The following is a 72,089-nucleotide window of genomic DNA, read 5'->3' as shown; positions in this document are numbered from 1 at the left end:
TTTCAGGGTTGATCTTCTCGAGCTTGTCATCGAGGACATACTCCTTATCCTCATAGCGAGCAATGGTGCGAATGTATCTTATCCATTCGCTAAAGTTCGTTCCATCGAAGGTGACCTTTTGGCAAAGGCTCATCAATGTGAAAGAACTAGCAGCAGCGTTGTTTGCGTTCGACAGCTACAATTAGAAAGGACAAAGATAGATTAGAATATGAATCCCTAATTATCACCCAATAAGAAAAATTAGGGCTAGGATCCAACAACAACATTTACATATTAGAAAAGGGATGCCGTAATCTAACATGCAAATAAATTGAAGGTAAGTGAATGACGATTCACTAATTCTCCACCATAAAAACCTAACTTTAAATCCTAAATGTATTGAGAATTCCTAGGTTCGGATGAGATTCATTGAAACTATTCAATGGCATGTTTAAATCTCGATATGCCCCTCTTGTTTGTGACTGGGATACCGAGGATCACAAAGCGGGTGTAAATTACCATGCAATTTCACATGGTGCCTTCATTGCAACGATCACCTATTCGATGTGCCGGTAAACCACACACGCTCCATCGAACTATGATAAACAATAAATCACCCTTTGCCACCTTTGCTTAGAACCAATTAGTGTGCCGGTAAACCAAACACGCTCCACTAACTTCTTAGCAAGGGTGCAAAGTGTAATTTCATGGGATTGCATCAATTCACTTTTCCTAAAGTAACTAAGATTGGGAAATTTTTTTAAAAAATGTGTCGTTACTTTATATTACTTATTATACTTTTAATGAGAGGATGAGGTTGCCCTATCCTACCCGTTCGGCTAACAACCCTCCACCGATCAAGCAAGCGGTGGGTTTGAGTGTACACCCATTAAGCGCCATTTTATAGGCCGCAACTTTATACCCACCTTATAGATCGGCTTCGTGAATGAGGCCTACTAACGGTAAGACTAGCATTTTAGTTAGATATATATACATATATATTATTCTTGTAATATTATATTAGTATAGGGTTGTATTTTAAACATTTTAAAATCTAGGGTTTGAAATTTAAATTGTCTAAATTAAAACTTTTAATCACAAAATAAAAATTTCAAAACTTGAGGACAAGTTTTAAACATTTAAAACATGGAGGATCAAATAACAAATAATTTTAATTAACAATTAATTTCCTAATTATCTTTATTTGATTTATTCAAGATTTCTTGTAAGATAATTACCAAATTAATCAAAATAATTAATCAATTATCATATAAGGAAATTAAATATTTTATTAGTTGATAAATATCTTTAATTAGATCAAGATTATAGTCATATATATCAAAAAATCGGATTAAGGTTGATCTAATATGATTAAGGTAAGTTTCCTTAAGATAATCATGAAGAAATCCCGAATCTGGCCATTCCTGACGCTTGGACTCGCCGAGTGCACCATGTGACTAGCCGAGTCAGGCCAACTCGCCGAGTCCATTATGGAACTCGCCGAGTCCATGACTCAGAAACACAACAATCGAATTTTCCAGTTAAGTTTCAAACAAATAAGCAACAATTTAATGAAAACCAAACTAGGCTCTGATACCACTGATGAGTTTTAGCCATAAGAACTTTCCTATGTGCGCATGCAAAACCCTAATGCTTGGATCTAGGCTTTCTAATTAAACATGATTTGAATCCAATACTTCGAATGACTAATTAGGTATAAGAACAATACTAAATCAAATGTAGAATCATACCTTTGAATCTCTTGTTTGATCTTGTTGTCTTGGAGCTCTAGAGTCACAATTGTCACTCCTCTAATGGCTTACAAACACCAAATAACAATGAGGATGATTTGAGAGAGAGGAGAGGGGAGGAATTTGTCAAGGGGTTCTCTACTTTAGTTCAAGTGTCGATTTCCCTTTGCCACAGGGTCTATTTATACTTGTAGACTCCTTAAGGGTTACATCTTAAACCCTAATTGGATAATCTTCTCTTAAAGCAATCCAAATCCATTCCTTAGATAGACTTGGACGATTTTAAGCTATCTCTAGCTTCTAGAATCCGTCCACCCCTATCCAATATGGATTTACAGTCTAAAGTTTAACTATCAAACAATTGACAATTTATACCCTCTTATTTAATTAATCTCTTTAAGTCACCAAATTAATTCTAATTAATTTATGACTTATATTAATCAAATAACAATATTATTATTCTTTATATTATTCTCATAATATATTAATAATATTTATTCTCTTTTAATAAATCATCCTATCAAGTTGCTATGGTGAAGGCAACCCAAAAGGAATATGCACAACCGGGTCAAATACTTGCCTAATATAGTTGCAGCCTTAGACACTATTCCAACAATATATAACCCTGGTGTATTCACTTTTTACTCATGGATTTGATTGTAATAGTTCCTTTATATTTAATGAAAAGATCCTTTAAGAAAACCCTTATTTCTTATAATAAAATAGTGACCACAGTGACTACTTCTATAATCACCTACTTTATATTGGCTATATATAATCTAATATCGAATAGATAGTTGATTGGATGGATCTGACCTAAGCCCACCACCAAACAAGGAATAAGAAATAAGGCGGAAAGCACACGTCCAACTACCTGTTGGGTATTAATGGTATATAACCATGATGTATAAACTAAGGTATTATAGAGTAGTCACTATTTTATTATAAGAAATAAGGGTTTTCTTAAAAGATCTTTTCATTAAATATAAAGGAACTATTACAATTAACTCCATGAGTAACAAGTGAATACACCAGGGTTATATACAACGAGAACCTAACAAACAATGGAATGTGTGCTATCCACCTTACCTCCTGTTCCTTGTTTGGTTGTGGACTTAGGGCAGATGCGCACAATCAATTATTTGTTTACTCTGAGTTTTATATAACTTGTATCCATTTAGTACTCATAGATAGGATTGTATAATCGCTTTTATGTATCTTACATCAAATTAGTAAATATAGGATTTTCTAGAGGAACAGGCGAACTTTTTCTAAAAACAGAACGTATAACTTACTACATTTTAACTACATTTTTCAACAACTTTCTACAACTTCTTAAATCACTAAAATCTTATGAACTCATCAGCTTAATTGCTAATAAACTCTTTCAAATTACTTGTATTCTTAGGAAACTAGTAGACAGGTACTCGCTCTGGGAATTCAGAAGACGGACCAGTTTAGCTTCATGTCTTGTTTTGTTATTTCCTTATGTACTCGATGTTTTGTCAACACATACTTTGTAAACACTTTCTTTCTAATGAAATTGTTGTTCATTACTTGCTTACTATGATACATGTCTTGTGATACTAAACATGACGTCCTCCACCCCCGAACGTTTCCGTCGTTTCGGTTTTGGGGTGTGACATAAACCCACTAGGGCCGTAAACTCCATGGGAGTTGGTCCTTGGGACGTAAACTCTAAAGTAAGGACTCCACGTTTTAGGGTGTCTATACTTGCTTAATTATTTGTTAAATCACTAATTAGATACATATATGTGTCATTATATGCGAAATAGGATCCATGTGTGCTCAAGTCTTCATTTGACTCTTAGCATCCTACCCCGATCTTACATTGGCATCACTCACTTCATGTGAGTTTATACCCCTTAATCTATCCTTTTAAATGACTTTAAATGCTTTTAGGAGGGGGGGATACAAGTAGAAAACACATAGTTATATAATCAATCACATGTGATTTATAACCGTGTTTCAAACAATAGAATTTCATATACTTTAAAACTGTCTTATCAAACAAACTGTTTTGAAACCGTTTTATAAATTGACATCAAGTCATTAATATTTATTACTAAAATCATCAAATGTTTTACAAAGCTTCATTTAGAAACATATATTTTCATCAATCACTTAACCCTTTGTACAAGTTGAGCAATGGGTTGAGATTCATACTCAGTAATAATTCAAGACGTACATATAAATTATAATAAGTATAATTTATGATTCTTAGAACATTATTACACGATTCAAGTATATTAAATTACATAGTTATTCAATAGCACAAGTTTAATTCAAAACTACTCCTGAGCATATATTTTCCATAACAAGTTAAGAATACTAGTAACGAACATACTATCAATCATTCAATCCAGAATGATTGGGTTTTCACAACTAAAATACATGTACCGTTTATATATTTTTTATGAGACCTTGGATACAGGTTGTTTACTTCATTTTAAAAATACAGTTAAGTCCTGATATTATAACCACAATCTCCAGCAGGGGATCGAAACAATGTGTGTATAGATCAATATTAGGATTGACAATCCCACACTCAGGCTGCTAGCTACAGTCAAGCACACACGCCTACGAGTGACAATTGTTATCAATAGTTTTCAATGCATTCATAGCGTTGGGTCATGTGACAACCGTCAATTTCCAGTCAAGTCAAAGTCAACTAAAGTCAACAAGTCAAACTGGTCGACTCAATTAACCCTTGTGTACTAGGGCTTACGTTAGGTAATTACTATATAACTCGCTATTCTAATGAGAAATCTTCCATTGAAAAGTTTGTATATCTAGATTTCCTTACACTAAAACTGTGGTAAGTAATTAACCAAACCGATAAAACGATGTTGCATACTCATCGCGAGTGTGTAAGATCATTAAACATGGCTTAACGAGGTTTACCAACCTTGCGTTGCGAAGCCAAACACTCAAAAAGGTCACAAAAGAAGCCTCTCCCAATCTCTTTCACTCTATCACTTTCTATTTAAAATCTCTCCCAAATCTCTCCAAGTATGTGAAATCTCCCCTAAATCTCTCCAAGTATGTGAAATCTCTCCCAAATCTCTCCAAGTATGTGAAATCGCTCCCAAATCTCTCTAAGTATGAGAAATCTCTCCAAGTATGTGAAATCTCTCCCAAATCTCTCTAACTATGAGAAATCTCTCCAAGTATTTGAAATCTCTCCCAAATCTCTCTCAAAAGTTCCTTTAACTTTTTATAGTCTTAACTGGGTCAAAAACCACTGGAAACGGGTAAAATAACCTTAAGGAACCGAAACCCTCATATTAGAAGCGAAGCCTCTTAGGACCGAACGTCCCCTATAGGGACCGAACTCTGCTGAGGACCAAAGCCGAGACCACTAGGACCGAACTGAGGAGGCGAACCGAACCTCGCATAGATCGAACCAGAAGGTCCTTTCGGACCAAGCCCTACCTTCGCCTTCGGGCCCAGCAGCATTAGGGATCGAACCTCGGCCCAAAACCGAGAGGTCTCGCCGGAAGGCAAAATTCACCCACTTTTCGACTAGTTTTGCATTTTAAGCCCGTTTTTAATTATTTTAACGTGGGATTTTCACCCAAAATTATATTTAAACATATAAAACCCCTTATTTCATAATTAATCACGTTTTTTGGTGTAACTCTTATCCAAGAAGAGTGGGTGAAGTACTTGAGGTGGAGTGTTGACTTCACTTTAGTTTATGACACAAGCAACCACCCACTCCCACTCCATGACCAACCCACACCCCCACCATACCTGGTCATAATTTGTTCTTTTCCCATCATTTCCCAACCCCATTCTTTGTCTAAGGCTGGAATCTATCCTCTCTCCTAACACACTCTCATTTTCTCATTCTTCCACCAAAGATCAAACACATTTTCTCTCTTAATTCTCTCACTAAAATTCGAGATTCAAGGGTCTTCTTCCAAGCTTTTCTTCTGGTTTTGGTAAGTATATTCATCCTCCATATAATTATGACACTTCCTTCTACTACAATCATAGTTTTCTTACACAAACTCCATCATATTTGTGTTAGATTCTCGAAATCTTCAAGGCATCTTCTAAGTGTTCTTGAGTAGAGCACTTCTTTTCTTCAACATTCACCCACTATGAACACATAAGGTGAGTTCATACCCCTATCTTTACATGTTTTTCTTAAGTTTTAAGGGGCGGGGGGGGGGGGGGGGATACAAGTTAAAACACCAAGAACACAACTAAACTCACCCAACAACTTTCATCAGAAAAGTTTAACTCCATTCACGGACAGAGTTGGTCAACATAAACATTTTAGTTTTCAAAACTGTATTAGGTGCAATTAGTTCAGGTTCATACCTTTAAAATGACTACTTTCACATCTCCATACGATTTTTCTAAAATTTATGGTGATTTTTACAAAACTGTCTATCATCTAAGAAACAAATTCGGACCAGCCTGTGAATATGAACATTTTAACACAAGTTAAAGACTTATAAAAATCATAATAATAATTATGAATAAACTAGACACATTTCATGAACTCTCAGAATTTACGGATTCAGTTTTCGACTTCGTATGATTTTTCTATGATTTTTCTAAATCAATGTAGAAAGGTTGAAAAGTAGTTAACAACTTATAACTTCCATAACACTTTGTATTATGTTGAGCAAAGTGTATAACAATAAGTTCTAAATATTGAATGTATTTTCTTGTTAGTTTAACATCATAAACTAAAATTTAGTCATTCATGATAAGTTGTGTATAGATCTATATTGGGTCTGACATGCCCACACCTGAGCTGCATGCAACAACTAGACGGGCTGGTCTGAGGTGACAAGTGTCATTTAACTTGCGACGCCTGAAGAACGTCGTACTACAAGGCCGTCTGACTCTTAGCATGGTTATAATAGCTCACATGTGCTATTAACAAATCATAAGATTTACAGGTTTTACTTTTAATTTAGCGAGTTATGCCGATTTAAAATCACTTTTATATCTTTAAGTATGGAAAAATACTTGTTTATTTTCGGTCCTGGGATTTAGGGCTACCTAACTTTTGTAAGGAAAATATGGGATTTTCTTTGGAACATATTTCTGTTAAAACTACATAAAGCTAGAATTGTTAGACTTCAGCTATAATCCTTAAGTGTATATGCTTGGGTTATATAAGAATCTAGTCACAATCGACTTAGAATTTGTGGGCCCGCCTCATCTCCTGTTCTTTGTTTGGTTGTGGACCTAGGACAGACCCATTATATTCAATGATTTATTTAACTTAAATTTTATATAACTTATATAAGCTGGGCAATTATAGAAGGAATCTATTGGTCCTTCTAGGGTTCATTATCGCATAACATAGAAGCATTCATTCCACACTTAATAAAGAAAATATTGGGTTTTCTGGAAACATACTGTGTCACTTTTACAAGGAAAACGGTTTCTTTCTCAAACAAAACTCTTATGAAATCACCAACTTAATTGTTGACACTCTTTTAAAACTACTTGTGTTCTCAGGAAATTAGTGAATCACGAAAACATCAGCATTTTGAGGATGGGACGTTAAATCGTCAAACAGTTCATTTTGTCATCATAATGTAATTGATTTTGAAACATGTAAACTTACTATGATGTAACTTTTTCAATTATATTTATGATGGTTGTATTTACTTTGAGCACTATTATACTTGTTGTTGTGATACCATACATGAAGTCCTCCACCCCCAGACGTTTCTGCCATCCTTGGTTTAGGGGTGTGACAGGTTAGGCCATCTAGTCAGTATGGTTATAATAACTCATACAAAAGATGTTACCAATACGTTAGTTTATAATTAGCTATGTATAAGTACAATTTCAGAACATTGATTTACAATTAGAATGAGTTTATGTAAATAAAAATACTCTACATATACTACAAGAAAATATATGATTTTCGGGAAAACATTCATCTATTCAAATAAACAGTAAACATTCTTTTAACATAAATACTTATGAATTCACCAGCTGAAATGTTGATCTACGCTTTCAAAATAATTTGTATTCTCAGGTAATCAGTAGACAGGTACCAATGACAGGTTTTGAGAAAACAGTGCACAGTCAAGACTCGTCTTTTATTTTGATCATTCATTTTTGGTGTCTATTACATTACAAAGAACGCACATGTATTAAAACTTTACTAATAATGCAATGGATGATGTTGTTGCTTGTTTACTATTTTGCATTGTTATGATACTTTACATGACGTCCTCCACCCTCGAACGTTTCCGTCGTTCCGGTTTTGGGGTGTGACATATTGGTATCAGAGCTTTGTTTATAGTGAATTGAGTATATCAACCCATAAAGGATTAAAATACTCTGACCAAGAGTTTGTATTTTTAAGTACTAAATTACTTAACTTGAAGTATACACAATTAAATACCTACATACTTAGTATAGAACAATGTCATACTAGAACCTAACAAAAGTATTATGATTGTTGAACATCACAAGTAAGCTCAGGGATGTATGGCCAGTTCTGGGAGTGACATAGCCTGATCAAATATGTTGTTCCTAAAAGTGATTAGCATATGATGAGAATGGTTGTGACGTATTAACAAGCCTAAAAACTTACCAACACTACGACAATGGGAACGTTAGAACATAACATAAACTTAAAATACTATAGGAGTATTCTGTGTAACTATAATTACTTATTTGAGAACTAAACAAGTCCTTTTTAGTATGTAAATAGTTGCTGAGTGGATACACTACGGTTATATGTTACTAGGGTGCCATTGACATAGAATTTGTGATCTTTACTTTACTTCCTGTTCCTTGTTTGGTTGTGGACTTAGAGTTAGGGTCACTTATTTGAAGGTCTATCCTTTTTTGGTAACACATGACTGGTATGCACTACACAAATGTTGGAGTAATTGATAAAGATCATCTTATAATTATCTTAGTTAGTACGTCTATTAACGGATTCTTTTACCCCTACTTCTCGCATAGATTTCGTGGCTGGATTCCATATCCCTGGAGACCCGTACTTCCTAAATCATGGCAATGTTGGATGGCTAGATGAAGAGCCAGAAGATGACCATTCAATCCCTTTGGATGATCACCTTGTAGAAGGCTTTTCGAATGGTTTTGAATCCGAACCAGAAGGCAACAACCTACCTCAAGTAGTTCAGAACCCAAATCTCAACCCCCGACCTACATTTCAAGGTCCCACACCCTTGTGGGCGACATACTTGAATCGTTGGAGTGATGAGTAGGGTCAACCATTACCCCTCAATGTAAACTGGATCTTTTACAATCTCAGCGAAGGAGGATCGGCTGACGGAGTCCTGCCCATTATTGTCCGCAGGATTGCTCAGAATGTTGAGCATGGTCGGACAGCCATTCACCGAGTCATGGAAATTGACGCCAATTATGGTGTTAACACGGTCCGCATTCACCAACTGGAAGAATCCATGGAAAGGACTAGGAGAACCAATGAGGCTCTGCAACAACAGCTAGATGCATCCCGCGCTTAGGTTATAGAACTTTCAATGCGTCAAAGAGCTCATGAGTGACACCTTCAAGTCGTAGTACGTCAACTGGCAGATCTGAGGGTTCGCCCTAGGAATACCCGTCACCAATAGAAGATGTCTAGCTCATCTTTTTTTTTTTCAAGGAATAGCCTTTCTTACCTATGCTCTAAGTAGCACTTGTCTGTAAATTATTCCTGTCTTTCAACTACTTTATTTAGACTTCTAAAGTATCAACATTTTCCTTTATGGTATGATGTAAGACCTATAGTTAGGTCATTTTTCCCGAACTTATTTACATCTTATACACCAGTAATGTCGGTAGTTCTCTAATCTATTCAAAGAATCATACTCTCATTTGTTATCGAACTATGGTGACTTAGTTCTCATGACTCTTTCATTTTCTATAATATTGGATTCTTATCGTTGTTTTTATCTTTTAAACTTGAAGTTGAAAGATGAATCCTCGCAGAAATCCAAGACGTAACAATATTAACGAAGCACCGATACCACCACCACCGCCACCACCTCATCAGTTCGATGCTGCTATGTTCCAAGCAGCAGTCACGGCGGCCGTAGCGGTTGCCATGTCACACATCAATACTCCTGGCGCTAGTGGTTCGGGAATTGGGGCACATCCTTCCAACCATGGCGAGCGTCATGGGCACTCCCAAGAGTGCACTTTTAAGGATTTTATGAATGCCAAGCCCAAGAAATTCAATGGAACTTGAGGAGTTATGACATTAAAACAGTGGATAGAAAAGACAGAAGCAGTCTTTGAAATCTGCTCATGTCCAGAGAACAACAAGGTCAAGTTTGCTACTTGTACCTTTTCTGATAGAGCTTTAAGTTGGTGGAATGGCCACGTTAAGTCACTGACTCTAATAGTAGCTAATTCGATAAGCTGGGAGAACTGAAAATTCATGCTGATGAGAGAGTACTGTCCACGAGGGGAAATTCAAAAACTTGAACAGGAACTATGGGGTCAAGAAATGGTTGGTTCTGACATATCAATAAATACTAATAGATTCTGTAACCTGTCAATTCTTTGCCCAGATATGGTTGCTCTTGAGATCAAGAAAATAGAGAGATATATCTGGGGACTGTCGCCCCAGATTCAGTCAAGTTTGTTAGCCTCAAGGCCTGTTACTTTTGACAGCGCCAAAGAGATGGCACAATCTATTATAGACCCCAGGAACTACCAGAACTCAATGATTACTGCACCCGAACAACAAAAGGGAAATAACAATAACAACAACAACAACAACATGAGCAAGGGTTGGAACAAGAGGAAAAGCAGATCTTCACAAGAATCCTCAAAGACACAACAACTGGTTTCAATCAATGTTGTTACTGTACATCCTATTGTCCCTACAAATCCTTTACCAGGTAAGCCTTACGCTGGTAATCTCCGTAATTGCAACAAGTGTAATTTCCACCATAACGGAAATTGTCGAGAGATGCAGCGTCGTAACTACAACAGGAAAGTGTTGGATTAGTGTCTAAGCCCGTAACTATATTTGGTATGTACTTGACCCAGTTGTGCATGGTCCTTTTGGGTTGCCTTCACCAAATCAACTTGACAAGGTAATTTAAGGAGAGAGAGAGAGAGAATATTATAGTTTATTATTATATTATAAGAATAATATATTAAAGGAGAAATCATATTTATTTAATTAGTATTGTTCCTAAATTAATTAGGAATTAATTTGGTGACTAAAAGAGATTAACTAAATAAAGGGGCATAAACTGTCAAATGTGTGATAGTTGAGTTTTGGACTGGGAAACCTAATGGGCTAAAGGGGGAATGAAATTATGATAGGGATCCATCATATTTTCATCCAAGGCCTTATTCCAGAAGGTTCCTTGGGCTGCTTGGTGGCTAAGTTGTCCATTAGGGTTTAAACTGAAACCCTAGAAGTCTGCAGTATAAATATGACCTCTAGGCTATGAAAATCGGCTACACTTGATTCCAAGAGAACCCTAGGGCCGAAATTAGCATATCTCACCCTCTCTCATGTTGCCTTCTTGCTTTTGGGGTTTGTGAACTATTAGAGGAATTACAATTATGACTCTAAGCTCATGATCAAGAAGACTACAAGGATTCAAAGTTATTTGAAAGATTTAAACACTTAGATCTGTTCTTATGATGTTATTTTCGAATTATATATGATAGATCTAGGGTTGCAAATATTGGATTCAAAGAATGTACAATAGATAAACCTAGATCCAAGCATTAGGGTTTGTATGTGCACATAGGATTGCTCTTATGCATAAAACCCATCAGTGGTATCAGAGCCATGATTGGTTTAAGTTGTATGTGATGCTTTAACTGTTTGATTGCTGAAAATCGTTTTTTTGTGCTAACTGTTTGATGAACTCGATGAGTTCCAAGAGGAACTCGACGAGTTGGATGAACTCGGCGAGTTCCAAAGTGGACTCGACGAGTTTAGACGTCAGACAGAAAGATTTTCAGGATTTTGTTGTTGTTTTATCGTGGGATTAATGCCTAAATCGTTTTTTGAATATAAAATCCAAATTTTATTATATTTGCATGATTATCCCTTCCAAAAACAATAGATAATTTCAGATCTTATAAATATTAGTTGTTTATATGATAAATATGGATTATTTAAATTATTTGGTAATTATCTTATGTGTAAAATTGGATTAGATCAAATATAGATAATTATGAAATTAATTGTTTAATTTAAATTATTTTTTATTTGATTCATTTTGTTTTGAAAAGTTCAAAACTTTCCCTCAAGTTTTGAAATTTATATTTTATGATTAAAAGTTTAATTTTGAATAATTTAAATTTCAAACCCTTAAAATTTTACAAGTTGAAAATTCAACCCTATACTATTATATTATTACATGCTTATTTAATATATATATATATATATATATATATATATATATATATATATATATACACATACATACATATATATATATATATATATATATATATATATATGTATACATACATATATATATATATATATATATATATATATATATATATGTATAACTTAAAATGCTAGTCTTACCGTTAGTAGGCCTCATTCACAAAGCCAGTCTATAAGGTGGATATAAGGTTGCTTCCTATAAAATGGCGCTTAATGGGTGTACACTCACACCCACCGCTTGCTTAACTGGTGAAGGGTCGTTAGCCGAACGGGTAGGATAGGGCAATCCTCTCCTCATTAAAAGTATAATGTAAGATACCAAGTAACTACAATGTTTTACAAATTCCCAATCTTAGTTACTTTAGGGTAAAATGTGAAAATGATGCTAATCCATGGATTTACACTTTGTACCCTTGTCAAACGTTGGTGGAGCGCTTGTGGTTAACCGGCACACTAATTTGGGTATGACATTGGTAGCGAAGGGTGACTCGATGCTTGTCATAGATCAATGGAGCGTGTGTGGTTTACCGGCACATTGATTAGGTGATAGAGACATCTAGTGCACCATGTTGATTCACATGGTTATTCACAACTTGTTTGCGATCCTCGGTATCCCAGTCGCAAATTTGAAGTGCATATGAAGATTTAAACATGCCATTGAAAAGATCAATGAATCTCAAAGATCTAGAAGTTTTTAATACATTTAAAACCTAAATCTCTTTTTCGTTTTTCATGGTGAGAATTAGTGAATCGTCATTCACTTACCTTCAAATTATTTACTTTTAGAGTACGGCATGCTGGGTGTTTAATTTGGTATTCATTTCTAATCAAACTTTGTTCCTTTCTTTTTCAGATGTCTGCAAACAGCAACAACAACGCTTACGGGTCATTCTCGTTGATGAACCTATGTCAAAAGGTGACATTTTATGGGTAAAATTTCAACGAGTGGATGTGGTACATTTGTTGGGTTTTGAGCAATCTAACACTCCTAAGTGTACATGCAACCCTAAATACCTTGGATCTATGTTTTCTCTATTATACATGCAATTATGAACTTTCCAAGGTATTTTTCTATTCTAGCATACAAAAATTTGAATAACACGAGTTAGAATAACATACCTTTTGTTGGTGCTTGTCTTCATGAAGCTTGAGTGCCTAGTGCCCCAAGTGTGACACCTCAAATGGTTCACACAACACCATAAGCACTTGGAATAACTTAGAGAGAAATTAGAACACTTTAAGAATCGGCTTGCCCTCCATGCATCTCTAGTGGCCGATTTCTCACATCAATAAGATGCTTATATAGTTGTTACAATTAGGGTAAACCCTAATTGTCATGGCTTTCCATTTCCTTGGATCCATGGGTTCAAATACACCATCGAGCATCCATGGAGCATCCAATGGGTTTTAGCCCAACTTGATAATCCATGGAGCATTAGCCCACTATATAAGTATGGATGATTTACACAATCAACCCATATATTTAATTAGTCTTCTTTTGATCACAAAATTAATTCTAAATTAATTATTGATCAATACTAATTAAATAATCTTATTAATATATTAGAACTTATAATATATTAATAAACCTTAAGTGTTATTTCTCTCATTTTAGTCTATCCAAGAGCATGACGCCATGCAACCCAAATGGACCATGCCGGGTCGGGTCAAGTCTTACCAACTATAGTTATGGACTTATACATTAATCCAACAGTCTCCCACTTGGATAAGTCTAAAACTATTATTGCAAGTATGACTTCAGAACCCGACTAGCAATCGTAGCTCTCAAAAGCTTCTGTCGAACTCTGACCTTGTAGATGAACTCTGACCTTTGTCAATGACTTGTCCATTAGATAAGTAATCATATATTCCTCCATTCTAGATATCATATGGACTGAGACATGGATTATAATCATTCTCTTTGTCCATTTGTTGTTTCCCGATTTTCGATTTATGACGACTGACTAATTGAACAAATCAAATCAGTCCGGGCCCGGCCGAGCACTTACTTTTGTCATCACTAAATCATCGAGGGGCCCACAGATGTCGCTTTTATCCCAAATGTAAAAGGAATGGATAAACTTCGACTCATATGCTTGTACTAACTATTTTTTGAATCATACACAAAGGCACGTTTTATAACATCGAGTTACCAATGCGTTTACGTGCAATCAATGTATAACCAACTCATAGTTAACAATTCATATCTCTAGGTTTGAAGAATATAAGATATTATCGTCTCATGATTCACTCGTGATAAAATCCATGAAGTGAATCCAAATGAGCGTGGGTTGAATCCAATACTCAGCCCTTATGAGTACTCATGAATGTTGTAGCAACCATTGCATTGTCTAAAGCACTTTAGACAAATCATACAAGCCAAATTCACGACAGTCTTGATTCATATCTACTTCCAATCATATGACCGACTGTGGATGGTTTGAATAACTTGGTCATTCGGGAGAATGACCTAGTTATTCTGGAAGTCAAAACATGCAAAGTGAAACACAAAATAATACTAGTCCTATATGGCCTCAACACTTTGAGCGTAAATAAAACACCTTTTATCTAAGCACCATATTGATCACTCATTATTCATGTTTTGATTAATCAACTTATTACTTGAATTGAATCAGTAGTGATGCCATGCTCCAAGCATGCATACTATGTTTCTCTAAACAATAGCTATGCCATACTCCAAGTATGCACACTATGTTTACATATGGTCATCTCTTTGTGAAATGTATATCAATTGAACATGACTTCAATGGTTCTCATTTCACAATCCCAATCCTTATTGTAAATGTAAGAATACCAAGTTCTTGTCATTTACCGTAATCTATGCAATGATCCTCTTGTAATGATATTCACACAAGTCACAAAGACTTGGCAACAAACATCACAAAATATTCCAATGGAAAGCAATTCCATGGAGATGAAGTCTCAAATTCAAAGTACATTCCTTTGAACATCCTTCTTTGCATTAAGTTCTTTAATCTTACACAAATTCAAAGAATAACTTCCACCTATCGAAACAATTCCATATTCCCATCTTGACCATCACTTTTGAACAAGAGTTGCCTCTTTCCAAAATATGTCAATACGATCCTTACTCTATACTTCCAATTGTCCATGAGTAACCAAACTTTGGAAAACCCAAATTGTTCTCGACAATTGCTTAATCATCTTAGTCATATCCAGTTCTAATCCCTTTTCCCTTCTTCACGCCATAAGCATTAGGAAAATATAGAATGGATGAATATTATAAAACATGCAATCAATCTTATATCCGAAGCATATGGGATACGATTCATGCTATAAAATTTTTATTTGCCATGTTCTCATAATTGGAACTATGAAGAGGGATGTCGTAATCATAATCGAATTTTGTGAAAGCAACATGTATAGAAATTCCTTATGTTGAACCATTCCAACATAACATTCATATATATATTCTTGACTAAAGTTGATTAAAATCTCAATCTAAGCTTGTAGAATTGGAATGAAGTATAAATTTCTCTCCCTTAATTATAGTAAAACAACTTTTTCAAAGCGAGTTGAAACTTTTGTTTTCTATAATTAACATTGCTAACTTGCAACATAATCATCATGCTCCCACTAGCATAATGATTATTATCTAACTAGCATAACACTTTATGCTCCCACTAGCTTTGACATGTACCTAGAAATCAGTCAGATTTCCGATACTAGATTGCCTTGATAAGACTTTATCAAATCATACACCTGGAGTCTAAACCTTTCCTTAGATAGCTCACATGTGAGTCGAAACCTTTGCCATTCTCATTAGTTAGTGTGTCGGTTAACTACACACGCTCGACTAACGACATGAGAATGCAAACTTCACACTTGCTATCCACCTAAATCTACTTAGTGAAAGAGTTTCCTCACTATCATTTTCATGAATCGGAGAGAAACCTTATGACACTTAGATTTTGATGGTGTATGTGTTCCTATCCATGTGAATTTGACATAACCATAATCACACGACAAGGTTAATGACAAATCCAAATTCATATGGACTGAACTTGTGCAGTCTTAATTTCTTGCCACCTGGTAGCATAAGGGCCTGCCATTGCTTCCAAGTTGTTATGCAACCAGTTGAGAACTCTCAGAACTCCAATGCAAAACCAAATTTAACTGGAATGGGCACAGAATATGTCAACACGATAGGTTACAAACCTCAAGTCGTGGTCTAGTGATTAACAAAACTCTTGATTAGTTCTTGAATCTATCTTAAGATCCTTTTAAGACTCCCACTGACCTCTTGACATATAAGATTCTCTTTGCCAAGAACCATTCCTTGACAAAAATGAATATTCAAGAGCTAGTGCAGATTCTTATCAAGTTAAACACTTCTCACAGTTGGTCTTAGTTGGTCTTTGTTTTATCCAAAACATCACAAATTACCAATTTCAGATGTACAAGAGTAAGAACACATTTTACTCTACATTTAACAAGTGTTTTAAACCTTTCTTAAGATGATGTCACTCAAGGCTTAATCTTGGAGTATGACTCTAAGATTTAATTTTGGAACGAAGTATAATTTATCTTTTGATCTAACCATTACAACAATTCACGATTCCTCTCCTTAGCCAAACAAAATGAACTAAGGTGTCCTTAGAGGATCAATTGTCGCATGGTTTCATAATCACTAAGATAATCATAAAGCAAGATACTCAAGTACTCTCCCATCTCTTTAGATTAGAGAAACTTTTATCTTTCTGCCTTATTTGATTCTTCTTACTCATTATGTCTATCATTGAAACTTCTCCAATGATCCAGAACTATACTTAAACTTGTAAGTATAACCATTTTTACTAAACTTTAGTAAATCATAATGAATAATCTTATCAACTTTGTGGTGGACCTGATCAGCGCACACCCAAGTGTACCTGATCCCTTTATCCTTCACTTGATTCACCTATACATGTGAACAAGGAATTAGACTTAATTTCCTAAATATATATAAAAAATCTCATGATCATACAATACAAGTTGCAGGATTCCAAGTTTCTATCCAACTGAAACTTGGGTGATGAGAATCTTTCCTTATTTGGTAAATTATGACACTTCCACTAATGAAAGAATCAAATCCATTTACCCATAGTGCTTATCAATGGAAACATATAATCAACAATTTTTCACAAATGCCATTGTAATGATACTTAAAATAAATAAAATCAAAACCATTTCTCTTTTATTTTAAAACTTTGCAGAAAAATTCATCCTTACAATCCAAATGGAAAACTTGTTGTTATCTATTCCTAAGCAATATATCATAACTCTTAAGTAACAACTCAAAATTCTGATCACCGAACCATGCGATCAAAATCCATCTTCGCGATCAGAATCAGCATATACTTCCTTTAAGTTTTTTCACCTTTTCTTTGATTCTTAAAACATCAACATGTGACCTCGTCACATTATCCAATAAGAATCTCAGAATAGAAACTTAATAGAGTTAGACAATGGAATTTACCTGAAGTAGAGTCAAACCTATTGACTTTACCATCCTTAAGATGTTTCAGGTAAATTTAGCAGCTTCGCAACCAATGTCTTTCCTTTGGCAACAGAATCTTATGGACTCTTTGGAAACGGTACATGGGACTATCACAGACTTAACCTTTCTCTTTACCATTTGGTCAACCGAGTTGACTATGGCCGATCCCTTTCCATTGGGTAGAGAAAGTTTGTCCTGGACCTCCAATGTCACCATTTTCAATGTCCAAATAGGTTTGGAAAGTAGATCTTCCAATCCAATTTGTTTTACTAATGCTCCAAATCATTGATGATTTAACATCATCAAGCAAACAGGTAAGATTATTAAGGGTCTTGTCGCGACCTGTCATTAGGGAGTGACTGAAGAACCAAGTCAGCAGCCAGCTACCCCGAGACTTCGACACCCGACTCTCCCGACTTGTCAATATGTGGCTTAATCCCCAACATCTAAGCACATATAGACTTTGCTTGTCAATAGGGATTGAGTGACTTAGAACTGATCAAGTCTTAAAACTCATGGGATAGGGAGATTTATTGGAGGAGGTGGATGAAGTGAAGTATGATTTCTAGTCCCACAAATGCCCAACAAAGTGATTGATCTTTCACCTTGATTGCCATTTGGGATATCATCTTCATTACGAAGCTTGTTCCTAAAGTTTTGGGAAGACCATAGCTGTCTAAAATAGACATCTATATTGGGAGAAATTCAATTTAGTTGATTTAATGTCCTTAATATAACACCCAATATGAAATATTAAGGCTAGGACCCAACAACCTATTTATAACTGGAAGAGGGATGCCGTAATCCAAATTATAAAGTAGTTGAAGGTAGGTAAATGACGATTTACCAATTTCCACCATGAAAACGAAATATTTTATTATTAGATTTTATTGGTTTTGAAACTCCAAGATCTTTTGAGATACATTGAACTTTTCAATGGAATGTTTGAATCTCGATTGTGCCCTCTCAAATTTGTGACTGGGATGTCGAGGATCACAGACAAGGTGTGAATAACAATACAAATTGACTTGGTACCCTTAACAATATTACCTAATCGATGTGTCGGTTAACCACACACGCTCCACCGATCTATAATAAAGTCAAGTTACCCTTTGCCACTCTTACTAGTCCATGTTAGTGTGCCGGTTAACCACACACGCTCCACTAACGACTTGGTAAGGTACAAAGTGTAATTTTATGGGCTAGCACATTTTCACATTTTCCTAAGTAACTAAGATTGGGAATTTATAAGTTTTTAGTTACTTAGTATTTTTCATTATACTTTTAATGAATATTTAAAGTCGTATCCTACCCGTTCGGCTAATGACCCTCCACCGATCAAGGAAGCGGTGGGTGAGAGTGGACACCCATTAAGTCACCATTTTATAGGCAACAACCTTATACCCCCCTTATAGACCGGCTTCGTGAATGAGGCCTACTAACGGTAAGAATGACTTCCTCTTATACATATCTATATAATTAAAATTATAATAATAGTATAAGGGTTGAATTTAAAACCTTTTAAAATTTCAATGTTCAATTTGGAATTAAAGTATACATGAGGAGTAACTTTTCAAATTCCAAAACTTGAGGGCAAGTTTTGAAACTATTTCAAGACTCTTTAAATCATAACTTACGAGTTTAATGGTTCATTAAAATGAAGTCTCTTCATTTTAATGTAACCCCTTATTCTTTAAAAATACTTTAAAGAAGTGTCTCTTCAACATCCATAACTTGAGGACAAGTTATGGAGTCATTAAACTATTTAATGGAAAAAACTCTTAAATTTTATGTAACCTACAAAACTTTTATGAGTTTTTAAGATTCATAAATATGACTTTTCACATAACTTGAAGACAAGTTACAAAAACATATTTTATGAACTTCTTTTAGACTAATATGGATTGAAAACAACTAAAACATAATTTTTTTCATTATCAATCTAAACTAACTCATAAATCAAGGAAACATAAAATTCTTGAAAATTCATAACTTGAGGACAAGTTATGAACTCCATACAATTTTCAACAAGATCATGAATTATATCAACAAACAATTTGCACATAATTCCTATGATCTAGCAAAACTCATAAGCATGATCATTCATAATCAACAATTTTCAAAAATAACATGAACACATATAAACTTGAAACTTTTATTATAGCATTGAAATTGGTTTAACATAATCATTACCACATACAAAACAAGTTTTATAAGCCCAAAAGAGTCAAAGGTAATGATTCTAGACCAATTTCAGCACCAAAACTCGAAAATATGATGTCCGGGGGTCCAACTCGTCGAGTGCATGAACAAACCCGGCGAGTTGGATGCATTTTGCCTTGGACTCGTCGAGTCCCTTCATGGACTCGGCGAGTCTGCTGGGCAGACAGCACCAAAAGTCGATTTTTAAGCAGTTTAAGCAAGTACAACAAGAAAACAAGCCTAGGCTCTGATACCACTGTTGGGTTTTGAGCAATCTAACACTCCTAAGTGTACATGCAACCGTAATTACCTTGGATCTATGTTTTCTCTATTATACATGCAATTATGAACTTTCCAAGGTATTGTTCTATTCTAGCATACAAAACTTTGAATAACACAAGTCGGAATAACATACCTTTTGTTGGTGCTTGTCTTCATGAAGCTTGAGTGCCTAGTGCCCCAAGTGTGACACCTCAAATGGTTCACACAACACCATAAGCACTTGGAATAACTTAGAGAGAAATTAGAACACTTTAAGAATCGGCTTGCCCTCCATGCATCTCTAGTGGCCGATTTCACACATCAATAAGATGCTTATATAGTTGTTACAATTAGGGTAAACCCTAATTGTCATGGCTTTCCATTTCCTTGGATCCATGGGTTCAAATACACCATGGAGCATCCATGGAGCATCCAATGGGTTTTAGCCCAACTTGATAATCCATGGAGCATTAGCCCACTATGTAAGTATGGATGATTTACACAATCAACCCATATATTTAATTAGTCTTCTTTTGATCACAAAATTAATTCTAAATTAATTATTGATCAATACTAATTAAATAATCTTATTAATATATTAGAACTTATAATATATTAATAAACCTTAAGTGTTATTTCTCTCATTTTAGTCTATCCAAGAGCATGATGCCATGCAACCCAAATGGACCATGCCGGGTCGGGTCAAGTCTTACCAATTATAGTTATGGACTTAGACATTAATCCAACAACATTCGCATGATCACACGCTACGAGGACAAAGAATATGTCCTCGATGAAAAGCTTGAGAAGATCATCCTAGATGTTGCTAATCCTGAAGAGCTGACCGCCTTTGAGGCCTACGAGCGTGATGCTATGAAAGTTCATTGCATCATGCTGGCCACCATGAACCTCGAACTCCAAAAGTCCTATGAGGACATGTATCCGTATGAAATTCATCAGGAATTGTTGGAAAAGTATCACCAGAGCACGAGGCATGAGCGTTGTGAGATCATTACTAATATGATCACTGCTAATATGGGGAGTGGAGAATCCCTAACCTCTCATTTACAGAAAACGCAGAGGTATGTTGATCGTCTTCTCAAACTTAATGTTAAGTTTGATGAGGATTTGGCTATCGACATAATCCTCCACTCCTTGCCATCCTGCTACAACCGGTTCAGAATGACCTACCACATGAACAAGGAGGAGTTCTCCTTGAGCAAGCTCCAAGGACTGTTGAGGACTGCTGAGAGCAACCTCCACGACAAATCTGTTGCACAATCCCCTGCTGTGGCCGCTCTCGTGATGGCAATAGGTCAAGGAAAGGGTAAAAAAAGGAAGGCTCCATGTAAGAGCCACCAAAAGGGGAAGCCCCGTGATGGTTCATCCTCAAGTGGGACCAAAGCAGGCCCCGTTAAACCCACCTCCGATCCCAAGGAAGCATAGTTCTTCTCTTTTCACGAAAAGGGCCACTAGAAAGGAAGCTGCCCTAAGTATCTGCAAGATATAAGGGTTGGGAAGATTAAGCCCACCTTTGCAGATATGCATACTATTAAATCTAATAACTCATCATTTTCTACTTCATGGTTTCTTGATACAGGTTGTGGATTCCACATTTGTTCTGATATGTAGGGCCTAAAAAGAAGTAGGAAGTGAAACATGGAAAGATGAACCTGATTATGGGAAACAGAAGATCGTCGCCTATGACCAAAGTCGGAGTTTATTCTTTAGTGTTGAGTAATGGGTTAGGGATAGATTTAAATAATTGTTGTTATTTGCCAGATATGGCAAGAAACATTATTTCATTTCATGGATTGTTTAGACGAGGTTTCAGATATTCTTTTGATAATAGCAATGGTTCTATTAATGTTTATTTGAATGGTGTCATTTGTTTCAATGCATTACCTTGTAATGGAATTTATGAATCTGTGATGATTGTTGATAATTTAGGAAATGATGTTTTGAATATTGATTCGTCTACTAACCTAGACAAAGCATGCTTATGGCATTGTTGCCTTGGACATGTCAACAAGAAACGCATAGCCCAACTCCAAAAGGAAGGAGTGTTGGAGTCATTCGACCTTAGGGACGATGACATGTGTGAATATTATTTACTTGGGAAGATGACCAAGTCACCCTTTACTGGGACTTGTGAAAGGGGTGAGGGTCTATTGGATCTCATACACAACGATGTGTGTGGGCCATTTAGATCCACCACAAGGGATGCTTGCCGTTTCTACGTGACTTTTACGGATGATGATAGTAGATATGGATATATCTACTTAATCAAGCAAAAATTGGAAACCTTTGAAAAGTTCAAAGAGTTTAAGAATGAAGTGGAGAATCAGCTGGGCAGGAAAATGAAGATGCTTCAGTCAGACCGAGGAGGAGAGTACCGATGTCTTGAGTTTCACGCTATCTAAAAGAATGCGGAATTGTTTCGCAATTGACGCCTCCGAGAACGCCACAATTGAATGGTGTGGCTGAGAGACGTAATCGGACCTTGTTGGACATGGTTTCATCTATGATGAGTCGGAATTCGTTACCGATAGCTTTCTGGGGGTATGCCTTAGAGACTGCCACCCATATCCTTAACTTAGTTCCCACCAAGAAGGTTGCCAAGACTCCTCACGAGATGTGGACATGGAAAGCTTGTCGTTGGCACATATTAAGGTTTGGGGTTGCGAGGCTTTCATAAGAAGAGAGACTAACGACAAGCTCGAACCTCGTAGTGAGAAGTATTATTTCATCGGCTACCCACAGAAATCTTTTGGCTATCTTTTCTATAGACCGAGCGACAATGTTGTCTTCGTTGCTAGAAGAGGAGTTTTCTGAGAAAGGGAATTGATAAGCCAAGAAGATAGTGGGAGGAAAATTGAACTTGAAGAGATTCAAGAGTAAAGCGATGAAGGAACCTCTGACACTGGCACTCAACCTGAGGAGGAAACTCCTGTTGAGCCTGTTGACGAGTCCTTACCTCTTATACCTACTAGTAGGGTTAGTGTTCAGCCCCAGTTTTATGGTTTGCATATTACTAGTGAAGGGGATATGTTTATTAGTGATGAAACACTAATGAATTTGGACGGACCTAGAAGCTACAAGGAAGCCATGACAGTCTCAGAGTCTGCTAAATGGAAAGAGGATATGGATAACGAGATTCAGTCCATGTACGACAACCAAGTTTGGAATTTGATTGATAATGTATCGGGTTGTAAGACAGTCGGGTGCAAGTGGATCTTTAAGAAGAAGATGCACATGGATGGGCAAGTGCATACTTATAAAGCGCGATTGGTTGCGAAGGGCTTTACTCAAACTCCTGGAGTTGACTATGATGAGACCTTCTCACCAGTTGCGAAGATAACGTCTATTAGGGTAAAGCTCGCAATAGCTGCATTTCATGATTATGAAATATGGCAGATGGACGTGAAAACCGCCTTCCTTAATGGAAAGTTGGCTAAGGATGTTTACATGAATCAGCCAGATGGTTTTGTCGATGCGAAACATCCAAATAGAGTATGCAAGCTTGAGAAATCTATTTATGGATTGAAACAAGCGTCTCACAGATGGAATCTTTGTTTTGACGAGAAAGCTAAAGAGTTTGGCTTTCTGCGAAGCAATGACGAATCTTGTATATATGTCAAAGCCAGTGGGAGTATAGTGAGCTTCCTTGTATTGTATGTCGATGACATGCTGCTCATAGGAAACGACGTCCCAACCTTGCAGGAGGTCAAATCCTAGCTTGGGAAATGTTTCGCTATGAAGGAACTCGGAGAGGTTGCTTGTATTCAGGGAATAAGGATAGTAAGAAATAGGGAAAAGAGACTGATAGGACCCAGTTAGGATACATAGTTGAATAAGGTACTAAAGCATTTTAGTTTGGAAAATTCCAAGAAAGGAGAGTTGCCAATCCAAAGCAATACCAAGCTGAGTAAGACTCAGAGCCCGAGTACAGAGGCAGCGATAGCTGATATGAGCCAAGTTGCCAATCATGTACGCTATGACTTGTACTCAACCTGATGTGGCCTTCACTTTGAGCATGGTCAGTAGATATCAAGGGAGCCCTGGTAGAGCTTATTGGATTGTAGTCAAGAAGATTCTTAAGTACCTGCGAAAGACCAAGGAATGGTTTCTAGTCCTCGGTGGCAGTGATGACTTAAGGGTACGAGGGTATAGTGACGCTAGTTTTCAGACAGATCGGGATAATTACCGATCACATTCGGGCTGGGTCTTTACCCTAAACGAAGGAGTAGTGACTTGGAAAAGTTCCAAGCAGGAAACAGTAGCTGATTCAACATGTGAATCAGAGTACATTACGGCAAGGGAAGCATCAAAGGAGGCTATATGGTTGAAGAACTTCATTGGAGACCTTGGATTTATGCCATCCATAAAGGAGCCGACGGAAATTTTCTATGATAATGAAGGAGCGGTTACCTTAACCAAGGAACCAAGAGATCATGGTAGATCTCGACATATCAATAGAAAATACCATTTTATTAGACATCGGGTAGAAGAGGGACTCCTCGTTATGAAGAGGGTATCATCAGAAGAAACCCCAGCAGATCCCCTTACGAAGGGACTGAGTAGGGTCAAACACTTGCAGCATGCTAGGAGCATTTGGCTGAAGGATGATATAAGTTTGGATTAGATAGGAAACATGTAATAGATAATTTGTACTTGACATCTGATGAATAAATAAAGTTGTGTTATTTATGAGTAAAGCTACTATCTTGTGTTGGTTATTTATCTATTGTTTCAATTTTGCATGTTTTGGCTTCATGAATGATAGGATTATTCGAACAGTCCACAATCATTCATATTTTGGATGTAGATGTTAATGAAGACTGTAATGAATTGTTTGTAGATTGTCTAAAAGGTTTTAGGCATAGCAAAGGTTTGCTGAAAAGTTCATGAGTGCTTATGAATATGATTTGAGCATTGGAATAAACCTGCGTTTGCTGGTATCACTTCATGGTGTTTTACCTTGAGTGATTGCAAAGCCATAATATCATATAGTCTTAAAACTTAGAGATATGATTATTGTTTACTGATCGGTTATGATGATAATGTGTAAACACATTAGTAACTTGATGTTATAAAACACATTGTTGTCCATGATTTAATTAGTAAATAATAGATGCATATGAGTCAAAGTTAACTTGTTCCTTTTATTCTATGAGAATGAAGTCGATATCTTGGCCACTTAATGATTTGGTTTGACTTATGTGCCAGGCGCGGTCAGAATGAAGTTGATGTGTTCAACTAAATTCTATGTCAAAAAAGTCAGAAATTGAGGAACAAATGTTGGACAATAAGCATTATCAGGATGATATCTAGAATAGAGGATTATATGATCCCTTATCTGAAGGACAATTTGTCGATCAGAGTTGATAGCGAAGTATAAGAGCTACGATTGCTAATCGGATCCTGAAGTCATATGTGAGATATAGTTACTACACTTATCCAATTGGGAGACTGTTGGATTAGTGTCTAAGCCCGTAACTATATTTGGTATGTACTTGACCCGGTTGTGCATGGTCCTTTTGGGTTGCCTTCACCAATGCAACTTGACAAGGTAATTTAAGGAGAGAGAGAGAGAGAGAGAGAGAGAGAATATTATGGTTTATTATTAAATTATAAGAATAATAGATTAAAGGAGAAATGATATTTATTTAATTAGTATTGGTCCTAAATTAATTAGGAATTAATTTGGTGACTAAAATTGATTAATTAAATAAATGGGCATAAACTGTCAAATGTGTGATGGTTGAGTTTTGGACTGGGAAACCTAATGGGCTAAAGGGGGAACGAAATTATGATGGGGATCCATCATATTTTCGTCCAAGGCCTTATTCTAGAAGGTTCCTTGGGCTGCTTGGTGGCTAAGCTGTCCATTAGGGTTTAGACTGAAACCCTAGCAGTCTGCAGTATAAATATGACCCCTAGGCTATGAAAATCGGCTACACTTGATTCCAAGAGAACCCTAGGGCCGAAAGTAGCATATATCACCCTCTTTCATATTGTCTTCTTGCTTGTGGGGTTTCTGAACCATTAGAGGAGTTTCAATTGTGACTCTAAGCTCAAGATCAAGAAGACTACAAGGATTCAAAGTTATTTGAAAGAGGTAAACACTTAGATATGTTCTCATGACGTTATTTTCGAATTATATATGATAGATCTAGGGTTGCAAGTATTGGATTCAAAGCATGTACAATAGATAAACCTAGATCCAAGCATTAGGGTTTGTATGAGCACATAGGATTGTTCTTATGCATAAAAACCATCAGAAAGGGCATGCCGCTCGATTTTGTAGGTCACCATATCAACCGACTAACCATGTACCTGCTGCTGGAGTAGGCCAAGCTTGCTACGGTTGTGGCGAGGCTGGTCATTTCAAGAGGGACCGCCCAAAGGCAGGGAATGTCGGTCGAGTAGGAAGAATTCTAGCTATAGGCCACGAAGAAGCCGTAGCTGATCCTACGATAGTTACTAGTACGTTTCTCTTAGATAATTCAAATGCATGCATACTTTTCAACAGTGGAGCAGAGAAAAGTTTCGTAAACCAGAAATTTGCACACTTGCTTAAACAAAAACCACGAGCACTAGAAGAACCATTCACCGTAGAAATTGAAAATCGGAAAACAGAAAGGACTAAGTATATATACTTAGGTTGTACTTTAACTCTATATGGTCATTCTTTCCCAATCGAACTCATGCCGGTCCAAATTAAAAGTTTTGACGTCATAATTGGCATGGATTGGTTGCGTCTTTTTCTCGCCGACATCTTGTGCTTTGAGAAAGCAGTGCGACTTCACCTCCTTAACAACGAATCCCTCGTTATCTACGGTGAAAAATCAAGTGCAAATCTTCACATCATTTCATGTATCCAAGCTCAGAAGTGCTTGCGAAAGGAAAACCATGCATTCCTCGCACACATGGTCGATATTAGACAAGAATAGAAAGACATTAAGAACATTCCAGAAGTACGCGACTTTCTCGACATCTTTCCAGAGGAAATACCGGGATTACCACCGCAGTCTCAAGTCGAGTTCAGAATCGACTTAGTTCCAGGGGCTACCCCAGTAGCCAAGTCGCCTTATCGTCTGGCACCAGCAGAGATGCATGAAATTTCCTGTCAGCATACCGAGATTCTCAGAAAATGATTCATAAGGCCAAGCTTCTCACCTTGGGGAGCGCAGGTCTTGTTCGTAAAGAAGAAAGACGGGTCGTTCCGTATGTGCATTGACTATAGATAACTGAACAAACTTATTATCAAGAATCGTTATCCTCTACCGTCCATTGACGACTTGTTTGATCAACTTCTAAGAGCAAACTACTTCTTGAAGATAGATCTAAGATCCGGGTATCACCAATTACGAGTGCTAGAGGAGGATGTCCCCAAGATAGCCTTCCGAACTCGTTATGGACACTACGAGTTTGTAGTGATGCCATTCCGATTAACCAACACACCGGCTATATTCATGGATCTGATGAATATGGTGTGTCGTCCTTACTCGGATCAGTTCGTTATCGTCTTCATCGATGACATACTTATCTACACCCGAAGTAAGGAGGAACACAGTCAGCATCTACGAAAAGTCTTAGAAACATTACGATCGAAGAAGCTCTATGCAAAGTTCTCCAAGTGCGAGTTTTGGATTCGAAGAGTCGAATTTTTGGGCCACGTCGTTAGTGAAGAGGGAATTCACGTTGACCCTTCCAAAATCAAGGCCATTGAGAACTGGTAAGCACCGAAGACACCTACTGAAATTCGTCGATTTCTTGGTCTCGCTGGCTACTATCGCAGGTTCATACAGAACTTCTCTAGTATCGTGAAACCACTTACCACATTAACCCAGAAAGGCGTGGCCTTTGACTGGGAAGAGAGACAAGAGAAGGCGTTCCAAATACTGAAACAAGCCTTGTGCACCGCACCGATACTATCCCATCCCAAAGGGATAGAAGACTTTGTTGTGTATTGTGATGCATCAAATCAAGGACTTGGTTGAGTTCTTATGCAAAGAGGAAATGTAATTGCCTATGCCTCCCGCAAGCTTAAGACACATGAGGTCAACTACACCACACATGATCTTGAGTTAGGAGCAGTTGTGTGTCCTCTAAAGATCTGGAGACACTATCTGTACGGTACGAAGAGCACAATCTTTACAGACCACTAGAGCCTTCAACACATCTTTGATCAGAAGGAGCTCAATATGCAACAACGACGGTGGGTCGAGCTACTCAACTACTACGAATGCGAAATTCATTATCATCCCGGCAAGGCCAACGTAGTAGCTGACGCCCTAAGTCGGAAAGAATAATCTGGTCGTAGAGCCAAATCATTGACTATGAATATCCATTCACACTTGTCCACACAAATTAAGGAGGCTCAGCTTGAAGCAATGAAACCTGAAAATGTGGCGGATGAATCCCTAAGAGGGATGGATAAGAACCTAGAAAGCAAGGGTGGCAGAGCGTTATATCTTATGGACCGTATCTGGACACCGAAACACGGTGGATTCAGAGACTTGGTCATGATCGAAGCATAAAACACTAGATATTCCGTCCACCCAGGTTCATATAAAGTGTATCTGGATCTTAAAAAGTTGTACTGGTCGCCTAACATGAAAGAAGAGATTGCTACCTTCGTAAGTAAATGCCTTACTTGCGCTAAAGTTAAGGTCGAGTACTAGAGACCCTCAGGATTACTACAAGAACCGGAGATACTGGAATGGAAATGGGAACGAATTACTATGGATTTCATAACCAAGTTGCCCTAGACAACGGGTCGACTTGATACCATTTGTGTCATCGTCGATAGAATGACCAAATCCGCACATTTCCTACCCATCAAAGAGACTGACAAAATGGAGAAGCAAACAAGAAATTACATTAGGGAAATCGTATGACTGCATGGTGTTCCCATATCCATTATATACAATAGAGATAGTAGATTCGCTTAGAGGTTCTGGTAGTCGCTACAAAGTTCCCAAAAAACGAGGCTAGACATTAGTACAACCTACCATCCACAGATCGGCGGACAAAGTGAGAGAACTATCCAAACCTTGGAAGATATGTTGAGAGCCTGTGTGATCGACTTTGGAAAGGAATGGGATACTCATTTACCCCTTGTCGAATTTTCCTACAGAAATAGTTACCACACGAGCATAAAGGTTGCTCCATTCGAAGCCCTCTATGGCCGAATGTGCAGATCCCTTCTGTGTGGGCTGAGGTGGGTGACACACAGCTATCTAAAGGACGAGTTCCTGACAACACTCTCACAGGTCCAGAAATCATACGGGAAACGACAGAGAAGATCATTTAGATTCGTGAACGATTGAAAGCCTCTAGAGACCGACAGAAAAGCTATGCAGACAAGCAAAGGAAACCTTTGGAACTCCAGGTGGGAGACCGAGTCCTTTTGAAATTCTCACCCTGGAAGGGCTTGATACGCTTCGGAAAGCATGGAAAGCTAAATACAAGATACGTAGGGCCTTTCGAGATTCTCGCCAGAATCGGCGCTGTAGCTTAGAAACTCAATCTACAACATGAACTCAGTAATGTACATTCTACTTTCCATGTCTTGAACTTGAAAAAGTGCCTATCCGACGAGACACTTGTAATCCCACTCGACGAGATCGAGATCAACAAGAGCCTCAACTTCGTGGAAGAACCTGTAGAGATCATGGACCGAGAGGTCAAGCAAACGAAACAAAGTCGTATCCCGATAGTGAAGGTTCGCTGTAACGCCAACCGAAGACCTGAATTCACTTGGGAGCGCGAGGATCAAATGAAATTGAAATATCCTCAACTTTTTACTTAGTTATTTGTAACTACTTATTTGCTTAAACTCTAATTTCGGGATGAAATTCTCTCTAACGGGGGGATGATGTGACAACTCGAAATTTCTATCTTATAACAAACCCTGCATTCAATCAAAGTCAAACATACTCTTGCTAACTTTTAGCACTTTTGGTGTCCGTTTGAGCGTTTGGATCTTTAATACATCAAAGGATTAAGTGAATGAGTGTTTCAGTTGAACTTGTAACCTGTTAAACGAGCATTAGACCATCAAAAGAGGAGTTCACGACCAGGCACTTGGTTTTACGGCTGTAAACTCCAAGTGGCTGTGAACCCCTTGTATATAGATGACTTTTGGTCATTTTCCAATCATTCTACAAATTCAAAGCTATAGAATTCAAAATTCTCTCCCAAGGATCTTCAAGTTTTCTTCCAATCTTCATGTATGTAAGAAATATCTTCCATCTTTGTATTGATTACATCCTTACTACATTATTTACCTTTGAATCCACCTACAAGATCCATCTTTGTTCTAGATCTTCAAGATCCTGAAGAACACTTGTGTGTTTTGGACCTTAATACACTCTTACAAGATTCCTATAAGTAAGTACACTCCTCTTAACTAGTTATATGCTTATATTACTTGTTAAACCATGGAAAAGCACCAAGAATGCCGAAGAACACATGGGTTTATGGCCAAGGCAATCTCATTGGGCCGTAAACACCATTAGGTGGTACATATGTGCTACCATTACTTCCTAGGGCTTGGATATTAGACTAAAATCTTTCATGCATGAGCTAAGAACCTTAAACTACAAAATGGTGGGAGTTACCATGGGTTTACGGCCGATAACCCACTAGGGCCGTAAACTCCATGGGAGATGGTCCTAGGGCCGTAAACTCTAAAGTAAGGCCTTACACACATTTGGTACAACCCTATGACCTTCTAACACCTGAACCAAAGTGTTTTCCACGTTTTAGGGTGTCTATACTTGCTTAATTAGTTGTTAAATTACTAATTAGGTACATATATGTGTCAATATATGCTAAATAGGATCCGTGTGTGCGCAAGTCTTAATTTGACTCTTAGCATCCTACCCCGATCGTACATTAGCATCACTCACTTCAGGTGAGTTCATACCCCTTAATCCATCCTTTTAACTTACTTTAAATGCTTTTATGGGGGGATACAAGTAGAAAAGACATAGTTATATAATCAATCACATGTGATTTATAAAGGTGTTTCAAATAATAGAATTTCTTATACATTAAAACTGTCTTATCAAACAAACTGTTATAATTTTTACAAAGCTTCTTTTCAAAAATTATATTTTCATCAATCACTTAACCCTTTGTAAAAGTTGAGCAATGGGTTTAGATTCATACTTAGTAACGATTCAAGACGTACATATAAATTATAATTGGTATAATTTATGATTCATAGAACATTATTACATGATTCAAGTATACTAAAGTGCATAGTTATTCAATAACAGAGGTTTAATTCAAAACTACTCCTGAGCATACATTTTCCATAACAAGTTAAGCATACTAGTAAGGAACATACTATCAATCATTCAATCCAGAATGATTGGGTTTTCTCAACTAAAATACATGTAACTTTATATACTTTTTATGAGACCTTGGATACAGGTTGTTTACTTCATTTTAAACAATATAGTTAAGTCCTGATATTATAACCAGAATCTCCAGCAGGGGATCGAAATGATGTGTGTGTAGATCTATATTGGGATTGACAATCCCACACTCATGCTGCTACCTACAGTCAGGCATACATGCCTACGAGTGACAATTGTTATCAACAGTTTTCAATGCATTCATAGCATTGGGTCAGGCCATCTAGTCGGTATGGTTATAATAACTCATATAAAAGATGTTACCAATACATTAGTGTATAATTAGCTAAGCATAAGTACAATTTCAGAACATTGATTTACAATCAAAACGAGTTTATGTAAATAAAAATACTCTTCATATACTACAAGAAAATATATGAGTTCCGGGAAAACATTCATCTATTTAAAGAAACAGGAAACATTCTTTTAACCTAAATACTTATGTACTCACCAGCTTAAATGTTGATCTATGCTTTCAAAATAACTTGTATTCTCAGGTCATCAGTAGACAGATACCGATGACAAGTTTTGAGAAGACGGAGCACAGTGAAGACTTCTCACTTATTTTGATCATCCATTTTTGGTGTCTATTACATTACAAAGAACGCACATGTATTACAACTTTACTATTAATGCAATGGATGATGTTGTTGCTTGTTTACTACTTTGTATTGTTTTGATATTTACATGACGTCCTCTACCCTCGAACGTTTCTGCCGTTCCGGTTTTGGGGTGTGACACTACGGATGCTATAACTGCAGCTTGAAACATACCTCCCTCTATATGAAGGGTTGGTGTTTTGTCTGTGGGTTGGCTATGTTTCTTCAAAGGCATGATTTTGCTATACGATGAGGAAACAAGCTCGTGAGCGACGATGGTTGATTCTAGATGTATTTAAATAAATTGATTACACAAATAGATTTTCCGCATTTTGATCGATGGTTCTTTATGCTTCGACTCACATCCCTATGATGCATTCCTAGTAAAAATGGTGGAAGCAAGTTAATAGAAAATGTCATAAATCGGGTGTCACTCGGAAGAAATTCCGAACGGAGACTACATAATAAAGTCTTATGAATTATTAGGAATAATCACTCTCAAATTGAGGTCTCAGAATCCGATTTGCTGATATTAGTCGCGACGGAGAAAGGCGATAAGCCTAACACATAATGTGAGCGGTGTAAACACCAACTCACAGTGTTGTATCATTTTATTAGCTATTAAGGTGATGCAATAGGAACATAAACACTTCTCATGTTTCATGTGGGGCTTCCTCTATTCTCTGTTCTACTCTGGGCATGTCGTCCTACTTCCGATTCCGGCACTGATTCTCATTACTTCCTGATGGAGAGTTTGAATCTTGGGAGTTCAAGCGAACTTCTTACTAATGTTCCTAACAAGGTAAGGACACATGGTGATTTCTATAGTTTCTTGATTGTTCATCGATCTCCTCTTTGGAAATCCTCCTAATGAACCTCTTCTGGACCTTCGTTGACTTCTCTGTTGATTGCTGAAGTGGCTACAACTATCTAAAGGGGTTTATATGAGAATGGGAATCTCTAAAGAGTCTTAAGAGGTAATTATAATGTTTTACTGTACGATCCTTATCGGGTCCTTCTAGAATTACATGGTGTATAGAAATTATATATAACTTAGATCTAATAGACCTTCGAATATGCGATACTACTCTATGTCCACATCCAAACAAGGAAAAGAAAGTAAAGTGAAACCACACATTCTGAGTCTATAAGATCTTTATTATATATACTCTTGGGACTAGACACCTTGTAATTATAGACTTACCAGTAAGGGTCTTTTTAGTTCTTATGCAAGATTATCTATGTTACCTAAAATACTCCTATAGTATTCTAAATTATATTCTTGATTCTAGAATTTTCTTGGCACATTTTTACATTTGTTGTCATCATAAAATACCCCTGTAGTATTTTAAACTTTATGCTTGGCTCTAGCATTCCTCTATGTTTGGTAAGTTTCAGACTTATCGCAACACCACCTTCACTCCCAAACACACGTTGGTCATATCTCAAATAAATATAATTGATCAGGTTATATTTATTCCACATATGACTACATAACTGTCCAGGTTTGATGCTAATTTATAACATCCAAAAACCTTTATCTTGTTCTTCTTGTGATATTTGTTCTAATATATATATTCTAGATGTACTTATACTTTTATAAAATGTTGTTATTTTTTTTAAGTATAACTCTTGGTTAGAGTGTTTTTATCCCAATGGATTTATAGTTGTATATCTATTATGATTTGATATACTGAGTTCACTATAAACAATGTTCTGATACCAATCTGTCACACCCCCAAACCGAATGGCCGGAAACATTAAGGGGCGTAGGACGTCATGTCAAGTATCACAACGCATGCAGTATAGTAAGCAAAGTACAACAATCATTGTATTAATAATGTATAAGTTTTTACATAAGTTCAAACATTAAGTATTTAACATCAACAATAGATAAAGAAAGAGACAAAGGATGCAGCTCGGTACTATGTTGTCTTCGCAAATGCTCCTGGAGTGTACATGTCTACTGGATTCCTGAGAATACAAGTTATTTTGAAAGAGAGGATCAACATTTAATGTTGGTGACTTCATAAATATTTAGTTATGGTTGTTTAGTTTTAACAAAATGAATGAGTTTACTCCAGAAAGTCCTATACTTCCTACTTTTACAACTGAAAAGTAGTTTTACTCCATAAAAACGTTTTGATTCAGCGTTGTTGTAATTATAACCTATTTAAACATAATTTTAATATGTCATAAAATTATAGGGTGTAAAATCCCCGTTTAGTTTTAAAAGATGTTTTAGATCCCCATAAAACCATTCCTTTGTTTGTAGTTTTAAATCCCCATAAAACCATTCCTTTGATTGTGGAAAATGATTAATGCAGTAGTATTTATTAAGCATGCACTACCGATGCCATAACGCCCTTGATAATAATAAGATTATTAATTTGGGTTACCGCGTGATAAGTTTAAAAACCATAAATCTACACTACCGGTGTAATGACTACCCTGTAAATTAAGATTATTAATTAGCATTAAAATGTGATGATGTTGTAACCATGTTGATTGACGGATGTAAATACGACGACCTTCTGGGGTCGAAACTGTAGATGTAACATCTGTCAACCCTTGGCCTTGCCGGTTGGGACTATAGATTGTAGTCGGGTTGTGGGATATTCTGTCCCGTATAGACCTATACACACGATGTCCGCTCTCCCTCCAGGAGACTCTAGTTACAAAACGGGATACATCAAATGAACGGTTGTATCCTGAAGTAGGATTTCACATTTTTGGTTTATTTGTTTTAAGTAAGGATTGAATATTATCGCTTTTCTTAATAAAGTGACTTTAAACCTGGTGAAATTATCTAGTAAAATAGGTATTTCATTTGTGTCATAAATTATAAATACTATAATTTATATGTTTTATCTGATTAGAATGATAATTCATGAAAGTACCCCTCTGCTTAGCATGAAGCAGAGGTGACTATATTGGATTGAGGTAATTTTTCCGTTCCTATATATACACTAAATATAATTAAGAAGGAAACGACCTTCGGACATATAACTTCGCCATAAATCCACATCCAAGCAAGGAAAAGGAGGTAAGGCAACCCATCAGTCCTAAGTCCTTTAAGTCTTATATATATATATATATATATATATATATATATATATATATATATATATATATATATATATAAACATGATTTTTTACCGCTATACGGTTAACGTTCATATCTTTATCTAACATGTATAACTAAGGGTTAACTGACAATCGGATGATTGATACTACCTTAAGCCCACAACCAAAAAAGGAATAGGAGTTAAGGCGATAGCAATGATCCTAAGTCTGTTAAAGCTTGTTTATACGTAAATAACTATACGAACATGATTTAATAAACTAAAGTTTTGAGAAATTTAAAAGACAGATCAAAGTTGTTTATAACATTTTAAAAATGTTTAGCGTGACTCTAAAAGAGTTACATGACCTAAGTTCATTTGGAGATGTTTAGAAATCTACTTTTATTATCATAATATTTAAAGCATAAGTCAAGTCTTTTCGATGTGTTTTGCATCACAAATAGATTATTTAACACAATTTGATTGTGTTCAACTTGTATTTCCCACCCCCCCCCCCCCCTTAAAAGCATTTAAAATCATTTGAAAGGTATATTCTAGGGGTATGAACTCACCTTTGGTGGATGTTTTGTTTTAAGACTTAAATAAGAGTGCTTTACACACGAATGAAGTATTGAAGCACAAACGGATCCTAATCATCATATAATTATACATATAACCATGATATTAGTGTATAAAACAAGTAAAATTCTAGAATAGACAACCCTTGGACTAGGAAACACTTTAAAGCAAGTGCTAAAATCACATGTGATTGCATCAAAGGTGTGTACGACCAAAAGGAAGGATGTTCACGGCCATAATAGGTGTGTACAGCCAGTATGTGTACAACCCTTTGTGGTATACAGTCATGGTGTGTACGGCCATGGAGTGTATGACCGTACACCTACAGAAAACTTTGAAAAACAGGGTGTTTCATGGCTCTTACTAGCATCCACTTAGTGTTCAAGGTCCTATGTTGGGACATGAGGTGTGTTTGAGGCCTAAACATGCACCAAACAAGGGTTTACGGCCATATGATGAGTGTACGGCCGTACACCCTTCGTGTTCATGCATTTGATGATGATCTAAGGTTAGAAATTGAGTGTTTCTTAATCCTAACTAGAAGATAGAAGAGGTACTTACACTTTTGAGGGTCCTAATGGGGTTCACGACCACCAAGAGCTAGTGTGTGTTCTTGGTGAATGATGAAGATCTAGTCAAAGATGAACTTTATGGAATGAAAACATGGATTCATCACTAGTTACAACAATATAGCAACAAATCAAGGTAGGAAACACTTACTTCTTTAAAGACGAAAGTGAAGAACTTGATGATAGTTGAGAGAAAAACTAGGTTTTGTAGGCTTGGAAGTGTGAAAAATGAAGGAAGGGGAAGGGTAGGCTTATTTAAGGGCATGAGTTCACAGCCATGAGGGGGTGTATGACCGTACACCCATGTGTACGGTCGTACACTCCTTTTGAAGGAATGATTCGCCCTAATGCAACCCTATGACTTGAGATAACTCATCCCTAAACCCTAATATTGATTGTACTAAGCTTAAAACATTCACATAGACTCTAAACAATGCTAAAAGACAGCATAAACAAGTCTAACATTGATTGAATTGAATGTTGCACAAGATAGAAATTTTGGGTTGTCATACATAGCATGTTCCAGGTTCTGCACCTCATCTCTAGGACAGTACTGTTCTATTAACATCATCTTCTGATCCTCCTAATTCATGGAGTTTTGCAGTACTAATGCCCATTGTGTTTGCATCGCTATTCTACCATGTTATTGCCGCATTAGAAAAGTAAAAGCTACAAATTGTACTTTGCAACCATTGATAATCTAAGTTGATGAATAAAATAGCTCATGTACATAACAACCACGAGTGGGGTTGTCAACTTGTATAGTTTCATACACGGCGTCCTCGCTCACACGCGATTAGTGGTTACAGGTCAGAGGATTTCCCCTAAGATTCTCAATCTTAGTTGATGAATAAAATAGCTCATTTAGATTTTTTTTCGAGTTGCTATAGTTCTAACAACAAAATCATATTCGTGTCTAAAACCCTAAGTTAGTAGACTATGCTTTATACATTACTCCTAAATAATATTTAGGAAGTACAACAACTACAAATTGAAGTAAAAACCAGGTTTTTATCTAACATAAAGCCAACAAGAGCAACATACTTAGAAAATAATATATAGACTCCTCAGTATAACTCTGGGGCTATAACACAGAATAATATATACACAACTCCAGTATAACTCCGAATCTATAACACACATGATGAGTTCAAAACTCTTAGATCGTTTAGATCTTTCACAAGAACGATAAAAGTATTCAAACAGTTTAAAAACAAATTAAGAACAAACACAGAACAAAATAAAATATTAGCTTCTGATTCAAAATTGAGTCATGCCTCAGCAGAGGTCAATGAAGAACTTCTGATGTAGAGACGAGCTAGGGTTTACAAGCTATGAAAACGAAAACAATAAAAGCGCTATCTTCTAAGTCTGCATGCATGCGCCTTATATACTAAACCCTAATATAAAATAAAGCACGGATGGACAGGCCCAATGCCGGCGTTTAATCTAGGCTATGGACGGAGCCCATGACGCAATCCACTAAACTCAACAATCTCCCCCTTTGCGTCAAATGAGGCTAGAGACTATTTCTTCTGAGCAGGTCTCACCGTCTTTATAACTTTAAACAGTTTAGGAATAATTGCGAGAAGAGTCTGTCGGAATAGAATGTACCACCTTAGCATGTCGAAGATCAGCTTTTTAGCAGCAGCACTGTTCTGGTCGCACCTTTGTATGATCTCCAAGATATGCTCGAGACAAGTCGTCGAGAAAAGGTGTTTGTCAACAAGAGCGAACACGCACTTTTGACCTTCGCCCCTGAGAAAAATTACTGTGTGATACTTGGAATCAATCTTCCCCTTGATCATGGAATTGACATTGCCAGCTCTGCCCATTGGTTTGATCGTTTGTCTCTTGTGTATGGCAGATGCAATTTCTTGGTCCATCTTCGCTACCTCATGTATGTAGCAAACAAGCATACGCTTGACATGATCAATAATTGGCTGATACTCCTGAGGATTTGACAGAAGAATGTTGTTGAGGAGTATCCAATCATGGGAGGTGAGGATCGGTAGATTAGCAAGGGAAAAATGGTGAATTGAGCCTTCGATTCCTCTAGTCACCCTGAATTTGACATTGATGAATTTCCCTGCTGAATAGGGCTTCATCACCTTGACGGTGGTTATCTTCTTTGAACTCTATGTCTGGTATTCAGGTTGAGCAAACTCCAAGTAAAACTCTAACAGATCCCTATCTACCTTCGGGTCTGGAGATGGAATGGAAGCAGTCGAGTTGAAACAGTGGAAGATGAATGCCTTTCGAGTGATTGGCATATCGAACTGAACATCCTTGGAGTTGTCAAGGCTGAATGACATTATCGGCTCGAGCCATAGAACAACTGGATCGTCAATCACACACCTCTGAAGCGAATATTTAGTCCATTCAGGGAACATGGCCTTTTTCTTTTCAAGGAGCTCCGTCTCCTTTCGCTTCTGTTCTAGCTCAGCTCGCTCCTTCATAGAAATTTCTTCAGTTTGTTTTTCAGAAGAATCAACCTTTGGGACAGGCGTCCTGGGAATTTCAACGTAGACATCATCTTCGTTGTCTGTATCATCTTCACCAATTTTCTTCTTTTTCTTATCCTTGTTACTGACCGAAGCTTCATTACCCTTCGGTTCAGCAGCTGGCTTGGAACTAGATGGAGGAGGTTGGTTCGTCTCTTGCTTCACTTGCTTCAACTTTTTCTCTCCCCCTTGTTGCAGTTGGACACCAGTCACTGGAACACCCTCGATACGGCTGAGGATTTCTAGTTCCAGTCTGAGCTTCTCTGCCAAATGCCTTCGGATGGTGATAGTGACAAGTGGATCATGACCTTCAATAAGATGAAGAAGGATGGAGTGAACGTTTGAAGCAGAAATCCATATAACCTCGCTTTCTGACTTGAGGTCATCAATCTCAGCATGAGCAGTTCGCAGCTTGTGTGTTTGCAATTTAAGCTGATTTGTGCGTTTGGCAAGCTCATCCATAATCCCATTTTCCATAGCTAAGTCCGGTTGTAGTTGAGATAAGCGTTCATTGACATTAGCAAGGGACGCGTCATTTTCCTGTTCAATAGCAATTCGTGCTGCTTCAACCTTCGAGCACTCAGACTGAAGAGTCTGTTGAAGAGTTTCTACAAAAGAAGTAACTGTAGTAGCATTCTTGGCAGCAACAACCTACAAAGAATCTAAAAATAGGTGAGCCTCAGAAACTAGTTTATCGAATTTTTCGGTCGCTTCCTTGCACTCCTTTGTAGAGGCATCAACAGCACGAGAGGCCTATTGACATTGAGAAGTGGAGGCTTCAATAGCCTCGGCTGCAGCAGTTAAGGAGGCAGAATGTTCAACAACAACTGAAGAGAACAGGGCCTTCAATGCAGCATCTGAATAAGCTCATGAGGAAGAGGAGGAAAGCAGTTGATCCAACTTGTCGTTACCGCTTTGAGATGACGTTTGGTGATAGGCTCATCATCATCATCCTCACTCTGTACTTGATAAGGACTGAAGTATGTGGAGTCAAACTCCAAGTCCTCACTACCCAAAATCGGGGTTGTTTCTGTAGAAGGTGTTGGAGATAAGGGTTTTGAAGAAGTGGGAGGTTCGGTTGTTAGAGGATGTTCGGTTGTAAAAGTAGGTTCGGTTAAGGTGGTTTGGGAATAGTGAAGGTAGGTTTTGTAGTGGTGGTAGAGGTTGTATCTGTGAAAATGGGAGTGGGAATAGGTATTGAAGTAAAGGGTTGAGAGGTGGTTGTTTGAGAGATAGAGGGATAGAAGCAGGAATTGTAACAAGTGGAGGTAAAGGAGGAAAAGAACGAACCGGAATTTCTGGAGTAAGGAGCAAGGTGGAGTGTCCCCTAAGCCCGAAGCCTCTTCATCAGAACTTTCGTTCTCAGAGTCTGAAGATAGAGCCTTCTTCTGCTTAGGAGGAACGTATTCTGAACCCGACTCACTTGAGGATTGAAGAATAAGTCTCCTAGCAGGCTTCTTCTAATTTTTGGGTTGTGGTTGAGAAGGAACAGCTTTATCAGTTTTCCTCTTCTTGGGGGTCTGCCCCCTTTGATGGTTTTGTTACCGGTCCCTCCTTCTGTGATTCAGGTTTCTTGCCCCTTTTGGCTGGTTTGTCAGCTTCTTCAATGGAAGGAAGCATTGTAGGAGTAAGCTCACGTCGACCAACGAACTTACGTTTCCTGTACTGTTGAAGAAGATTGCTTGATGCTGAGATAGAACCAAGCATGGTTTCAGGAATAGACCTAATGTACGAGAATTTGGTAGGATCAGTGACGATGATCTTCATCGTATGAAAGGTGGCGATGGAAGAAAGCAAGGAATCCGCCATAATTGGGACACGATTGCGATCCATTGCCCACTTGGTGATAATGGTCCAGAAACTCCCACGTGAAATTTTTGAGTGATTTGATGAAGAGAGTAGACTTTGAACCAGCTGCTGCCAAATAATAGACCCATAGTCAAGGTTGAGCCCGCTGTATAACCCATACAACACCGTCATGAAAGCCTCACTAGCACCGTCAGAACCAACACTTCGCTCAGACAAACCCTTGAATAAGGGTGTGAATAGGCCATTCCATTGAGGAGGAAGGCAGTACTTCTTGAACTTGGTAACGGTTGTTAGGGTTTCAGTATACCCCATCTGATAAAACATGGTAAACAGTTGGCCAGTTGTAATGGAGTCAGGGTTTACCAGAGACAGATCTTGTGAGAGACCGGTTAGGGCACATAATCAGCTCTTGGAGATAGAGACCTTCTCATCATGAAGCTCGAAGTGGATACGTTCATTGGCCTTGTCGTAGAACACCGTAGAGTAGACATGGGACAAGAATGACGTAGGCACAATTTCAACCTTTGTCAATGCATCGACAAGTGGTGAGTATTTTAGACACTCAACCATATATAGCATATACGGCTCATAAACGAAGGGAGTGAGATCTATGATTAGGTTTTGTTGGGGTTTTATTGTGAGTAGGGGTTGAGGAACTGAGGTATCATGAACAGATGAAGATTCTGCCATTGTAGGAGCTTGAGAATGATGATGAACAGTTGCAAAAAATAGGCGGGTTTCTTTGAGACCATTTTGGAAGTGATAAAGGTTGAGAGAGTACCAATCCAATTCCTTTTATACGTACAAGGAAGAGAGAGAAGAATCCGGCTAAAATCTTGGATTATCTCTAAAATCGCACTTGAATTGATGTGGGAACAGTTGGCGTGCCGAAGATGATGCAGGAGAGAGAAAAACGTTTCCCCTTTTTCACGCCTTTTGATAAAAGTCACGTTTTTCAAATCACCAAACCGTTTGAATTTTTGTTGAGTCAGCGACCTTTTCATCCCAATCGTTTCACCTGATGATACTTGAGTGTTTGTGCCTTGATAATCTGTGTAAAACTTAGAGTTTTGGAAAATTAAAAATTTCCGTGCAAAGGGTGTAAAAGATAAAGAAATAAAACTAGTGTTTTGGGATTATCTGTGATGTCGTATTTAGACATGAAACAATTGATTCTGGGCAAGAATCACTTCCTTCAAAGTCAAGAGAGACATTGAAGTGCTTGCTTGGTTTCCCATGAAATAACGATCAATAACTTGTTCAGAAGTTTTGAAAGGCATCTTTTAAAGGATAAGGTGGGTGGCTTTCGCTTCAATTCATAATTTCGATACTTAACATAAGATCGAAATAGAAGGAAGTACTTGTGAGATCATTATGATCTGTTGAACAAGTAGGTGAGAAATAATTTATAGTGAGAAGAGAGTATAAGAAATCTCAAAAAAAAAATTTGAATCTTTTAGGGTTAGAGATACCTTGGTGAAAGGCAATTGCATAAAGATTACTCAAAAAGAAAAAGAGATTTCACTGGGTAACAAGTAATATCTTGAATTGTTGAATTCACCCTCAATTCATTAGTGGTGTTGAATTTTAGGTTTCACTTAGTACATAGTGGCATGAAACTAACATCATGAACGATTTTGTATAACCATAAACCTCAGTGGTTAAAACTGAGAGTCTTAGGGGTTATATTGATGAAGCGAAATATAATGGAGAAGGAGGATGGAGATGGTATAAGAAACGAATGTACCTCTACTTACTAAAGAGAAGAGGGCCCAAGCAGACAACTCTAAACTCAGTTTGAGTAGAGTAAGGTAGCTCATGATTAGAGTGATCTTGACAGCCTGTATTGGGAAAACATGATTGGTGTTGATCATGTTATTAAGGCTTCACTCAGAATTAGTTGAGGCTTAAGTCTATATACAGCAGCATGCTTCTAGGGACACCTAACTAACGAAAAAAAAATTACATGTTGTGGATGTGTCATCGAGAATCACACTTAGACAAACATAAAAACGTTAGAAATAGGGAAACAAAAAAAACAAAGAAAATATTTTTGGGTTTGTTTTTTTTTTTTTTTTGTGAGAATTGAACAAAAAAATATTTTTGGGATTTTTTTAGTAGAAAAGAAATATATACAAACGAATACACTTGAAACGCCTTTAAAAAAATTAGCAAGTTCAGAAGGACCGAACCCGAAATAGACCGAACGCTCGGTTCATTTCGGTTCATGGACCAACTTCACCCGAAATAAACCGAACCCGAAATGAACTGAACCCGAAATAGACCGAACACTCGGTTCATTTCGGTTCATATAGGTTCGCTCTATTTCGCTTGTTACCTTTATGAGAGCGAAGGCGATTTCAGTACTGACTCGGCTTGCATCATTCCTAGGCCTTGTAAGATCTTATTGAAGCTTGCTTCAGGTAAAGCCTTTGTGAATATGTCTGCCAGTTGATCAGTCGTTCTTTTGAAGTGAATTTCGACATTGCCATCATCGACGTGATCCTTGATGAAATGGTACCTCAGTGCGATATGCTTAGTCTTCGAGTGTTGCACTGGGTTGTGACAAATTCTGACTGCGCTTTCAGAGTCACAGTATAGGGGGATTTTCTTCATGTTTAAGCCATAATCCCGGAGTTGACTATGTATCCATACGACTTGAGATGTAAAAGATGCTACAGCAATGTATTCGGCTTCTGCAGTGCATAACGAAACACAAGTTTGTTTCTTTGATTGCCAATTGACTAATTTTCCATCCAGAAATTGACATCCTCCTGTGGTGCTTTTTCGATCCAATCCACAGCCACCCAGATGAGCATCTGAAAATGCTTGCACGAAGAATCCGGAGTTGGCTGGATACCATAGACCTAGAGAGGAAGTTCGCTTTAGATAGCAAAAGATGTTCTTCACTCTTTGAAGATGAGGTTCTCGTGGGTTGGCCTGAAATCAAGCACAATAACAGACAGAGAACATGATATCAGGTCAACTGGCTATGAGATACATCAAAGACCTGATCATCTGTCGATAAAGCGTTGTATCAGCTACTGGTTTCTCCAATGATGGTGTGAGTTCCGTTCCAAAATCCATCGGCACTTTTACTTTGGAGTCTCCCGTCATTCCAAACTTGGTGAGGAAAGTCTTGGTATATGCTTCCTGATTAATAAAAATGCCTTCGGGTCCCTGTCTAGTGTTCATTCTAAGAAAGAAATTAATTGCACCCATTGAGCTCATCTCAAACTTAGTATCCATCAACTTTCAGAATTCAGCTGTTAAGCTAGGATTCGTGGAGCCAAAGATGATGTCATCAACATAAATTTGGATTATCATAAGGTGGTTACCTTCTCCCTTACGAAAGAAGGTTGGGTCAACCGAACCTTGTTTAAATTTAGACATTTTTAAGAAACGAGTAAGAGTTTCATACCATGCTCTGGGAGCTTGTTTCAGGCCATAGACAGCTTGGTCAAGGATAAAGCAATGATCAGGATACTTTTCGTTCACAAATCCCGGCGGTTGCTCAACATATATGGTTTCTTCAAGTTCACCATTGAGGAAGGCACATTTGACGTCCATCTGATAGACTTTAAAGATCTTGTGAGCAGCGTACGCCAGAAAGATACGAACAGATGCCAATCTAGCAACTGGAGCGAAGGTTTCTTCATAATCAATTCCCTCTTCTTGACAATATCCTTTGACCACCAACCTAGCTTTATTACGAATAACATTTCCTTCTTTGTCCATCTTGTTTCTGAACACCCATTTGAGACCGAGAACAGAAGCATCCTTTGGTGTTGGAATAAGACGCCATACCTTGTTTCGTTCAAACTCGTTTAGCTTATCCTACATGGCTTGCACCCAATCTGAATGATCAAGAGTCGAATTAACAGTCTTTGGCTCGATTTTTAACACGAATGAATTGAACATACAAAACTCGACTTTTGAAAATAGAGCAGCCTGTTTCGCTTTGATTTGAGAGCGTGTCAACACCTTTTTAGAGGATTCCCTACTAATTTGAGTCTGGGGATGATCTTTGGTCCATTTCACAAGTGGATGAAACTTTGGATCATAGATGGGATCCAATGCAGCATTGATTTCTTCTTCGAGTTCAGACAAATTGTCATCTTCACTCACTGTCTTCTCCCCCCTCAAAGAATGATTCCTGTTCAGGACTAGCATTTGTACCTCCTTCATTGGTTGGAGTTTCAGTGGAGGTGGATGTATTTGTTGATGAGTTCTCCCCATGGAAAAAAGAACCTTGATCATGATGAGGAGAAGAATTCTCCCCCTCAACAGTAGGATGGTCATCAGAAGGTTCGCTTCCGTCTGCACTCTCGGTTCCGTTGGGTTGATCATCGGCCATTTTTCTCGCAGCATCATCTATAACTTGTTTCATATTATCAACTTTGTTGTCTTTTGAAGTTGATTATGAGTCAATTGCTTTCTGAGGCTCATCAAACAAGAGCATGAATTGTTCAAAAAGATTCGAGATAGTGATGGAAACCTGACCATTCTTTGGAAATATGTCTTGCGATGCATCTTTGGTTGCTCTTAACTTCTTAACATAACTATCGTCAAAAGTGACATAGTATGTTTCTTCAATTTTCTTCGAGCGTTTATTGAGAACTCTATATGCCTTGGAGTTCAAGGAGTAGCCTAAGAAAATTCCTTTGTCCGCCTTAGCATCGAACTTGTTTCGATTCTCCTTGGAGTTGAAAATGAAGCATCTAGAACCGAACACATGAAAGAATTTCACGTTTGGTTTTCGATTATTCAGAATCTCGTAAGGAGTAATGGAGAACCATTTATTCAACTAAGATCGATTCTGAGTATAGCATGCAGCCACAATTGCATCAGCCCAGAAGTATAATGGCAGGGATCCGAAGCATAACATGGTGCGACCAGCTTCACACACGGATCGATTTCTCCTTTCAACAATGCCATTCTGTTATGGAGTATAGGGGGCTGAGTTGTCCCCTTTTCATCAAGAAAACTTTCAAAATCTTTGTTTTTGAATTCCAGGCCATTATCGCTCCTTATATTACGAACAATCTTTCTGAGTTGCGTTTCTATCTGTTTAATGAAGAGCTTGAGCTTTGTTACAACTTCAAACTTTTGCTTGAGAAACAAGGTCCATGTGAACCTTAAGAAATCGTCTACTATAACCAGAATATATTTGTTTCCTCCAATACTTTCGATGGACGATGGACCACATAGATCAATATGCAGTAACTCCAATGGTTCTATTACCTTAGTGTTGATTATTGAAGGATGGCTCTGCCGACTCTGCTTTCCAATTTCACACACTGCACGGAGATGTTCTTTATCGAATTTCAGATCCGGCAACCCTCAAACATGATCACCTAAAACTAATTTGTTGATGTCCTTGAAGTTCAGGTGTGAGAGTCTTATGTGCCATAACTAGCCTTCATCAGAGTGAGCCTTTGAGAGTAAGCAGATTGTTGTTTTACCTCTTATCGGATTGAGGTTCAGTGGATACATTTCTCCTTTTCTCTTCGATCTTAATAGAACGTTGCTTGACTTCTTCTCGACAATTTCTGAGCCTTCATCGTCAAAAGACACTTTTAACCCGGTACCAACCACCAGCTGTGATACACTGATGAGATTGTGTTGGAGCCCTTCAACGTATGCTACCTTCCTTATGGAGAATTCGCCATTAGTGATCATTCCATAGCCTTTAACAGTTCCAAACGATTTGTTGCCATACTTTACAATGCAGCCATCTATGAGAGAGAGAAACTCCCTTAGTTCCTCCTTCCATCCTGTCATGTGACACGAGCAGCCACTGTCAATGTACCATTCTTCGTCAAACTGCTCGTCACGTATAACCTGCAAAAAGATAAGCAGATTTAGGAACCCAAAGTTTATTGGGTCCTTGTGAGCCTTTTAGAGGACATGGTATAGTAAGAGAAATATCAACCATATATGTGTGTTTAATTAAAGTGGTTTCATCTTTTCTTTTGATGGTGAAAACTTTAATTTTTGTTGACTTAAGAGGACTAGGGCTTTTGACATAAGGACTTGAATTTAGAGATTTGGAATTAGGAGAGACGTTAGGTTCTTGGTTTTTGTGATCAGTTTTGTACGCTAGAGGACTGAAACTTTTCTTTCTGTTGGAGTTGGATGAGGGACCGAAACTTCTCTTTCGGTTGGAGTTGGATGGGGGACCGAAACTTCTCTTTCGGTTAGAGTTGGATGAGGGACCGAAGCTCTCCTTTCGGTTGTAGTTGGAAGATGAACCGAAACTACCCTTTCAGTTTTTCAAGGATGTAGGACCGAAACTCTCCTTTCGGTTGTAATTGGAAGATGACCCGAAACTACCCTTTCGGTTGAAGTTGGAGGATGAACCGAAACTACCCTTTCGGTTGTTTAAGGATGTAGGACCGAAACTCTCTTGTCGGTTCCTATCGTAACTGTGCTTCTGGTTCCTTGAGTTTTCTTCCAATTTAGACTTCCTTTCAATCCTTACAAAATCAGGATTCTGAGAGTTCCATAATCGCTTTCTTTCGGAGAGATTCTTCTTGTATCTTACGTTTGATTGATGCTTTCGATCAGCGACCTGTTTTGGATTTCTTTGAATGTTGGCCTTTCTTTTAGAAGCATGAGCACAACATTCAGTCTTTGTTGAAGAAGTATCACTCATGGTTTGCGTCGGTTCATCCACAGATGGTTTAGTGCCACTTGTGCTCGGAACATCGTACTTTGTAGGTTCATTTAGTGGTTCAGGTATATATCTACCTTTCACCCTCCATGAGGTTTTCTGAGAAAGACCCTTCGTCTCATCTGCGTTCTCGATAGGAGCTGACCAAAAGAACTCATCACATCCATCAGCATTGTCTTCTTCTACCATCGCGGTTAACTCTACAGTTTGTTGACGAGTGACTCCTGGCATAGTGTAGACTTGATATGGGGTAGTCTGAACCTTTTGGTACACAACAGCTTTAGCTTTCAGAGCTTTGGACTTGTCGGTAGAGGAACGAGCGAACTCAACAGAGTTTTCAGAAATAAGATTCTTATGGGTTTTTGGTTCATTATTGGCTAATTCAGAACAGTCTACCAAATCTTCTATAGAAATTTCACTCATATCATCATCCTCATTAAGTTCAGATGTATTTTCAACATCAATTTTATTTTCTGAACTTAAGTTGGAATTCAATGAGTCAAATTTTTTTATAGTTTCAGCTCTCAGTTTCAATCTATCATTTTCAACTAATAGATTTTTGAGCATGTCCTTGTGGTCCTTGGACTTTATGTAAGATTCAATTATGTCCAGACCTATCTTATATGCTGGAGATACTTCGTCAAAGGACACAACACTTTCACAGTTGTATGCTTCTGCATCGATTTCATCCTCCTTTAATTCAAGGAAAGGTAAAATCATACGATGAAGTTTGTTCCCTATTTCACAATCAAGATGCAACTGAGTAATGTTAAAATAAAGCCTATTAGCAATTAAACAAAAAACATTTCTCTGCTTGAGAAGTTTAAGATTATCTCTTTGCAAATAAATAGAATCATCTTTAGATCTAATTAATTCCTTTTCCTTTTGCTCGATCGACATTCTTCGTTCCTCACTCTTTGATGATATCTTGCTGATTTGATCAGTTAGGTTAGAATTTGTGACACGGGTTTGGGTGAGACTGTTACTTCTGCTAGAGAATTTTGACTTCAAATTATTTAATTCCTTTTCATAATTATTAGCATGTATTTTTAGAGAAGCAAGAATATCTTGTACCTTTTTGATCAACTCATCACATTCATTGATCTGAGCACTGACAGGCTTGGCAGCGAAACATCTGTCCTCTCGCTCTCTTTATTCTTCAACTCCCCCATCATTTGTGTATCCTCTCGTTTGGGACACACCCTCGGTCACTGCAAAGCATCTTCCCTTTAACTGTTCTGCTTTTGCCATCATTGCTTTTCTGTGAGTTGGCTTCCTAACTTCATCATCCTCCGAATTTGTAGACCAGACTTCCACACCTCCAAACTCGTCACTGTTGGTTGAACCCTGCACAATTAAAGCATTCATAGTGGAGTTATTAACAGCAGACTTTCTTTTGTTTATCTCCTCCAATCTTCTCAGGAGGCTCGCTTCCTCATCATCTTCGCCTGTCTTCTCTTCTTTCTTTCTCAGCATGCAGTCTTTGGCAAAATGATTTTTTCCTCCACAATAATGACAATCAAATCCTGAGTCGCCTCCAATTTTAGCTTCCTTCTTTGACTCTTCGGATTTTGATCCCACCATCGGTTCCTCCTTGATCCGTTCGGTGCTATAACTTCCCTGCCAATTTCGGTTTTTGTTGGCTGGGAATTTCTTCTTGATGAATTTTCTAGGGTTTGACACCATAGTTGCATATTCGTCGCCGATTAGATCAAAATCAGCAAGATCTAATTCCTCTTCTTCTTCAATCAAACTTTTTCCTTTGGAGACAAGAACTAGAGAACCAAGACCCGAAACTACATTCGTTTCCTTCGATAAGGCATTCTCATGGGATTTTAAAATACCCACAAGTTTTTCCAAAGAGTATGACTTGAAGTGTTCATGAACTTTGACAGTTGACACAGCAGCCATCCATTCAGGTCTGACACCATTCATCAAAGTGAACTTTTGTTCAACCACCTTTCTTTCAATCCCATGCTTTATCATCTTGCTCAAAAGATGATTGAAACGATCGAAAGTTTGGATAAGCTTTTCTTCAGGCTTTTGCTTAAAATCACCAAACTCTGATAACATGAGGGTTTGAATAGAGTGTTCCAGATCTTCATCTATGGAATATAATTCCTTCAATCTATCCCAGATCTCCTTGGCCGTAGCACAGGAACTTACCAAACGAAATGTATCCGATTGCAGCGCAAACCTTATCATCCTTAGAGCTTTGATGTTGCACTGAAACATCTCTTTTTCATCCCGAGGAATGTCTTTGACGTCATTAACAAGCTGATTGTATTCTTTCTGCGTTTTAACAATCTTTGACGTGCTAGAATGAGCGAATGGGCCTGAAGTGATTGCTTCCTAGATTAGATACCCATTATCCTCCGATCCAATCACATATTCTTCAAAGTGATGCGTCCAGACTTCATAGTCTTGCGTATACAAGATCGGTATTCTTGTTGTAGACCCTATGCTGTTTGAGATATTTATCGGGTTGGTTTGAGAATTGTCCATAGACATTATGAATACTTTTGATCGAAAACCTATAAAAGATCAGACTTGTAATTTTTCGATTAGGGTTAGATTAACAATTAATGAGATACGCCAATAAGGAATGACGGCTCAATAAATATCAATCAATGTGGAATACAAACCCTATGAACTTCTTCGACATAAGAGGTGTGTATAGATTACACAGTCTCCTTCTATGATACCAATTGATGAGTTCAAAACTCTTAGATCGTTTAGATCTTTCACAAGAACGATAAAAGAATTCAAATAGTTTAAGAAAAAATTAAGAACAAACACAGAACATAATCAAATATTAGGTTATGATTCAAAACTGAGTCACGCCTCAGCAGAGCTCGATGAAGAACTTCCGCTGTAGAGGCGAGCTAGGGTTTACAAGCAATGACAACGAAAACAATAAAAGTGTTATCTTCTATTTATGTTGATCTAAATATACTATCATATTAACATAATATTAAATTTTATATAATATTTAGCATGCATTTTCCACCTCAAAACATTAAAAAGTATGGTCGTGAAACTCGATTTAGTAGCATGATTTGATAGAATGTGACTAGAAATGGTCAGCGGTTCGTCGTTGTCAGGCTCGGGAAGGGAAACCGCCTCTGGCAAAAAAAAGAGGAAAATAACTTTTGGTGTAAGGAGAGCAAGGGTCTCACTAGTTATTTAAAGGCTATTTCGGGCCCATTCACGTCATGAGAATGCCAAGCTCACGATGTGAGCCATGGCTATGTCACCTAGTAGAATTGCCATTTGCGTTTCTAGCTTTGGAAGGTGTCCAGATGACTTCTCACATTGTAAAAATGATATGCTCACGTTGTGAGGTTCCATGATTCATTCTATAGCCTTAACATGTGTTTTCTATCCTAGATTAGTGTCCTGGAGCACTCTCACGGTGTGAGAATACATGCTCACGTCGTGAGCTCTGACAAATTATGATTTTTTCCGTGTGTCATTCTCTCAGACTGCTACATCTTCGGAAGATCATAACTTTAGCATACGAGCTCCGTTTTTGGCGTTCTTTATATCCATGCGTAAGTATTTCTGAGTAATACAACTTTCTTTTAGAATTTAGTAGCTAATTATACATATATATATATATATATATATATATATATATATATATATTAGATCCCTCTTGTTATAGAGGATATAGTGTTGGATTTATCATAACTTCTTCATGTGAAGTCAGATTTTGAAGTTCTATATGTTTTTGGAATCGTATAGACTTGTAATGTTGAATGAAAATTTCATTAAAGATGAAAGTAAATTGATTATAATATGTGTTTGTTATATTTATGGGAATTATCTTTGACCTAATTTTGACTAGTGTTATAGCCGGAGGTGTGATAGATTGGTACGAGAGATAAATTGGCTATACAGAACTTGTAACCACAAAATAGGAATACCACTATAGAACAAGATAGTACTAAAATTATTATTATTAATTACCCTAGTTCTTGACTATTTTAGTGGAGAGGTAACTAGTTTGAAGGGGTGCTTAGGTTGTTGGATTTCATAACAATTATATGCTAAAATGATCTTGCCCTTCGGTGCTCCCTGTCTGGCCCTCATCCATACTTGCTAGTCTTGGAGAACAAAATAAAAACTAATAATACTGCAAAACTTACCAACAATAGTATATAAGAATTATATATATACATATATATATATATATATATATATATATATATATATATATATATACTCTAACATGCGATCAGAACACTTCATAAAATTCTAACATTCATATTTTCCTAGTTCGCCTAAATCCGAAGAACCAATAGCTCCACTACCTTCGTACCAGGGAAACCCATAAGTTTAACAAAAAACGCTCAATAAACTCCAAACTTATGTCTCCTTATCTCATAAAGATAACAAGAATCCTTCCAAGAACGAACCATCTAAAGAACCTAATGAATTGGAAGAATCTGAGGAAGAGAAACAATCGATGTTAAGAAACTATTTGTAGAAATCGGAAGGATTTTAGTCCCTTCTTTATCATTTGAAATTGTAACAGCCCGAAATTTCGTATCATTACTTGTAACCCTTTTCGTAATCCATTTCGATCAACCAATCGTCGTTTCCAAATTCATTTCCGATTTAGCTATTTAATTAAGTCATTAAATCGTAATGATCTAAAATGACTTAATGGGTGTCTTAATGCATTTAGAAATCATTCTAACACACCATTCTAGTGATCGGAACATTTCTAGAATCAACCATATCGGGTTACGGCAACTTGGCCGGGTGCGACCAAAAGCCCCGTCTAACGTCGGTATCGGGTAGAATTCTGCCGTGTCCAATTCCCAAACACTATTTAAAGTGTTCTAAGCTTCCATCTGAAGCTTTTGGCTCTCTCTCTAACCTCTCTCCTCATCATAGATTAAGGTCCAAAATCAAAGATTTAAGGCTCCAAATCATAGAGGTAACCTTCCTAGCTTGTTATTCAACCTCTTAAGCCTTCAAATCTGTGTTTAAATTATGATTTAGGACCTGGAACATGTGTTTACGGCCAAGGACCATGCTTGGGCCATAAACGCATAATATTGGGGCTTTTGAGCAATTTAACCCTTCCAAATCATTGTTGGGACTTAGATACGACCTTGAGGCTTACAAACCCGGACTTGGAACACCTTAAACTTGGATTTTAAGGGATTAACCTGAGTTTACGGCCAAGGTATGTTCTTGGGCCGTAAACCCCTCAAACATGGGGAGTAAACTCACTTTTATATGCTCATTCAATCCATTCAAAGGCATTTGAAAAATCCATTCTAGCAATCTCCATATCCATTTAAGCCATTTAGCACTCAAAATCACCCAAACATGAGTTCACGGCTGTGAACACATGTATGTATGGGTTTTATGGCTTAAAAATCATTAGGGAGTTTACTCTTGGGGAGTAAACTCAAATCCCAAGTCCCTCGCATCAATACATGTCCATAGATGTTACCCGGGTCACTCCAAACACTCGTTTTGAGATATTTTAGCTCATTGGAGTGTAATATTCCATCTAATTAGTAATTGTAAATCTAATTAGATATATTTGGACATTATTTCATTTTACATAGGAACATCGTGAGTAATCAAGCCTCGAACCAATGTTAAGTGTCCGAAACCGTCGCATTTCCTCATCTGGTGAGTTCATACCCCTACCCTTTTTCACTGTTTTCACTGTTTTCAGGGGGGAACACAAGTAAAGTACAATGGATTACTTGTACTCAAAACTTGTTGTGAAACAATCAGGAAATTATGGGACTTTCCTGGGAATACATTGGTACAATGGATTACTTTTTCACTGTTTTCACTGTTTTCAGGGGGAACACAAGCAAAGTACAATGTTTTGATACAACTGATAACTGTTTGAACATGCAGATCACGTAAACATATATTTTTCAAATGGACTTTAAACTGTTATGTTTTATATATATTTCACAAATGGTTTTCCACATTTTATCAGTTAAAAGCATGACATTATAACCATTGAAACATAAAACTTGTACACTGTATATCCTCGGTAACACTCCACAGAGATACGCGAGTGGAGGATTATCATATTATTACTAGTAAATTTGTTAGTCCTGTATGATTGGAGACACGTCCTCGGCGAACACTCCACAGAGATACGTGAGTGGAGGACTGCACCCATAACCATAATCTCTAGGATATAGAGAGCGTGACTTGAGTGTATAGATCTATATGGGGCTGACTACCCCACACCTGGCTGCTAGCTACAGCCGAACCGAAATGGTTCAAGGGTGACGAAAGTCCTAAGGTGATGTGGACTACTTATTGCCACATTTAGTCTATCGTATGGTTATGGAACTCGCAATTAGGATAACAGTGATTTACTTAATAGTAATAATGAATAACTTAACACATTTCACAAGATAACCAGGTTACAAAATACATCTTTTACATTGATAACCAACATTCAGGAAAGTATGGGACTTTCCTAGGGGAAACGTTTGCATAACTAGAAAAGTGTAACAAACCGGAATACTTTACATCTTTCACAATTGGTAACACACAATCAGGAAAGTATGGGACTTTCCTGGGAATACATTGGTGCATAATCATAACAGTATAACAAACCAGATAACCCAACTATACAGTTTCACAAGAGTAAAGTGTTTTCAGTGTACAACTTTACTTTACTTTACATGTTGAGGAACAGTAACCAACCTTTTTAAGAAAATATGGGATTTTCTTGGTGTGTGTAACATTTTCAGAAACAAAAAGGAAACTTGAACACTTTCACAAACAAAAACCGCTTATGAACTCACTAGCATTATGCTGATTTTCAAAACCGCTTGTGTTCTCAAGTCATCGTTAGAACAGGTACCCGAAGATCATTTTGTTCCAGGTTGGAGTGCGTAGAAGACCATTTTGTTTTGTTATTCTATACTATGTATCACAACTGTATAACTTACTTTTGAAACAATTGTAAAAATTTTCTTTATGTAATGTAATGGTTGTTTTACTTTACTTACTATGTGCATTGGATTTGATACTCAACGTGGAGTCAACCCCGGAAATGTTTCTGCCTTCGGTTTTCGGGGTGTGACAGGTTCAGTTGCCCTATTATTTTAAATGGGTAGGATTTCAATTCTCTTTTGAAATTGGTAGGATTTCAGTTATCTCTCTCTCTCTCACCCTCTCTCTAAATTGGAAATCTATAGGTTTTTTGGATTCAATCACTCTTTATAAATCAGAATTTTGTAGGATTTCTAGAATCAATCTCTCTACAATTTAGAAATCTGTAGGATTTCAGGAAGAGGTTACACTAATACACTATCTTGTACATACTTTTTTAGGACTACATAATGTAAAATAACCTAACATATCCGTCTAAACATATTAAGATGATGCCTCCACGAAAAAGGTCCATGAGTTCATCCACCACCAACTCTCCTAGTCACTCTAGGAGCTTCACCCCCAGTAACCCAAACTTTAGGAGAAACTCCAAACTCTGGAGTAACTCTACTTAGGACCACTGAAACCCTACCGATTACCAATGCCTCAGACCCACCATTTCAAATAGATCCCACTCTAATGTAGATCCTACTTGCACAAGGGATTTCCACGAACATAGCTACATGCAAACCCACTAGCTTTCATAGTTCCAAGCAATTAGCCTATCAATTGACTGACCAGTTTATCCGTTAGGGTACCATGACCCCACAAACTGAAAAGAACCAATATGGGAGTAAAAAAAAGGATTTTCCATGGCAAGTTATAGGGGAACTTTAAGTATTAGAAGCCCAGTCCAAAACATGTATTTGTGTACGCTACAATCACAAACACTCTCGCCCCATAAAATCCCTACTTTGAAACTTTACCCTACTACACCAAGTTCAATTTCCACCATGTCGGAAATTTCATGGTCTACAGTATCTGTAACATGAGAGGCCACCCCCTCTAAGTTCTAGAGAAAGGCCCCAAACAACGCAACCTCAAGCCCTGCTGCAGGAGGAGGACGAAATTTATTTAAAAGCAATCAACCATGGCATTTCAATAAGGACTACCCCAAATTGAAGAATCAGGGTGGTCAAGGAAGACAATTTGTGATAGGTGTTGGAGATGCTCGCCAGCAACCAACTGTGGTTACTAGTACGTTTCTTATCAACAAATTTTATGCTTCCGTATTATTTAATATTGGTTCCGATAGAAGCTTTATTTCCCATCAGTTTAGAACCAGGATTAACCATAAATCATGCAAACTTAACAAAGTTTACTTGGTAGTAGTAGCAAACGGTCAAATAGAAAACACCTATGTAATACTCATTTTTCGCCTTCTTACCCTAAATAACCACGTCTTTCACGTCAATATATAACCTATGACCATCAAAAGTTTCAATGTAATCATTAAAATGGATTGGTTATCGCCGCATCAAGCGAAGATCATATGTTACGAAAAAGTCATTTGAGTATCTACACGCGACAACGAAGTCCTCTTGATTTATGAAGATAAATCAAGAAAGAACCCAAGAGTCATCTCTTGCATGACGGCAAGGAAGTGTTTGTTGAAGAGATATTGTGATTTCTTGGCCCACATGGTGGATATGCAAGACAAGGGTAAGGAAATCAAAGACATATCACAAGTGTGTGATTATCCGGACATATTTCTAGAAGATCTGTCTGGATTACCTCCAGTCAGACGGGTAGAATTCTGAATTTACGTAATCTCGGGTGCAGCACCAGCACCAGCGACAAGATCTCCTTATCAACTGGCTCCATCGAAAAATGCAAGAACTCTCGAGTCAACTCCAAGAACTTCTTTACAAATGCTTTATCTGGCCAAGCTTTTCTCCATGGGGAGCTATGGTACTGTTTGTCAAAAAAGAAGGATGGATAGTTTAGGATGTGCATCAACTATTGAGAGTTGAACAAATCACCATCAAAAACTGATATCCACTCACGAGGATCGATGACATGTTTGATCAGCTACAAGGATCCTGGTACTACTTAAAGATCGATATAAGATCCGGATATCATCAACGTAGAGTGAAAGAAGTAGACATTCCAAAGACGGAATTCAGGCCTCGGTATGGTCACAACGATTGTATAGTTATACAATTAGGACTAACAAACGCACCATCTGTATTCATCTATGTTGGGTTGAAGATTCGTTCAAGGATTGCGTCATTGGACTCGGCTTTTAGTCCAATTATTTTGTATCCGGTTTTGGGCCTGTCCAACCGAGAGCCTGTTAGGTTTATTATATAAGTATATGCTTGCATGCATATTAGGTTAACGATCTAGATTACAGATAGAGAATTACGATTACTTTGATTTTCTTTATCGTTCTTGTAAACCTACTAATCCTCTACAGTTGATGTTCTTAATCGAGCTCTTCTGAGGGTTTTGTTTTAATCATTCGACACGTTTGATTCATTCTTGACTTGTTCTTTATTTTCATGTTCATGCTGTTGAGTATTTATTTACCTGTTTGAGATCTAATCGATCTTTAAGATTAAGTTTTAATCTCATCAATTGGTATCAGAGCAGGAGGTTGTGTAATCGATACACATCTTTTCTGTGAAAAGGTTTTAATTAGGGTTTTTCCGTAATTACTGATATTTATTAAGTCGTCATCTCATTATTGACGTATCTTGATATTTATTGTTTTGCCCTAATCTGATTTATTACAAGTCTGATCTTTAAACAGGTTTTTCGATCATAATGGACGAGTCGCAATCAAACCCCATCAATATTTCCAACAACATCGGTTCAACCACGAAGATTCCAATCCTATATACCCATGATTATGAAGTCTGAGCGCATCACTTCGATGACTACGTTATAGGATCTGAGGATAATGGATACCTCATATGGGAAGCAATCATTAATGGACCTTTTTCTCATTCTGCAACGTCAAGGATTATTAAAACTCAAAAGGAGTATAATGATCTGCTGAAGGATGTCAAAGATATTGCACAAGATGAAAAGGATAAATTCCAGTGTAATATCAAGGCGTTAAGATTGATAAGATTCGCCCTTCAGTCCGACACCTTCAGGTTGGTCAGCTCATGCACGACGGCAAAGGAAGTTTGGGATAGACTTCGCGAACTGTACTCTACAGACGAGGATCTTGAACATTCTATCCAAACCTTGCTCTTATCTGAGTTTGGAGAATTCAGGCAAGGAGCCGAAGAAACTGTGACCCAGACGTTCGATCGCTTCAATCATCTTCTCAGCAGGATGATCAAACATGACATCGAAAGGAAGCTTATCGAGCAGAAGGTTACGTTCTTAAATGGTCTAAGGTCAGAATGGAGAGCAGTGGTGTCAACAGTTAAGGCCCATGAGCAGTTTAAATCATACTCTTTGGCGAAACTGGTGGGTATTCTCAAGTCCCAGGAGAAGATTGTGCTGCAGGAAAAGAATGTTGTTTCAAGCCTAGGTTCGCTGGCCCTTCTGTCAAAAAGTAAAGCTGTGATGGAGGATGAAGACCTCAACTTGGAGGAGTATGACCTCACGTCTGAGGATTATGCTATGATGGTGTCTAACCCCAAGAGGTTCATTAAGAAGAGATTCCCCAGCAACAAAAACCGAAACTGGTAGGGGAGTTATAGTTCAGAAAAGATTAATAATGAACCGAAGGTTGAAGAGCCCAAGAAGGAACCGAAAGCAGATGGTGATTCTGGAGTAAGCTGTTACTACTGTGGAGGGAAAAATCACTATGCTAAGGATTCTGTCCTCAAAAAGATAGCTGAAAAAGACGAGGAAAAGGATGAGGAAGCTGTGCTGCAGAAAAGGCTTGATGAAATGAGAAAGAAGAAATCTACCGCTAACCCTTCCATGAATGCTCTAATTGTGCAGGGTTCGGTTGCTGATGATGAGTTCGGTAGCGTGGAAGTTTGGTCAACCGACTCGGAAGACGATGAAGTGAGGAAGCCTTCTCATGGAAAGGCTTGTGTGGCAAAGGAGGAAAGCAGTGGAGGAAGGTGCTTCATGGTGTCCGATGTATCTCAGTTGAGGGGATACAACACTGATGGTGGAAGCAATGAACCGAAGGAACAGTAGGATATGTGCTTTACGGCCAAACCGCTCAACCAGCAGTTTAATGAGCTCGATGAACTGATCAAGAAGGTACAATCGGTTTTCGTTTCATTTAAAGTACCACAATCCTCATATGAGAAAGAACTAAAAAATGTTAATACAAGAATTTCTCATCTAGATAGTAGTTTAACTCAAACTCGAGTCACCAATTCTAACCTAACTGATCAATTAAGCAGGGTGTCTTCGAAGAGTGAGGAGCGGCGCATGTGGATCGAGTTGAAGGAGTCTGAATTAGTTAAAATTAAAGAAGAAAACATTTATTTATAAAGAGAAAATTTAAAGTTGTTAAAACAGCGGAATGTTTTTTGTTTAATTGCAAAACGTCTTTATTCTAATATTACTCAGCTTCACTTGGACTGTGATATAGGCCAAAAGATCAATCGCATGATTTTGCCCTTCCTTGAATTTAAGGAGGATGAAATCGATGCCGAAGCTTATAATTGTGAGAGTGTGATATCATCTGATGACGTTAATCCGACCTACATGTATGGACTGGACAAAATAGAATCTTTTATTAAATCCAAGGACCACAAGGACATGCTTAAAAACCTTTTGGATGAAAATGATAGACTTAAACAGAGAACCGAAACCATACAAAAATTTGACTCTTTAAACGCCAACTTGAGCTCAGAAAACAAAATTGATGTTGAAAATGCATCTGAGCTTAATGAGGACGACAACATGAGTGAAATCTCTGTAGAGGACACGGTTGACTGCTCAGAATTTGTAAAAAACGAACCTGAAAACCACAAGAATCTAATTTCTGAAAATTCAGTGGAGTTCGCTCGATTGTCCCAACAAAAGTCCCCAATCTTAGCAGAAAAAGCAGTTGTATATCAAAAGGTCAGGACCACTCCAAATCAAGTGTACAAGGTCACTGGAGTAACCGAACACCAGACCGCTGAACTCACAGCTATTGTAAACGAAGACAATGCTGATGGCTGCGATGAGTACTTTGTTGGGTTTTGAGCATTCTAACACTCCTAAGTGTACATGCAACCCTAAATACCTTGGATCTATGTTTTCTCTATTATACATGCAAATAAGAACTTCCAAGGTATTATCCTAATCTAGCATACAAAACAATGACTATAGCAAGATAGAATACATACCTCTTTGGTGTAGAATGTCTTCATGAAGCTTGAGTGCCTAGTGCCCCAAGTGTGACACCTCAAATGGAATCACAATCATCAAACACTTAGAATAGCTTGAGAGAATTCTACACTTCATGAAATCGGCTAGCCCTCTCTAGAATACTACTAGTCTCTAGTGGCCGATTTTTCCTCAATAATAAGATGCTTATATAGTTAGGGTTACACCATGTAAACCCTAATTGACATGGCCTTTCATTTCCATGATCCATGGGTACAAATACACCATGGAGCATCCATGGACCATCCTATGGGTTTTAGCCCAACTTGATTATCCATGGAGCATTAGCCCACTATACAAGTATGGATGATTTACACAATCAACCCATATATTTAATTAGTCTTCTTTTGATCACTTAATTAATCCTAGATTAATTCTTGATCAATACTAATTAAATAATCTTATCATTCTTATTATTAATATACTAGAACTTATAATATATTAATAACCATAAGTGTCTTATTTCTCTCATCCAAGTGCATGATGGTATGCAACCCAAATGGACCATGCCGGGTCGGGTCTAGTCTTACCAAATATAGTTATGGACTTAGACATTAATCCAACAGTCTCCCACTTGGATAAGTCTAAAACTACTATTGCGTATGACTTCAGGAACTAACTGGCAATCGTAGCTCTCAAAAGCTTCTGTCGAACTCTGACCTTGTAGATAAACTCTGACCTTTGTCAGTGACTTGTCCATTAGATAAGGGATCATATATTCCTCCATTCTAGATATCATATGGACTGAGACGTGGATTATAATCATTCTCTCTGTCCATTTGTTGTTTCCCGATTTCCGATTTATGACGACTGACTAATTGAACAAATCAAATCAGTCCTGGCCCGGCCAAGCACTTCCATTTGTCATCATCAAATCATCGAGGGGCCCACAGATATCGCTTTTATCCCGAAGGTAAAAGGAACGGATAAACTTCGACTCATATGGCTTGTTCTACTACTTGTTGAATCATACACAAAGGCACGTTTTATAGCACAGAGTTACTAAATGCGGTTTCGTGCAATCAATGTACTATCAACTCATAGTAACAACTCATATCTCTAGGTTTGAAGAATATAAGATATTATCGTCTCATGATCACTTGTGATAAAATCCATGAAGTGATTCCAATGAGCGCGGGTTGAATCCAATACTCAGAACTTATGAGCACTCATGATTGTTGTAGCCTTGTCCAACACCTTAGACCTCTACAACCCATCATGACAGTCTTAATTCATATCTACTTCCAACATATGACCGACTGTAGATGGTTTGAATAACTTAGTCATTCTAAAAGAATAACCCAGTTTATTCGGGAAGTGAAAACATGCAAAGTGAAACACAATAATAATTGAATCCAATATGGTCTCAGAACTTATGAATATAAATAAAACACCTTTTATTTATCACCATATGATTACACATTATTCATTGTATACTGTTTCAGCTATCAACTTTAATCTTGAATTTAAAACAATAGTTGTCCCATGCTCCAAGCATGTACACTATGTTTTTCTCAAACACTAGCCATGCCATACACCAAGTATGCATACTATGTTTGTCTATGATCTTTACTTTGTGAACTAGATCAATTGAACATTACTTCAATGATTCTCTTTTCACACTCCCAAATCCTTACTGCAAATGCAAGAATTCCAAATTCATACCATTTACTGAAATCTGTTAGATTCTAAACTTATATGCAATGATCCTCTTGTAATGATTATGTACAAAGTCATAAAGACTTGACAACAACCATTACAGAGTATTCCAAAGGAGATCAGCTCCTTGGAAACATCCTTCTTGCATTAAGTTTCCTTAATCTTACACAGATTGAAAATTCTAACTTTGAAACATTTCTAGATTCCATTTTGACTATCACTTCTGAAAAAGAGTTTCCTCCTTATAGATTATGTCAATATGGTCCTTCCAGAATTATCACTATACTTCCAACTGTCCTTGAGCAACCAATCTTTGGTAAACCTTAGATTGTCCTCGACAAATGTTTAATCCTTTTAGTCATATCCAGTTCTAAACCTTTTCCCTTCTTAATGCCCTAGGCATTTGGAAAATTTTAGAACGGATAAATATAGCACATGTAATCGATCCTATATCCGAAGCATATGGGACACGATTCATGATGTCTCACATAAAGACTAAACCAGTCTTTTGCTATAACATTTCCATTTCAATTTGCCAAGTTCTCATAATTCAGATTATGAAAAGGGATGCCGTAATCATAATCGAATTTTAGAACGCAAATAATGGACCCGTATACAGAATTTCCTTATGTTGAGCCATTCCAACATGAAATTCATATATATCCTTGACTAAATGATTAAAACCTCACGATCTAAGCTTATAGATTTGAGATGAAGTATAATTTCCTCTCCCTTAATTATAGCAAAACAACCTTTCCCAATTGAAACTTTTGTTTTCTATAATTAACATTGCTAACTTGCAATACTTATCATAATTATCATGCTCCCACTAACATGATGATTATTAGCATAACACTTATGCTCCCACTAGCTTTGACATGTACTCAGAAATCCCCTGGACTTCTAGAAATCAATACTTCATTGACTTTCTTACCAAAGTTCAGATTTCTGATACTAGATTGTTTTGATAAGACCTTATCAAAAACATACACCTTCCCTTAGATAGCACACTTGTGTGTCTAAACAATTATGAAGAGGTATGTCGTAATCATAATGGTTAGACCTTTTTGCCACTTCTCACAAAATCCATATTAGTGTGCCGGTTAACCACACGCGCTCCACTAACGACTTTGAGAATGCAAATATCACAATTGCTATCTAGATAAAATCTACTTAGTGAAAGTGTTTCCTCACCATCATTTTTCATGAATCGGAGAGAAACCTTATGACACTTAGATTTAATGGTGTATGAGTTCCTACCCATATGAATTTGTCAAAACCATAATCATAAGACAAAGATAATGACAACTCCAAAACCATATGGATTGATCTCAATCTTAACTTCTTGCCACTTGGCAGCTCAAGGGCCTGCCATTGCTTCCAAGTTGTTATGCAACACATTGAGAACTCTAAGAGCTCATATGCAAAGCCAACTTCAACTAGAATGGGCACAGTATATGTCAACACAATAGATTATAAACCTCAAATTGTGTGCTAGAGAAGAACTTTAGGTTTTATTCTTGATTAGTTCTTGAGACTTTCAAGACCTTTAAGACTCCCACTGTCCTCTTGACATATAAGACTCCCTTGTCAAACATCCAAGAGATAGTGCAGATTCTAATCAAGACAAACACTTCACACAATTGGCCTTAGTTGGTCTTTGTTTTATCCAAAACATCACAACTTACCAATTTCAAATGTACAAGAGTAGAAAACTTTTACTCTTACATTTGACAAGTGTTTTAAACCTTCTTTAAGACATGTCACTCAAATTACAATCTTAGAGTATGACTCTAAGACTTGTATAGGAACGAAGTGTGACTCATCTTCTTGATTTAACCACTTCAACAATTCAAGTTCCTCTTCTTAGTCATAAGAATGCACTAAGATTTTCCTTAGAGAACTAATTTTGATATGGTTTCTTAATCATTAAGATGATCACAAAACTGATACTAAAGTACTCTCCCATCTTTTCAGATTTGAGAAACTTTTATCCTTCTACCTAATTTGATTCTTCTTATTCGCTCTGCCTTACATTGGAACCTTTTTTCCAATGTCTCAGAGTTACACTTAAGCTTGTAAGTATAATCATATTTACTGAACTTAAGTAAATCATGATGAATAGTCTTATCAATCTTTTTGTGGTGGACTTGACCAGTGCACAAGAATGTGTACTCGATCCCTTAGTCCTTTACTTGACTCACACATCCATGTGAACAAGTAATTAGTCTTAATTTTCCAAAACTTGAAAGTTCTCATTCATCATGCTATACAACTTGCATGATTCCAAGTTCCAGTCCAATTGAAACTTGGGTGATGAGAATCTTTCCTTATTTGGTAAATTTAGACATTACCACAAATGAAAGAATCAATTTCATATTTCCACTCTTGCTGTTAATGGAATCTTATAAGCAACAATTTTCTTTCCAAATGCCATTGTAAGGATATTTTAAAATAAATAAAATCAAAAAAAAAATTCTTTTTATTTTAAACTTTGCGGAAAAACTTATCCTTACAATCCATATGAAAACTTGTTGTTATCTATTCCTAAGCAATATATCATAACTCCTAAGAAGTAGCTCAAGAATCCGATCTTCAAACTATGCGTTAGAAATCCATCTACGCGATCAGATTCAGCACATTCTTTCTTTAAGTTTCTTTGCTTTTCTTTGATTCTTAAAACATCACCATGTGACCCAGTCACATCATGTATCAAGAATCTCAGAATAGAAACTTAGCAGAGTTAGATAGTGGACTTTACCTGAAGTTGAGTCAAACTTATTGACTTTAACATTCTTAGGTAAATTTGGCAGCTTCGTAACCAATGCCCCTTCCTTTGGCAATATAAACATATGGACCCTTTGATAATGGTACACGGGACTATCACAGACTTAGCTTTCTCTTTACCACTTGGTCAACCGAGTTGACTATGGCCGATCCCTTTCCATTGGGAAGAGAATGCTTTACTGGATATCCAATGTCATCATTGTCAATGTCCATAAAGTTTTAGGAAGTTGATCGTAGCAAATAGATAAATCATTAAGGGTCTTTTCATAGTCTGTTTCATAGGTGTCCCAAAGGAACTCACTATGTGACTTAGAAAGTGATTGAACTACCAACTTTCTCGAGACTTTGATACCCAACTCTCCCGGCTTGTCAATATGTGACTACATCTCCAAGATGTGATCACACCTAGACCTTGCCTTGCCAATAGGGCTTGAGTGACCTTAAACTTTTCAAGAACTTGTGGGTTAGGGAGAATAATTGGAGAAGGTGAAAGAAGTATGATTTCCAAGGAACATCATCTTCATTTAGGAAAGCTTGTTTCAAGAGATTTGGGAAGATCATAGGTGTCTAAACCAGACATCTTTTGGGAGATATTCAATATAGTTGATTTAATGTCCTTAATATGACACCCAATATGAAATATTAAGGCTAGGACCCAACAAACTATTTTTATAACTTAGAAGAGGTATGCCGTAATCCAAGTTATAAAATATTTGAAGGTAGGTGAATGACGATTCACCAGTTTCCACCAAGAAAAACGAAATGTATTATTAGGTTTTAATTGGTTTTGAAACTCCTAGATCTTTGAGATTCATTGAACTTTTCAAAGGCATGTTTCAATCTCGAGTGTGCCCTTCAGATTTTGTGACTGGGATGCCGAGGATCACAAAAAAAGGTGTGAAGTAACCATGCAAATCACTTGGTACCCTTAATAAATTACCCCTCAATCGATGTGCCGGTTAACCACACACGCTCCATCGATACTATGATAAATATTAAGTCACCCTTTACCTACCTTGTTAACTCCAAGTTAGTGTGCCGGTTAACCACACACGCTCCACTAACGACTTTGACAAAGTGTAAAGTGTAATTTCATGGATTAGCACCTTATTCACAATTTCCTAAGTAACTAAGATTGGGTATTATTAAGAGTTTAGTTACTTAGTATTATCATTAATACTTTTAATGAAGGGAGAATTCTAGTCCTGTCAAACCCGTTCGGCTAACGACCCTCCACCAGTCAAGCAAGCGGTGGGTGAGAGTGGACACCCATTAAGTTGCCATTTTATAAGCAACAACCTTATACCCACCTTATAGACCGGCTTCGTGAATGAGGCGTACTAGCGGTAAGACTGACTTTACTCTTATACATATATATATATTATTAACTTATAATATTATAAAGTATAAGGGTTGAATTTTAACTTTTAAAATTCTAAGGGATAACTTGGAATTAAAGTATTCATAAGTGAAAACTTTACAAATTCCAAAACTTGAGGGCAAGTTTTGAAACTATTCAAAACTAATTAATTCCATAACTTATGTGTTTAAAGTAGTTTTAATCCAAAAACTCTTCAAGTTCCATAACTTGAGGACAAGTTATGGAAGACTTTAAACTAATAAAAGAAGTAACTTTTTCTTTATTTTATAACTTATGGATTTAATTATGGTTACATATTTTTCTTTAATGAAGTGACTCTTGAACTTCCATAACTTGAGGACAAGTTATGGAGTCATAAAAAAAATTATTCAATGACACAAGACTCTTCATTTTGTAACCATTGCCAACTCTTATGAATTTTATGAGTCTTTAATGTGACTCTTCATGTAACTTGAGGACAAGTTACACAAACACATTTTGTACTCAACTCTTAGATTAAAATGGATTGAAAAGAACTATTTCACTCAACATTTCTATTAATCTAAGCAACTCATAAGAACAAGATAATTCAAATCAAACTTTTTCATGTAATTAGTCTAAACCTTAAACTAATACAAAACATGAATCTATTGACAATTATCTTTGAAAATGGATTAGCATGAACATTACCACATCAAAAACAAGTTTATAAGTTCAAAAACAACTTAGGGTAATGTTCCTAGTCCATTTCTAGCCAAAAACGTCGAACATATGCTGTTTGGGGCTCCTACTCGGCGAGTGCATGAACCTACTCGGCGAGTAGGATGATTTTACTCATGGACTCGGCGAGTTCACTCAGTGGACTCGGCGAGTCCAGTGCCCAGAAAGCCAGAAAATCGAGTTTTTCAGCATTTTTCAGCAATTTGCATCAAGTATAAGAGAAAGCAAGCCTAGGCTCTGATACCACTGTTGGGTTTTGAGCATTCTAACACTCCTAAGTGTACATGCAACCCTAAATACCTTGGATCTATGTTTTCTCTATTATACATGCAAATAAGAACTTCCAAGGTATTATCCTAATCTAGCATACAAAACAATGACTATAGCAAGATAGAATACATACCTCTTTAGTGTAGAATGTCTTCATGAAGCTTGAGTGCCTAGTGCCCCAAGTGTGACACCTCAAATGGAATCACAATCATCAAACACTTAGAATAGCTTGAGAGAATTCTACACTTCATGAAATCGGCTAGCCCTCTCTAGAATACTACTAGTCTCTAGTGGCCGATTTTTCCTCAATAATAAGATGCTTATATAGTTAGGGTTACACCATGTAAACCCTAATTGACATGGCCTTTCATTTCCATGATCCATGGGTACAAATACACCATGGAGCATCCATGGACCATCCTATGGGTTTTAGCCCAACTTGATTATCCATGGAGCATTAGCCCACTATACAAGTATGGATGATTTACACAATCAACCCATATATTTAATTAGTCTTCTTTTGATCACTTAATTAATCCTAGATTAATTCTTGATCAATACTAATTAAATAATCTTATCATTCTTATTATTAATATACTAGAACTTATAATATATTAATAACCATAAGTGTCTTATTTCTCTCATCCAAGTGCATGATGGTATGCAACCCAAATGGATCATGCCGGGTCGGGTCAAGTCTTACCAAATATAGTTATGGACTTAGACATTAATCCAACATACTTCTGGTCAGCTCCAATAGATAATGCAAACGAAACGGTAGGCTTATCAGAAAGAACCTCATGGATGAGTAAAGGAAGATACATACCAGAACCTTTGAATAAGCCAGATAATTTCGATGAGCCAAGTACGAGTGGTACGAAAGACATTCCTCAAGAGAATGGAAGTTCGGCAAAAGAAGACATTCCCTCTAGTTCCTCAGTTCAAAGTGAAACTCCTTCAGTTCAAAGTGAACCAGCTAAGGAGAAACCGAAAATGAAAGCCAATATTCATCATCAACCAAAGCAGATGAGGAATAAGAAACGCGAAAGGAACCAGAGATACAGGAAGAATCTCTCTGAAAGGAAACAATTCTGGCAATCCCAGAATGCATATTTCTCTCATCAAGACAAGAATCTGAAGTTTGAGAACAATCCTGTCAAAAAGCGTGAGAGCCACAACAACCGAAAGACAAGGTTCGGTTCAGAAGAGAATACCAACCGAAAGCAAAGGTTCGTTTCTGAAGTCAAAAGAGATCAAAACTCTAAGGCTAGTCCCACCAATGATCAAAAGCAAAAGGGTCACCTAGAGTCTCCAGCTAAGAAGTCATCTCAATCTAAGCCCACTCCTTCTCATTCATCTAATTCTTCTAATTCTTCCAATTCATCTCCATCTTGCTCTAAAGCTCATTCTGTTCGTTCTCAAAAATCTCATTCGTCAGCTGAACAAAAAGGCAAACAGAAGGTTAATGCATCCAAACCAGAATCTAAACCGAACGCACCTAATCCTAATAAAATCAAAGTCTTTACCATTAAAAAGAAAGATGAAACAACACTTATAAAACGAACGTATCTTGTTGACATCTCTCTTACTATTCCTGTTCCTGTGAAAGGCTCACGTGGACCCAAGAAACTTTGGGTTCCTAAATCTGCTTAATTTTTGCAGGTTATAAGTGACGAGCAGTTCGACGAACAATGGTACATAGATAGTGGCTGCTCGCGTCACATGACAGGGAGGAAAGAGGAGCTCAGGGAATACAGGTCTCTTTCAAATGGTGGCAACGTCAAGTTTGGAAACAATTCTTTCGGCACCATAAAGGGATACGGAATGATAAAAAATGGTGACTTTACTATAAGGAAGGTGGCATATGTGGAAGGACTACAACACAACCTCATCAGTGTATCTCAGCTTGTTGGAGGTACAGGTCTCAAAGTCTCATTCGACGATGAAGGTTTTGAAATTATTGAGAAAAAGACGAAGAAAGTCATTCTCAAATCGGAGCGTAAGGGTGAAATGTTTCCTCTAAACCTTAAACCCATCAAAGGAAACCCAGCTATATGCCTGTTATCAAAAGCACAATCTGACGAAGGCTGGTTGTGGCACCGAAGACTCTCTCATCTAAAGTTTAAAGATATCAACAAACTTGTCACTGGAGGTCATGTTCGGGGCCTTCCATTGCTCAAGTTCGACAGAGATCATTTGTGTGTTGCATGCGAAATGGGGAAGTAGAGTCGTCAAAGTCATCCATCTGTAATTAACACAAAAGTTGTTGAATCTCTCGAATTACTTCATATTGATTTGTGTGGTCCATCATCTATCGAAAGCATCGGTGGTAGCAAGTATATTCTTGTTATTGTTGATGACTTTTCACGATTTACATGGGTGTTCTTTCTAAAGCTCAAATCTGAAGCGACTCATAAGCTGAAAGTGTTCATCAAGCAGATTGAAGTACAGCTCAAGAAGGTCGTTCGCAACATCAGGAGCGACAATGGTCTGGAATTCAAGAACAGGGAATTTGAAGAATTTCTAGCAGAAAAGGGAATAAGTCACAACTTCTCAGCTCCCTACACACCTCAACAGAATGGAATTGTCGAAAGACGAAACCGGTCTTTGTGTGAAGCTGCCCGAACTATGCTAAGTTTCGCTTCGTTACCTCTTTATTTTTGGGCTGATGCTATTTCTGCTGCTTGTTTTACACAGAACAGGTCCTATCTCAACAAACGATTCACGCTCACACCATACGAGATTCTCAACAACAGAAAGCCCAATGTGAAATTTTTCCATGTGTTCGGCTCACGGTGTTTCATCTTTAACTCTAAAGAACACCGCAACAAGTTCGATGTCAAAGCCGACGAGGGAATCTTTCTGGGCTACTCTCTCACTTCCAAAGCATACAGAGTCCTAAACAAGCGTTCGAGAAAAATCGAAGAGACCTACTACATGACTTTTGACGATAGCTATGTCAAAAAGCTACAGGCCAAAGAAGACACAGCTGGGGAAATCTTTCCTCAAACTGGCCAAGTCACAGTCTCGATCGCTAATCTATATGAAAAGTTTCTGGAGCTATTTGACGAACCAGAGAAAGCTACTCTCTCAGAAGCAGGTGCAGCAGACAACAAGGTAGACCACATGAAGCAAATTGTCGAAGAAGCTGCCAAGAGAATGAATGAAGGAGGATCGAATTCTGAGGAACCTCCATCCAACGATGCTTCAGTCGAGGGGGAGCCAAGCTCACATGTTGAGGGGGAGCGAAGCTCTACACCTGCTACCGAAAGTCCAACTCCAACCAAAAGTGTTTCTCCAAACGAAGGTGCATCAACGCCTGAAAGTCCAGCACCACATGAAACCTCTAAACCTCAAGTTTCTCATAGCTCATCAATCGAGGGGGAGCATGGTGATATGTCACTTCACAACGAGAGCCAATCCGAGCCAGAAGAAATGATCAATGCTGAACTAGACCCAACCTTTGATCCAAACTATCCTCCACTGACCAAATGGACAAGAGATCATCCTATCTCACAAGTAGTTGGTGATGTCTCTGAAAAGGTTCTGACCCGATCACAACTGAAGGCAAAACAGACATCCTTATTTTCAAAGGTTGAGTTTTGTATGTTTAACTCATTCGTATCAAAAGTTGAACCGAAGAGAGTTAACACTGCTCTCGATCACTCCGATTGGGTTCAAGCAATGCAAGACGAACTGAACGAATTTGAAAGGAACAAAGTCTGGCGCCTCATTCCAACTCCTCCAGATGCCTCAGTTGTTGGTCTCAAATGGGTCTTTAGGAATAAAATGGACAAGGAAGGGAATGTTATAAGGAACAAAGCTCGTCTGTTAGTAAAGGGATATTGTCAGGAGGAAGGAATTGACTATGAAGAGACTTTCGCTCCCGTAGCTAGGCTGGAATCTGTTAGAATATTCCTTGCTTACGCTGCCCACAAAAACTTTGAAGTTTTCCAAATGGACGTCAAGTGTGCATTTCTTAATGGAGAACTCGAAGAAACCGTGTATGTGGAGCAACCTCCTGGGTTCGTGAATGAAAAATATCCAAATCATTGCTACATTCTGGATAAAGCTATGTATGGCCTCAAACAAGCTCCGAGAGCCTGGTATGAAACGCTAACTAAATTCTTAAAGATGTCTAAATTCAAGCAAGGTTCGGTTGACCCAACCTTCTTTCGCAAAAAGGAAGGTAACCACCTAATGATAGTTCAAATTTATGTCGATGACATCATCTTTGGCTCTACGAATCCCAGCCTAACAGCTGAATTCAGAAAGCTGATGGAGACTAAATTTGAAATGAGCTCAATGGGTCCTATTAACTTTTTCCTTGGTTTAAATATTAGACAGGGACCCGAAGGCATCTTTATCAATCAGGAAGCTTACACGAAGACTCTCCTAGCAAAGTTTGGTATGATGGGAGACTCCAAAGTCAAAGTCCAAATGGCATTCGGCACCAAGCTAACTCCATCTCTAGACAAACCGGCTGTTGATATCACGCTCTATCGTCAAATGATAGGCTCACTAATGTATCTTACTGCTAGCAGGCCTGACATCATGTTTTCTGTATGTTATTGTGCTCGATTTTAGGCAAACCCACGCGAACCTCACATGCTTGCAGTGAAGAACATTTTACGCTATCTCAAGCGAACCACCTCCTTAAGTCTATGGTATCCTTCCAATTCAGGCTTCTTCGTTCAAGCCTATTCAGATGCTGACCTTGGAGGATGTGGACTCGACAGAAAAAGCACCACTGGTGGCTGTCAATTCCTTGACGGGAAGTTGGTTAGCTGGCAATCCAAGAAACAAACGTGTGTGTCGTTATCTACTGCCGAAGCGGAATACATAGTCGCTGCATCCTGCACCTCTCAAGTGATTTGGATCCAAAGTCAACTTCGAGACTATGGACTCAATATGAAGAAGATCCCACTATATTGTGACTCTGAAAGTGCAATTAGGATCTGTCATAACCTAGTGCAACACTCTAAAACCAAACACATAGCACTGAGGTATCACTTCATCAAAGATCACGTGGAAGATGGAAACGTCGAAGTATACTTTGTTCGAACCACTGATCAACTGGCTGACGTCTTTACCAAAGCTCTTCCTAAAGCATCATTCAACAGAATACTGCAAGGGCTAGGTATGATGGAATCAGAGTCAGTACCTCACACTACCTCTCAACCTCAATCGTAAGAAGCGAAATTGACCGAACGTTCAGGTTCGGTTAAATCATCTGACTCGCTCATCACCAAAGGTAGTTTTCTTGGTTGTATATTTCTTGTACAAAGTTGTTTATCTTATTGTTAAAAGTATTTTCTGATTGCATGTCTAAATACCCTGGTTTTCTAAAATTTTCCAAAACCGAAACCTACCGAAGGTTCGGGTTCGGTTTCTAAAAATTTTCCAAAACCGAAACCTACCGAAGGTTCGGGTTCGGTTTCTCAAAATTTTCCAAAACCGAAACCTACCGAAGGTTTGGGTTCGGTTTTTCAAAATTTTCTTGAACCGAAACCAACCGAACGCTCGGGTTCGGTTTTTCAAAATTTTCTTGAACCGAAACCAACCGAACGCTCGGGTTCGGTTTTTCAAAATTTTCTTGAACCGAAACCAACCGAACGCTCGGGTTCGGTTTTTCAAAATTTTCTTGAACCAAACCAACCGAACGCTCAGGTTCGGTTTTTCAAAATTTTCT

This window comes from Lactuca sativa, chromosome 3 (assembly GCF_002870075.4).
Source record: "Lactuca sativa cultivar Salinas chromosome 3, Lsat_Salinas_v11, whole genome shotgun sequence".
Classification (NCBI taxonomy): domain Eukaryota; kingdom Viridiplantae; phylum Streptophyta; class Magnoliopsida; order Asterales; family Asteraceae; genus Lactuca; species Lactuca sativa.
This window is presented reverse-complemented; position numbering follows the sequence as displayed.